This window comes from Hevea brasiliensis, chromosome 9, assembly GCF_030052815.1.
Source record: "Hevea brasiliensis isolate MT/VB/25A 57/8 chromosome 9, ASM3005281v1, whole genome shotgun sequence".
NCBI classification, from domain to species: Eukaryota; Viridiplantae; Streptophyta; class Magnoliopsida; order Malpighiales; family Euphorbiaceae; genus Hevea; species Hevea brasiliensis.
In genome coordinates, this window is record NC_079501.1 from 66,716,629 (window position 1) to 66,788,717 (window position 72,089).

The window sequence follows — 72,089 nt, forward strand, 5'->3', positions numbered from 1 at the left end:
ACTTATTGATTCAAAAATATTGTGAATGGTTTGAAACTGTGAAAAATTGTTTGAATGACATTGATGGATACTTATTGATTTAAAAGCATTGGAAATGGTTTGAAACCACAGCTATCATGTATATTGATTGTATTCCTCATTAGCTTGTCTAGTGGGACGAATTGAATTCCCTCTCTAGCTGAAGTGTTGAGGTGTGTGCCTGTTGAGGACGAATTGGATGAGTACTCATATTTTTGCTAGCTAGCCATGTTATTCCTCATTAGTCATCGACTTTTGGGACGAATTGAATACCTCATTAGCCATCGGCTTTTGGGATGAATTGAACTATGGATCATGATTAAGCTGTGTGTGATTTATTGATGTGTATTATGAGATTGTGAAATGGATTTAAACTCTCATTGACATATACTGTCTTTTGAATTCAAACATGACCTGACTTATGGGAATCTATTGTGATATTGAGAAATGGAGTTTAAATTCTTATTGACCTTTATTGTCTTAAATTTGACTATGGTTTTAAGTATCCACTATTTACATGATTTATGAATTGTAATTTAAAATTGTATTTGGTTAATGTTGTGCACCACCGAGACATTGTCTCAAATGATAGCTTTTATTCTTTATCGCAGTAGAGACAGACAGGCGTAGCAGACTATTTGCATATACATCCAATGAGGATTACAGTATAATGAGAATAACAATATTTTGCATTTTGTCTCAGTAATGTATGACACTGTATGTACATTTTGTTTTTGGTTTTGAGCAGTTGTAAATTCAAATTGTACCTTGAAGTTGTAAATTAATTATGAGTTATTTGACTTGTAAAAATTGTATTATATTTCCTTATCTCAGACTTTGAAAAATTTCTATGGAATTGAGTTGATAAATTGTTGTGTTGAGAAATGCATTGGAGTTGAGATTTGGAAAATTATTGAAGTGCTTTTTACAGGTTTTCTGAAGAACTGTTTTGTCCAAAATACAGATGGCACTCTGCCAAAATTTTTACAGAAATTCCAAATAAATCAAATGATTTAGTTGTTTCACTTCAGTTCACCAAAGTTTTTAACACCTGTAAATAGTGCTCACCACTGTAAAAGAAGTAAGAAAAGTTTTTAAAATCCCTTGTAGTATATTTAATGGGTTATCAGTAGACTGAGTTGGTAATTCATTAGGTATACTACGGGATCATGTTATGCCTTACAGAGGGGTAGGGTGTGACATACACGTGCCTGATTACACAGGCTGTGTACTGTTGTTCCCATAAGGTTCTTCAAGCTTGCGCTTGGAAGAGACTTACACAAGTCCCTGCAGATTACATGGGTCTACTTACACGACCCGTGTACATGTGTTTCTCATTGATTCTCTAAGCTTTCTTTTGGCAGGGAGTTACACGGGTTTAGGGCTTGGTTTGCACGACCCGTGTACTTTGTATCAGCTGTAATTCTTTGTCTTTTTGCCTCTCCAAGCTTTCCTTTGCACTCCCTGAAGGAACGAAAGCGTGAAAAAAACAAGTTTATACCATTGAATTCAAAAATTTTCACCTAGGGTCACATGTATCATGCAAGATTTATTTTTATCTATTTGATTTCAATGATAAACAACATATTAAAACTCTTTTAATATATTTTTGGATTTGTATTTGTCATTTAAGATTTTAAAATTAATTAGATTAATTTTACAACCCTAGATTAAATCAAGAACAATTACACTAACCTCTTGATGCAATGCAGCGTGTCTGCGCCTTTGAGATTTGTCTTCAGGACACCAGATGTTGTCCCTCTAGCTTATCCACACCAAGAACACCTATGGCAGCCCTTGAACAGCTTCTAAAGCTTTTTCTATTAATTAGAAATTCAAGTTCTGCCTTTTAAGAGATTAGAGATGTAAACAGGACACTAGAAATAATTTCTAGTGTTCTTAATTTAAGAGAGTGATGGCTAATCTCTTTGAATTGATGAGAGATAAAGAAGAATAGATGGAGAGCCTCAAAATGGCATGACAAAGGAGAGGAGTGGCCGCTGGTTGTTTTTCTTTTTCATAACAACACTTATATAGCTAGGTTAACACATTAAACCCTTGCCACATGTCACCCTTTGATTAGCTCTAGGTTTAAGTGACCCAGTCACATTGTGCTAAGTGTTAAACTTATATTTAATCTTGATTTTAATCATCTTACATGATTAAAAAACATTTGGTAAGCTTATGTGCAATCCCAGGGTGATCTAGTCATTTTTCCCTGAAGGCAAGATTCACAAGTTGGAGTAGGCTCAGAGCCCAATGAGGATAGAATCCCCATTTTCTCCAGTTTTGCAATCCTATCTTCTGCAACATGACATAACCTTAAGTGCCAAATATATTTTGAACTTGAGTTGGTTTTCACCATGGCATTGCATTCTTTTAGATCACTTGCATTCAATTTGTGTTTGTCATTATTATCCAAATAATAAAGACCATCATTCATATAACCCAAACCAACATATTTATTTCCAAAATAAATATTGCAAACATCATCTGTGAACTGAAATTCATAGCCATTTCTAGTCAAACTAGATATAGAAATGATGTTCTTAAAAGCATCAGGTACATATAAAATGTTATCCAAACACAAAACATGTCCAAACATGTAAAAAGATTTAGATCCTATGGCTAAAGCTTCAACAGTTGAGCCATTGCCAATCCGGACTCTAATATCTTGAGAACGCAAGCTGCTACTGTTTGCTAGTTCCTGCATATCATTAGAAATGTGAGAACTGGCACCAGTATCTAAAACCTAAGCTGTAGATGAACTATGAGTATCATCAGATTCTAAATAATAAGATATGGACATACCTTCCTATGTGTATCCTTCTTGTCCTTCAGAGAAGCAAGATACTCTGAGCAGTTCCTTTTCCAGTGCCCATCCTTTTGGTAGTGGAAACACTTTCCTTTGCCTCCATCAGCTTTAGTCTTCCTTTTCTATTTAGCTATTTTCTTGGAAGGACCAGGAATCTAAGGTTTCTTTTTCTTATTGCCCTTCTTCTTGTTGGACTTTCCAACAGAAGAAGATGCAATCAAAGCTACCTCTTTTCCTTTATTGCCCAGCATATTCTTTTGGGCAATAACCAGCATGTTGAGTAAACCAGCTAAGGTGCATTCCTGTTGAGTCATATGGAAATTTGTCACAAAATTCCCAAAAGACTCAGGAAGGGACTGAAGGATCAAATCTGTCAGTAGTAGGAAATCCATGTTGAAGTCAAGATGTTCAAAATGCTCAAACAGCCGAAACATCATGTTGACATGATCCCTAACATTCTGTCCCTCAGACATCCTCATACGGAATAGCTGTCTAGATATCTCATACCTAGCATTCCTGCTGTGCTCACCATACAACTCTTGTAGGTGAAGGAGGATCTCACTCGCACTCAACATATTCTCATGCTGCTTTTGTAACTCATTACTCATGGAAGTAAGCATGTAACACTTAGCTCTCGTATCATGCTCATTCCACTTATCCAAAGTTTCATGTTCCTCTTGTGTGGCTTCTAGAGGTAAGGGACAAGGAACATTTGAATCTAGAACATATCCTATATGTTCAAGGTTCAGGACAAGTTTCAAATTTCTTAGCCAATCAGACAGATTAGGTCCTGTCAACCTATTGCGATCAAGTATGCTTGCAAGGATATTGGATGGTGGTGGTTGTTCTATGCTCATTTTTATCAGAAAATTAACTGCAAAAAATAACCAGATTAATTAGTAAATGTATCATGTAATTAACCAAAATGATTATGGTCTTTTAATCAAATTAGTCCTCCCACTAACTTAGTGAGTCCTACACTTCCAAAGTAGAAAACGGAAATCCTAGTTGGATGGATTTCTAGTGGGTGATTGAATTCTTATAATTCTATTGATCATCCTCAGGTACACCCATTATTGGAATTACAATAAACTATAAGTGAGCAACTCCTTGCCCATCACATCTCATGTGAGGTTCAATCCTTTACCTAGCCCCTAATGCTCAAAATCTCAGGTACATCCATTATTGACTTATCTTGCATTAGTTAAGTTGATCCCATTGAGCCAGTAATTATGCAAATAACTTTAATGTCCTCAGGTACATCCAATATTGGCCACCAAACTATTTACATATTTACAACATCTCATGCTTAACATGTTAGTAGTATGCCCTAGAGCATATCATTTAGTATGTATCTTGCACATATTTTACTTAATAAATGGCATTTCCACTTTTCTGTTTATATAATATATTTATGTGTAATAGAAAAGGTCCATTGATATTTTGTTAGAAATATTATTCTTAAGTTGTTAAGAATATGAGTGACAATATTTCTAGCACAAAGTATCATAAATAGGTTCACAATCGAGGATACTTCATAATAAGGACATGACTTATCCAGAAAGATTGTATTCATGTTTGTTCCCAAGTTATTTATATGAGATATAAATAAGATGGAATGGTGAGTCTCATGCCATATAACAAACATGATAGGCACTTATAAATGATAAGTAGGCCGAACCAGTGACACTTATGACAAGCACATGGAGTTTACTCTTGTTAATGTTTTGTCATAAATCATATCAGTGCATATAATCTTTAGACCTGAGATAGCACAGTTATCTTGTCTATAGGTAGTTTGAGTTTGATACTACTTTCATACTTGTACTGTGTATGGGTATATGGGCATGTGTTGGCTCCTACTAGTTATATATGTAGGTAGGTGTTGATCAAGATGGAATCTGTTCATCTAAGTAAATAGAGATAAAATCCTATTTTCATTTAATTGTTCTTGATGCTTCAAGTTCTGGCCAGACAGATAGATTTATTCAGAAAAGAGTTTCTGATGAGAAAATCTTTTTAATCAAGAACTGGAATTAAAAGAGAACATAATATTCATAGCAAATGGAGTTTGACATAAACCATGACTCCAGCTTGAATTGGGATTTTGTAACAGAGAGATTCTAGTGCATGGTAACATATGATTATAGGTTCATTTAAGGTAAACCTTATTACTAATTGGGTGGCCATGGCATGCTATGCTAGGTGTTAACCATGGTCTATGAGGTTCATAAAATGATTTAGAGAAATCATTTATGGTAAGAAAGAGTTCTGATGATATTAAGAGTTAATATCATGTCTCATTGCCAATTAGTGATGAGCCTAGTAAGTCACACACATACACAAGTTATCACCTAATTAAATATGATTTAATTAATTAATTAAAGAGTTTAATTGATTAATTAAATAGGTTTGGTTTGCAATTAGATTGCAAAGTCCCTAGCATGACTTGAAACCAAATCTAGATTATTAGATGTATAATATAAGTTAAATTTTTATTTAAAGTGTTTAAATATGAATTTAATTAATGAGAAATTAATTAATAGAGATTAATTAATTAATTTATATTTGATATAAATTAATTAGAAGAGGAAAAATAATTATTTTGGGTTGAGAACTCAAAATTAAGATACAGGGGCATTTTGGTCATTTTGCAGTGTGACACGTGGCACCATGAGATGGTGACACATGGCATAACACATAAGCTTGCCAAATATTTTTTAATCATGTAAGATGATTAAAATCAAGATTAAATATAGGTTTGACACTTGGCACAATGTGATTGGGTCACTTAAACCTAGAGCTAATCAAAGGGTGACATGTGGCAAGGGTTTAATGTGTTAACCTAGCTATTTAAGTGTTGTTATGAGAAAATAAAATACAAACAGCAGCCACACTCCTTTGTCACGCCACTTTGAGGGTTTTTATCTCTTCTTCTTCATCTCTTATCAATTCAAAGAGATTAGCCATCAATCTCTTGAATTAAGAACACTAGGAATTGTTTCTAGTGTCCTGTTTACATCTCTAATCTCTTAAAAGGCAGAACTTGAATTTCTAATTAATAGAAAAGGCTTTAGAAGCTGTTCAAGGGCTGCCATAGGTGTTCTTGGTGTGGACAAGCTAGAGGGACAACATCTGGTGTCCTGAAGACGAATCTCAAAGGCGCAGACACACTGCAGCGCATCAAGAGGTTAGTGTAATCGTTCTTGATTTAATCTAGGGTTCTAAAATTAATCTGATTAATTTTAAAATCTTAAATGGCAAATACAAATCCAAAAACATATTAAAAGAGTTTTAATATGTTGTTTATCATTGAAATCAAATAGATAAAAATAAATCTTGCATGATGCATGTGACCCTAGGTGAAAATTTTTGAATTCAATGGTATAAACTTGTGTTTTTCACGCTTCCGTTCCTTCAATTGGTATCAGAGCCACTATATTTGCCATTTAGATTGTTGATTACATGATTTAATTGTGTGATTTGATCATGAGATGATTGATCCATTGCTGGTTGGATCAAGAGGTGTGGCGGCTTGCTTGATGAACTCCAACATGGTGCGCATGGCTTGGGAAGATCATGGTGCGCATGGTTGTTATTAAATTCTGCAATTGTTGCATGATGAAAGGTTCATCATATGGCTAATTAAAATGTTTAATTAGGATTTTTAATCACACAATTAAATTATGATTCAAATCAGAATTTTAAAAATTGTTTGAATGTGATTCAAACCTGAATTTTAAAAGTTGTTTGAATGTGATTCAAATCTGAATTTTTAAAGTTGTTTGAATCATATTTAAATCTGATTTTTTAAAATTTATTGAATAAAATTCAGATCTGATTTTTAAAAAAATGTTTGAATGTGATTCAAATCTGATTTTTTAAAAAATGATTGAATGTGATTCAAATCTGAATTTTTTAAGTTGTTTGAATGTGATTCAAATCTGAATTTTTAAATTTGTTTGAATGAGATTCAAATCTGAATTTTTAAATTTATTTGAATCATATTCAAATCTGGATTTTTAAGTTGAATATGAGATATTCAATTTAATTTAAGTATGTATGTTTTATTTAATTGTTAAATAGTGATATGCATGATGGATGATCATGGACTATAAAAGACCAATGTGATTGGATTTATTTCTTTTATGTTTCTTTGGGATTGTAAATTAATTAATTTATTTTAATTTTTTTTGGGCATGTATTATTAAGTTTGTAATAATTTTTGGGTTGTAATTTCATTTATTTAAGTTCTTGTAAATTCGCCTTGGTATGCCAAGGATTACTATGTAATATTGGATTGCAAGAAGTTCAAGGAGGTCAAGAGCATTGTTGGGACCAGTGGGAGGAATTCAAGATCAAGTGTTGATTATGTACTCCTTCAGCAACTCTTGTAAAATGAATGAATGAATGAAATGCACCTAGGAATGCCCTGATTCAATTCTTGGTGGCTCAGAATTGAATCCCTTAGAAAGTCCATGATCATATCATATTTACTGCTTATCCATGAATGCATGAGATGTATGGGAATGTATGCAATTATATGATATATGCATGCTAAATGGATAATGTGCAAAGTGAGACCTTAATAGTTAATAGAATGACCGTAAAATCTTCCAAACAAATGATTAAGTTGAAAATGCTATAATTAAAGTAATTATAACATAGGCCCTCCATTTGGGCAATTATTTTAAGAAATTTTAAATAGTTGCATAAGATGCAATTTATTTAAGAGATTTTCTTAAGAATAATTGTTAAGCATGAGATGTTGTAAATATGTAAATGGTTTAGTGGCCAATATTGGATGTACCTGAGGACATTAAAATTATTTGCATAATTACTGGCTCAATGGGATCAACTTAACTAATGCAAGATAAGTCAATAATGGATGTACCTGAGATTTTGAGCATTAGGGGCTAGGTAAAGGATTGAACCTCACATGAGATGTGATGGGCAAGGAGTTGCTCACTTATAGTTTATTGTAATTCCAATAATGGATGTACCTGAGGATGATCAATAGAATTATAAGAATTCAATCACCCACTAGAAATCCATCCAACTAGGATTTCCGTTTTCTACTTTGGAAGTGTAGGATTCGCTAAGTTAGTGGGAGGACCAATTTGATTAAAATACCATAATCATTTTGGTTAATTACATGATACATTTACTAATTAATCTGGTTATTTTCTGCAATTAATTTTTCGATAATAATGAGCACAGAACAACCACCACCATCAAATATCCTTGCAAGCATACTTGATCGCAATAGGTTGACAGGACCTAATCTGTCTAATTGGCTAAGAAATTTGAAACTTGTCCTGAACCTTGAACATATAGGATATGTTCTAGATTCAAATGTTCCTGGTCCCTTACCTCCAGAGGCCACACAAGAGGAACATGAAACTTTGGACAAGTGGAAGGAGCATGATATGAGAGCTAAGTGTTACATGTTTGCTTCCACGAGTAATGAGTTACAGAAGCAGCATGAAAACTTGCAAAGTGCAAGTGAGATCCTCCTTCACCTACAAGAGTTGTATGGTGAGCACAGTAGGAATGCTAGGTATGAGATATCTAGACAGCTGTTCCGCATGAGGATGTCTGAGGGACAGAATGTTGGGGATCATATCCACAAGATGATTCGGCTGATTGAGCAGTTGGAATATCTTGACTTCAACATGGATTTCTAACTACAGACGGATTTGATCCTTCAGTCCCTTCCTGAGTCTTTTGGGAATTTTGTGACAAATTTCCATATGACTCAACAGGAATGCACCTTAGCTGGTTTACTCAACATGCTGGTTATTGCCCAAAAGAATATGCCAGGCAATAAAGGAAAAGAGGTAGCTTTGGTTGCATCTTCTTCTGCTGGAAAGTCCAACAAGAAGAAGGGCAATAAGAAAAAGAAACCTCAGATTCCTGGTCCTTCTAAGAAAATAGCTAAACAGAAAAGGAAGACTAAAGCTGATGAAGGCAAAGGAAAGTGTTTCCACTGCCAACAGGAAAGTGTTTCCATTGCCAATAGGAAAGTGTTTCCATTAGCCAGAGTATAGCAATCTAAATGAATGCAATGCCATGGTGAAAACCAACTCAAGTTCAAAATATATTTGGCACTTGAGGTTATGTCATGTTGCAGAAGATAGGATTGCAAAACTGGAGAAAATGGGGATTCTATCCTCATTGGGCTCTGAGCCTACTCCAACTTGTGAATCTTGCCTTCAGGGCAAAATGACTAGATCACCCTACTCCAACTTGGACAAGGGCTAAGAGCTGAAAATATTTTGGAGCTAATACATAGTGATGTATGTGGTCCATTTAAAGAAATGGCTAGAGGGGGTTTTCATTATTTTATTACCTTTACTGATGATAAATCAAGGTTTGGGTATTTGTATTTGATGAAATACAAACATGAATCTTTTGAAAAGTTCAAAGAATTTAAATATGAAGTAGAAAATCAAACAGGAAAGAATATTAAAGCTCTTCGATCAGATCGTGGAGGTGAATATTTGAGTACTGAATTTGATGAATACTTGAGAGAGCATGGCATTGTTTCTCACCGACTCTCCAGAACGCCACACGGAATGGTGTATTTGAAAGGAGAAATCGTACCTATTGGATATGGTACGTAGTATGATGAGTTATACCGATATGCCAATCTCCTTTAGGATTTGCATTAGAATCACTTTGTATATTCGAATAGGATTCCATCAAAATCGCTTTCTTCCACACCTTATGAGATATGGCATGGAAGAAAACCAAGTCTTAAGCATGTTAAGATTTGGGGTTGTCCAGCTTATATCAAAAAGCTGAACACTGATAAATTGGAGACCAGATCAGAAAAAGGTCGATTTGTTGGATATCCAAAAGATAGTTTTGGATATTATTTTTATTTGCCTACTTCACAAAAGGTTGTGATAAGTAGAGATGCCATATTTCTTGAACAACAGTTTGTTCAAGAAGGAGGCAAAGGAAGGCAAATAGAGTTAGAATTGGAGAATTCTGACCAACCAACAGATCAGATGGATATAGATCCATCTAGTCAACCAATACCCGTTGATGAAACATCTACAGCTATTCCTCATAGAACAACCAGGGTATCTCACCCACCAGTGAGATATGGTTTTCTTCATGAAGAATGTAACACCCCTAAGTTCGGTAGTGCGTTCTGCTACTCCGGTGACCAGTGTTGTCCGGACAGCTAGGATGCCAAGAACTACACTTCAATAATGAATGAGGAGACATAAAATAATGAAATACAAGAAAAGAAAATACAAGAAAAACAAAGGAAAAATAATAGCAAAGAAATGTGATTAAGTTAAGCGAGCCGAGAACCCTAGCGATGGGTGACCGCACCGGGAAGTCACGGCATGGACCGTTGACTAGCCCTGGACTACGGGGAACCCTGGAAAACATTTTTAGGACTTAAATAGACCCTTATTGAAGAATAAATATCATTATAAAGATCAAAGAAAAATTAAATAATTAGTACAAAGAAAAGTGAGAAATCGAAAAACAGACAAAACTTGGTGTTACCGAAAAATTGGGAATGCAACCCGAACAGGGGCATTATGGTCATTTGACATCCCGAATTGTCTTTTGACCTAAATGTCCATTAAAAATAAATATTATTACACTTAGAAAATGAAATGAAAAATTTATTTGGTGGTACCTAAAGTAAATAGTAGAAATTAAGGGGTTAATGTGGAATAAAGGGAAATTAAGCTTATTATATGATTTAAACTTAGTTAGTGGACCACTAGGGATTTAATTAAACATAAAAATGCTGATGTAAGTCCACTATACCCATCAGAATGTTCATCTTCTTCATTGTACCAAAGTTGCCGAATTGAAGGATGAGAGAAACCTCCATGGGCGTTTTGCATGAGCTCACTTAACCTCTCCATTTTCAACTCCAATCACTTAGGTTCCTTCATGAAAAATGGTCTACTCATCACAAGGAAGAGTTTGATACCAAATTTGAGAAGTTTAAGCAAGGTTTAACAAGCTCCAACCATAAGGTAAGTTAGCATTTTTGAAGATGGCTTTGTTAAATTTTGTGTGCATGTTATGGGTGTTGGATTTGTGAAGAAAATTTTTGAGTTTGAAGAGTTATTGTTGTGTTCATTTTGGACAGCCATGTAGTCATGTATTTGATGAGATAATTGTGCACATATTTGATGGGAAATGATGTTGGTTATGGTGATTCAATAACCTAGTGAATTACTTCATATGTGTATGGTGATTTTTGCACTTGGATGGGAATTGATGAATTGTAGGACACTTTGGTGTTGAAGAACATTTTCGGCAGCCTTGGAACTCTTGGATAAGTATATGTGTTCATGAAGATATGGGCAGAATTGTGGCATTAAGGATAGATGGATATGTATATGAAATTGTTGTGTAAAGTGTATGTAAAAACTAGTAATGTTTATGCGTATGTGTAATTGTATTTGGACTTTGGAATTAGAATTATATTTGGTGTGTTGAGGATAATTGTAATCTGCCCAAAGTGATGTTAATGTAAAGTGGAATATGTTTTTGGTAATGTACCAAAACAGATTTGGTAGGGAAGTAAACATATTTGCAAGGTAAGTGTGAGATTGATGTGTGTTTAAGCAAGGTAACTAAGGGCAGTGTACATTTTAGCCAATAAGTTTAAATGTGTAACCTCAATTGGTATGAGACCAATTGGAGGTGGAACTAGGCACAAAATGTGCCAACTTTCATTGAGAAAGCATACCAAAATTCTGCTTGCAAGGTGACCTATGAAAATGACCAATTCGGATTAGGTACAATTAGGACCTGAAAAATGACCAATTGGGCAGCAGTGAGTGTTTAGGCCATAACTCACTCAAAACAGGTCCAATTGACCTGAAATTTTAACCATGAATAGTTAAGACCCATACCTACAAGTCTTATGAAGACACAAAAACCCAGAAATGACCATAAGCAAGTCAAACAACTTGCACAAGTTCGGGTCCAAAAACTGGCCGAACCAAAGTTGACCAAATTGACCTAAAATTGACCTAATTTGATGCCATTTGACCAGCAATAGTGTAATGACCATAACTTGGTCTACTTAACTCGGATTGACCTAAAATTTTGCCCCGCATGCAATAAGACATAGATCTACAAGTTTGTAGTTTTGACCGAAACCCGAAAACCGAGGGAACTAGATCGTCCGGCTAGGTCAAACTAGTATCCCGAAATCCAGCAATTTGCAATGAAATGCAAGAAAACGCAATATACATAGAATTGAGTTTGGTAACACGTACCAACCCTAAAACCCTATCGAATGTGACATATAAAGGACACTAAAACCTAATTTACCTAGAAAACATCGAGGGTCGGTATATTAGGTGATTAAGCAAATAAAGGTATTCAGTGAATTGTTTATCGAACATTATCGTTAGAGGCAAATTAATTTAGCACTGAAACACTTCAAATTGTGTTTCTCTTAACAAGGACTCAAAGAAAAGGGAAAGAAATACTGAGTCAAGACCAGGAGACAAATATCAGAGGTTTGTGCACAACAACTGTTTCTTTTGAATTATTTTCAATTGAAATAAATATTGACTATTTGTATATTATTGTTTTAAATTGTGGAAATGTATTTGAATGAATATTTATTGCTTGAAAAGCATTGTAAATGATTTGAAACTGTGAGAAATTGTTTGAATGACATTGATGGATACTTATTGATTTAAAAGCATTGGAAATGGTTTGAAACCACAGCTATCACGTATATTGATTGTATTCCTCATTAGCTTGTCTAGTGGGACGAATTGAATTCCCTCTCTGGCTGAAGTGTTGAGGTGTGTGCCTGTTGAGGACGAATTGGATGAGTACTCATATTTTTGCTAGCTAGCTATGTTATTCCTCATTAGTCATCGACTTTTGGGACGAATTGAATACCTCATTAGCCATCGGCTTTTGGGACGAATTGAACTATGGATCATGATTAAGCTGTGTGTGATTTATTGATGTGTATTGTGAGATTGTGAAATGGATTTAAACTCTCATTGACATATACTGTCTTTTGAATTCAAACATGATCTAACTTATGGAAATCTATTGTGATATTGAGAAATGGAGTTTAAATTCTTGTTGACATTTATTGTCTTGAATTTAACTATGATTTTAAGTATCCACTATTTACATGACTTATGAATTATGATTTAAATTGTATTTGGTTAATGTTGTGCACCACTGAGACATTGTCTCAGCGATAGCTTTCTATTGCTGTCGCAGGTAGAGAGACGGACAGGGCAGCAGACTAGGCTGCTAGTACTGCCAGCGAGAGATTTTTGGGTATAGTGAGTATACCACATTTAGCATTTTGTACTGTAATGTATATTCACTGTATGCATATTTTGTTTTTGGTTTTTAGCAGTTGTAAATTCAAATTGTAACTTAAAGTTATAAATTAATTATGAGTTATTTGACTTGTAAAAATTGTATTATATTTCCTTATCTCAGTCCTTAAAAAATTACTGTGAATTTGACTTGAGAAATTTGTTGAGTTGAGAAATGTATTGGAGTTGAGATTTGGAAAATTATTGAAGTGCCTTTTATAGGTTTTCTGAAGAACTATTTTATCGAAAATACAGATGGCACTCTGCCAAAATTTTTACAGAAATTCCAAATAATTCAAATATGTTAGTTCTATCATTTCAGTCCAAAAAGGTCTTTAACACCTGTAAATAGTGCTCACCACTGTAAAAGAAGTAAGAAAAGTTTTTAAAATCCCTTGTAGTGTACTTAATGGATTATCAGTAGACGGAGTTGGTAATTCATTAGGTATACTACGGGATCATGTTATGCCTTACAGAGGGGTAGGGTGTGACAAAGAAGAACAAGAGTTGTCTACTCATGAAGAAGTAGATCATGGAGATGATCCACTTACCTATGGAGAAGCTATATCAGATATAGACTCTTCAAAATGGATTGCTGCTATGAAATCCGAGATTGATTCCATGTATAAGAATCAAGTTTGGGATCTTGTTGACCCACCTGAAGGTATTATACCTATAGGAAACAAATGGGTTTTCAAGAAGAAAATTGGTTCTGATGGAAAGGTAGAGACCTATAAGGCAAGGCTAGTAGCGAAAGGGTTTCACTAAAGGCAAGGAATCGACTATGAGGAGATTTTCTCGCCTATTGCCATGCTTAAATCAATTAGGATTTTATTAGTAATAGCTGCATACTATGATTATGAGATTTGGCAGATGGATGTCAAAACAGCTTTTCTCAATGGATATATTGAAGAAAACATTTTAATGGAACAACCTAGGGGATTTGAATCCCAAGACGGTTCCAAGGTATGCAAGCTAAAGCGATACATTTATGGGTTGAAACAAGCTTCGAGGAGTTGGAACATCCGTTTTGATGAAGCCATTAAATCCTTTGGTTTTATCAAAAATGAGGATGAGCCATGTGTATATAAGAAGGTTAGTGACAGTGCTATCACTTTCCTTGTCTTATATGTGGATGACATACTGTTGATGGGTAATGACACAGGTATGTTGTCGACTATAAAGGTATGGTTGTCCAATACATTCTCCATGAAAGACTTAGGGGAGGCAACCTAAATTCTTGGGATTCGCATCTATAGAGATAGAGCGAAAAGAATAATTGGTTTATCCCAAAGTCTATACTTGGAAAAGGTGTTAAAGAGGTTTAACATGCTTGATTCCAAGAGAGGATTATTACCAGTGAGACATGGTATCCATCTTTCTAAAGAGATGTCTCCAAAGACACCTGAAGAAAGAGATAAGATGGCCAGGATTCCATATGCTTCGGCTATTGGAAGTTTAATGTATGCAATGTTGTGTACTAGGCCGGATATCGCATATGTCGTTAGTTTGACTAGCGGTGTATCAATCCAATCCAGTTCGAACATCTGGATAGTCACAAGAATATTCTTAAGTACTTGAGAAGAACTAAGGATTTATTCTTGATTTATGGAGGTGGAGACTTGCAATTGGATGGTTATACTGATTCTGATTTCCAATCAGATATCGATGATAGAAAGTCTACCTCTGGATATGTGTTCATTTGTAATGGAGGTGCAGTCAGTTGGAAGAGTACAGAGCACGACTGCAGATTCCACTACAGAGGCTGAGTATATTCTCGCATCGATGTCGCAAAGGAAGTTGTTTGGATAAACAAGTTCGTGACAGAACTTACAGTAGTTCCTTCCATTGAGTCAGCAGTTCCATTACACTGTGACAACAATGGAGCAGTTATACAGGCTAAGGAACCAAGGTCTCACCAGAAATCCAAACACATAGTAAGGCGCTACCACATTATCAGAGATATAGTTGGGCAAGGCGATTTAGCCATGCAGAAAATAGCATCAGCTGAAAAACCAGCTGATCCATTCACTAAGCCTATGTCACAGACTCAGTTAGACCGACATTTTGAGAAGATAGGTCTAAGATATTGTAATGAATGGCTCTAGTGCTAGTGGGAGATTGTTAGTAGTATGCCCTAGAGCATATCATTTAGTATGTATCTTGTACATATTTTAATTAATAAATGGCATTTCCACTTTTCTATTTATATAATATATTTATGTGTAATAGAAAAGGTCCATTGATATTTTGTTAGAAATATTATTCTTAAGTTGTTAAGAATATGAGTGACAATATTTCTAGCACAAAGTATCATAAATAGGTTCACAATCGAGGATACTTCATAATAAGGACATCACTTATCCATAAAGATTGTATTCATGTTTGTTCCCAAGTTATTTATATGAGATATAAATAAGATGGAATGGTGAGTCTCATGCCATATAACAAACATGATAGGCACTTATAAATGATAAGTAGGCCGAACCAGTGACACTTATGACAAGCACATGGAGTTTACTCTTGTCAATGTTTTGTCATAAATCATATGAGTGCATATAATCTTTAGACCTGAGATAGCACAGTTATCTTGTATATAGGTAGTTTGAGTTTGATACTGCTTTCATACTTGTACTGTGTATGGGTATATGGGCATGTGTTGGCTCCTACTAGTTATATATGTAGGTAGGTGTTGATCAAGATGGAATCTGTTCCTCTAAGTAAATAGAGATAAAATCCTATGTTCATTTAATTGTTCTTGATGTTTCAAGTTCCTGGCCAGGACATATAGATTTATTCAGAAAAGAGTTTCTGATGAGAAAATCTTTTTAATCAAGAACTGGAATTAAAAGAGAACATAATATTCATAGCAAAAAGAGTTTGACATAAACCATGACTCCGGCTTGAGTTGGGATTTGTAACAGAGAGATTCTAGTGCATGGTAACATATGATTATAGGTTCATTTAAGGTAAACCTTATTACTAATTGGGTGGCCATGGCATGCTATGCTAGGTGTTAACCATGGTCTATGAGGTTCATAAAATGATTTAGAGAAATCATTTATGGTAAGAAAGAGTTCTGATGATATTAAGAGTTAATATCATGTCTCATTGCCAATTAGTGATGAGCCTAGTAAGTCACACACATACACAAGTTATCACCTAATTAAATATGATTTAATTAATTAATTAAAGAGTTTAATTGATTAATTAAATAGGTTTGGTTTGCAATTAGATTGCAAAGTCCCTAGCATGACTTGAAACCAAATCTAGATTATTAGATGTATAATATAAGTTAAATTTATATTTAAAGTGTTTAAATATGAATTTAATTAATGAGAAATTAATTAATAGAGATTAATTAATTAATTTATATTTGATATAAATTAATTAGAAGAAGAAAAATAATTATTTTGGGTTGAGAACTCAAAATTAAGATACAGGGGCATTTTGGTCATTTTGCAGTGTGACACGTGGCACCATGAGATGGTGACACATGGCATAACACATAAGCTTGCCAAATGTTTTTTAATCATGTAAGATGATTAAAATCAAGATTAAATATAGGTTTGACACTTGGCACAATGTGATTGGGTCACTTAAACCTATAGCTAATCAAAGGGTGACATGTGGCAAGGGTTTAATGTGTTAACCTGGCTATTTAAGTGTTGTTATGAGAAATTAAAATACAACCAGCAGCCACACTCCTTTGTCACGCCACTTTGAGGGTTTTTATCTCTTCTTCTTCATCTCTTATAATTCAAAGAGATTAGCCATCAATCTCTTGAATTAAGAACACTAGGAATTGTTTCTAGTGTCCTGTTTACATCTCTAATCTCTCAAAAGGCAGAACTTGAATTTCTAATTAATAGAAAAGGCTTTAGAAGCTGTTGAAGGGCTGCCATAGGTGTTCTTGGTGTGAACAAGCTAGAGGGACAACATCTGGTGTCTTGAAAACGAATCTCAAAGGCGCAGACACACTGCAGTGCATCAAGAGGTTAGCGTAATCGTTCTTGATTTAATCTAGGGTTCTAAAATTAATCTAATTAATTTTAAAATCTTAAATGGCAAATACAGATCCAAAAACATATTAAAAGAGTTTTAATATGTTGTTTATCATTGAAATCAAATAGATAAAAATAAATCTTGCATGATGCATGTGACCCTAGGTGAAAATTTTTAAATTCAATGGTATAAACTTGTGTTTTTCACGCTTCCGTTCCTTCATAACAATCATGCTTAACAATTATTCTTAAGAAAATCTCTTAAATTAATTGCATCTTATGCAACTATTTAAAATTTTTTAAAATAATTGCCCTAATGGAGGGCCTATGTTATAATTACTTCAATTATAGCATTTCCAACTTAATCATTTGTTTGGAAGATTTTATGGTCATTCTAATTACTATTAAGGTCTCACTTTGCACATTATCCAATTAGCATGCATATATCATATAATAGCATACATTCCCATACATCTCATGCATTCATGGATAAGCAATAAATATGGTATGATCATGGACTTTCTAAGGGATTCAATTCTGAGCCACCAAGAATTGAATCAGGGCATTCCTAGGTGCATTTCATTCATTCATTTTACAAGAGTTGCTGAAGAAGTATATAATCAACACTTGATCTTGAATTCCTCCCACTGGTCCCACCAATGCTCTTGACCTCCTTGAACTTCTTGCAATCCAATATTACATAGTAATCCTTGGCATACCAAGGCGAATTTACAAGAACTTAAATAAATGAAATTACAACTCAAAAATTATTACAAACTTAATAATACATGCCCAAAATAAATTAAAATAAATTAATTAATTTACAATCCCAAAGAAACATAAAAGAAATAAATCCAATCACATTGGTCTTTTATAGTCCATGATCATCCATCATGCATATCACTATTTAACAATTAAATAAAACATACACACTTAAATTAAATTGAATATCTCATATTCAACTTAAAAATCCAGATTTGAATATGATTTATATAAATTTAAAAATTCATATTTGAATCTCATTCAAACAAATTTAAAAATTCAGATTTGAATGACATTCAAACAACTTTAAAAATTCAGATCTGAATCACATTCATGCATTTTTTAAAAAATCAGATTTGAATCACATTCAAACATTTTTTAAAAAATCATATATGAATTTTATTCAATCAATTTTAAAAGATCATATTTAAATACGATTCAAACAACTTTAAAAATTCAGATTTGAATCACATTCAAACATTTTTTAAAAAATCATATTTGAATCATATTCAAACATTTTTAAAAAAATCAGATCTGAATTTTATTCAATCAATTTAAAAAAATCAGATTTAAATATGATTAAAACAATTTTAAAAATTTAGATTTGAATCACATTCAAATAACTTTTAAAATTCAGATTTGAATCATAATTTAATTGTGTGATAAAAATTCTAATTAAATAATTTAATTAGACATAAAATGGATCTTAGATCATACAACAATTGCACATTCACCATCCATTTACCTTTGTACACCGTTGTGGTGCATCAACCATGCGCACAATGGTGTTCATCATTTGTGCCGCCACCTTGGCTTTGCAACCAGCAATGAACTTTTGATCTCATGATCAAACAAACAATTAAATCATATAAACATCAATCTAAATGGCGAATATAGAGGCTCCGGAACGGAAGCGTGAAAAAACAATTTTATACCATTGAATTCAAAAATTTTCACCTAGGGTCACAAGTATCATGCAATATTTATTTTCATCTATTTGATTTCAATGATAAACAACATATTAAAACTCTTTTAATATGTTTTTGGATCTGTATTTGCCATTTAAGATTTTAAAATTAATCATATTAATTTTAGAACCCTAGATTACATCAAGAACGATTACACTAACCTCTTGATGCATTGCAGCGTGTCTGCGCCTTTAATATTTGTCTTTAGGACACCATATGTTGTCCCTCTAGCTTGTCCACACCAAGAACACCTATGGCAGCCCTTGAATAGCTTCTAAAGCTTTTTCTATTAATTAGAAATTCAAGTTCTGCCTTTTAAGAGATTAGAGATGTAAAAAGGACCCTAGAAATAATTTATAGTGTTCTTAATTCAAGAGATTGATGAATAATCTCTTTGAATTGATGAGAGATGAAGAAGAATAGATGGAGAGCCTCAAAATGGCATGACAAAGGAGAGGAGTGGCTGCTGGTTGTTTTTCTTTTTCATAACAACACTTATATAGCTAGGTTAACACATTATACCTTGCCACATGTCACCCTTTGATTAGCTATAGGTTTAAGTGACCCAATCACATTGTGCCAAGTATCAATCCTATATTTAATCTTGATTTTAATCATCTTACATGATTAAAAAACATTTGGCAAGCTTATGTGTAATCCCACGTGTCACCATCTCATGGTGCCACATGTCACACTGTGAAATGACCAAAATGCTCCTGTGTCTTAATTTTGAGTTCTTAACCCAAAATAATTAATTTTCTTCTTCTAATTTATATCGAATATAAATTAATTAATTAATCTCTATTAATTATTTTCTCATTAAGTAAATTAATATTTAAACACTTTAAATATAAATTTAACTTATACTATACATCCAATAATCTAGATTTGGTTTCAAGTCATGCTAGGGACTTTGCAATTTAATTGCAAACCAAACCTATTTAATTAATCAATTAAACTCTTTAATTAATTAATTAAATCATATTTAAATAGGTGATAACTTGTGTATGTTTGTGACTTACTAGGCTCATTACTAATTGACAATGAGACATGATATCAACTCTTAATATCATCAGAACTCTTTCTTACTATAAGGGAACCTATAATTATATGTTACCATGACTAGAATCTCTCTGTTACAAAATCCCAACTCAAGCTGGAGTCATGGTTTATGTCAAACTCCATTTGCTATGAATATTATGTTCTCTTTTAATTCCAGTTCTTGATTAAAAAGATTTTCTCATTAGAAACTCTTTTCTGAATAAATCTATATGTCCTGGCCAGGAACTTGAAACATCAAGAACAATTAAATGAACATAGGATTTTATCTCTATTTACTTAGAGGAACATATTTCATTTTGATCAACACCTACCTCCATATATAACTAGTAGGAGCCAACAGATGCCCATATACCCATACACAGTATAAGTATGAAAGCAGTATCAAACTCAAACTACCTATATACAAGATAACTGTGCTATCTCAGGTCTAAAGATTATATGCACTGATATGATTTATGACAAAACATTGACAAGAGTAAACTCCATGTGCTTGTCATAAGTGTCACTGGTTCGGCCTACTTATCATTTATAAATGCCTATCATGTTTGTTATATGGCATGAGACTCATCATTCCATCTTATTTATATCTCATATAAATAACTTGGGAACAAATATGAATACAATCTTTCTAGATAAGTCATGTCCTTATTATGAAGTATCCTCGATTGTGAACCTATTTATGATACTTTGTGCTAGAAATATTGTCACTCATATTCTTAACAACTTAAGAATAATATTTCTAACAAAATATCAATGGACCTTTTCTATTACACATAAATATATTATGTAAACGGAAAAATGGAAGTGCCTTTTATTAATAAAAATATGTACAAGATACATACTAAATGATATGCTCTAGGGCATACTACTAACACTCCCATTCTTTGGGGCTTCACCCAAACACCTTAAATAATGCAGAAAACATGGAATTAAGGGCTTGGCAACATACTTTATGAAAACTAATGAAATCAACTGCAGTGCATGAAAATACTTGCCTAAATGCTATGATTTTAGAATACAAATATGCTTAAAAACATCTATACAATTCAATTGTATCAGTTACATGGCAATTTGATTTGTGTCTCTCATTATTTGAGGTGAGATTGATTATGTTACCTCCCTCTCTGGCTTGCCAGTTGAGGTTGAGATCGGATGAGTACTCATATTGCTAGCTAGCCCCCCTCCCTCATTAATAACAGTTAATGGGGTTGAGATTGCTTTGTCGTGGTGTACAACATGGCATTGATCATGAAATATTGTGTCATGGCCCTAACTATGTGATTGTTGGCAACACTAATGATTTGTGAATGTTTTGATAAATAAAGGATTTGTGATACTGATGTCATTACTTATGAAAAATTTAAATATTGTAAACCCTTTTTGTTATGATTTGACAATTATGTTTTGTATTAAATTTTTTCTTAAAATTTTTAGTTGTGCATCACTGAGTTCAATGCTCAGTGATAGCTTTTGTGTGCTGTCACAGGTGGGGAAAAAGAAAAGTCTGTAGAGTGATAAGCGGTGGAGCTATAATTTGGATAGACACTGGGTATATCTTAGGTATACCCATTGTAAATTCCTTTTGATGTAAAGTAGTTCTATATTTATGTAAGAGACAGATGAGCAGTTGTGTAAAAAGAATTGTAATAACATTTTTGTAATATTTTTTAAATTTTAAGCTTGTAAATTTGTAATTACATATCTTTTTAAATTGTAAATAAATGTTTCTGATGGAATGAAATGAAGTGATTCTATTTCCTTAATATGGAATGAATGAAAAGATATTACTTGAATTTTGATTTAGTTAAATTTATATATACTATTTCTCACAGGTTTAAAAACTTAGTTTGCCAAAATTATAGCCATCACCACGCGATTTTTCCATAAAGAAAATAAAATAAATTCTTTGAGTCTTAAAGGATTTCATAATATTTTCTTATCTTTTTAGCAATAATTTAATTAAAAAGAAATTGGTTTGTTTAAAATCCCTTGTAGTATATTTAATGGGTTATCGGTAGGCGGAGTTCGATAATTCATTAGGTATACTATAGGATCATGTCATATCTTACAGAGGAGTAAGGTGTGACAAATTTTAGTGGTATCAGAGGAAAGTTTTGTACAAGTTTGAATTGTAAATTTGAATTATTTTCTGATAAGTACAACTGCTAAAATGTCAGTGATTGAAACATATAGTACATTTACATCATGAAAATAGACTAATAGAGAGAATTTCCTTGGGTTGGTTGTTCAGGAGATAGAAAATTTTTGTGAATTGAGAAGGAAGAAAGAGATAACACCATAGGGTAATCGGTTGCAATTGCGGCACAGAGAGAGTCCCTAGCTCCTCAGAATGCTAGTGGCCCAGCTGCACCAGTCCCACCTATGCAGTTTCCTACACAGTTTACACAACAGATGGCTATTTTTTTTCAATAAATGACTGGAAATGTGCAAACACAAACACTAGTGCAACCCCAACCCCTAGCAAGACAATATGAAAAATTGATGAAGTATGGGGCTGCAGAGTTCAAAGGCACAGTAGACCCCTTAGAAAGCAGAACAGTGGTTAGAGCAGATGGAAAAGGGTCTTTAGGAAGCTGCAATGCACAGATGATTTGAAATTAGAGTATTCAGTCTCTTTGTTCATGGGGATGCTTATGAATGGTGGAAGACCATCCCCAACAATTTGGTAGAGCCTCCAGTCCTGACCTGGGGAGATTTCCTCAGAGAATTTTAGCAAAAATATGTCCTCGACACATATGTTGACATGAAGCTACCAGATTTCCTGAGTCTGAAATAAGGGGATAGAGCATTGGCTGAGTATGAGAGAGATTTCTCTTGCTTAAGCCACTATGCAGGGAGTCTGCTTATCACCGGCAGAGATCGATGCAAGCAGTTTTAAGCTAGATTGAGGCCTAGTTTGAGGCTGCAAGTAATTGGGTTTCGACATGAAAACTTCTCATAATTGATATACTAAGCCCTGGAATTAGAAAGAATAGAATTGAAAGGGACAGTTGAGAAGGGAATAGGAGAAAAAGAAAAGAGTGGGAAGACTGCTGGTCAGAGTTTAGGTAGTGGTTCGGGAAAAAGAAAAACACTTTAGGGGACCCAGTACTCGTAGATTTGGTAGAGGGAGATCCACAAGACAGAGGCCACCTAGATCAAGTCAACAAGTGGACAGGAATTCCCTTCCTGTCCATACCTATGAAACTTATGGCAAGGTACATGGAGTGGTATGCTATAAGGCCATAAGAGCCTACTACAATTGCAGTGGAACGGGACATTTTACTAAGGATTGCATTAGTGCCTGCAGATATGGGCCACCTACAATAACTGAAGGATCAGTTCAGGGTTATGCTTCCAGAGGTTCATAGTCAGTCAGCAGAGGCAGAGGCAGAGGCAGTGGCAATACTTTTGGCAATCAGGGTATAGTGAATCAACCAAAGTAGAATAGTGCACCAGCCAAGGTGTACACCATGCTCCAAAGGGAAGAGGCCGAGACTTCAAAGGTAGTTATTGGTACATTCTCCATCTTTGACAGGGATGTTTATGTGTTATTTGACCCCGACTCTACTCATTCCTATGTTAGTGCTAGAATTGTATGTTCTGCTACTATTCCTTGCATGAACATGGATTTTAATGTGTTGGTGACTAGTCATTTAGGACAAAAAGGTTAGGGTGAACAGATTGTATAAGGATTGTCTGTTGGTGATCTAAGGACATACATTTCCGTCTGATTTGATTGAAATGCCCTTTAGAGATTATAACATCATCTTGGGCAAGGATTGGCTAACTAGGCATCACACAATAATTGACTGTAGATTGAAGACAGTCACTTTTGGTCTTCTCGAGTACGAAGATGTGGTAATACATGGGGAGAGGCACTTATTGCCATTAAATCTCATTTCAGCTGCACTTGCTAGAAGAATGATTTGGAAGGGGTGTGAAGCTTACTTGGCTCATGTGATAGACACATGGGTAGGGAGTCCAGATCTTAAGGATATCCCTACAGTGTGTGACTTTTTGGATGTCTTCCCTAATGAATTGCCAAGATTGCCTCCGAAAAGAGAGGTGCAATTTGAAATTAAGGTGATGCCTGGTGTGGAGCCAATCTCTATCACTCCATATAGAATAGCACTTGCTACGTTGAAAGAGTTGAAGGTGCAGTTATAAAAGTTAATAGGTAAGGGTTTCATCCACTTGAATTTGTCACCTTGGGGAGCACTGGTGTTGTTTATCAAGAATAAGGATGGTATGCACTGTCTATGCATCAACTACAGACAGTTGAACAAGGTGACAATAAAGAATAGATATCCTTTGCCATGAATTGATGATTTGTTTAATCAGTTAAAAGATACAACTGTATTCTCCAAGATAGATTTGAAATGGGGATACTACCAGTTGAGGCTACAGGAGCATAGTATTTCTAAAATTGCCTTCAGGACTCGGTATTGCCACTATGAATTTCTGGTGATACCATTCAGGTTGACTAATGCTCTGGCTGCTTTTATGCACCTGATGAACACTATCTTTAGGCTATATCTTGATCAGTTTGTAGTGGCATTTATGATGAAATTTTGGTGTATTCGAAGAATGCAGAGGAGCATGATAAGCACCTGAGGATTGTATTACAAACTTTAAGGGAGAAACAGTTATATACTAAACTGTCTAAATGTGAGTTTTGGTTGAAGGAGATTGCCTTTTTGGGGCATATTGTATCAGCATAGCGTATGAAGGTGGATCCCAACAAGGTAGAAGCCATTATTAATTGGAAGCCTCCCAGAAATGTTACAGAAGTTCATAATTTCCTCGGTTTGGCTGGTTATTATCGCAGTTTTGTGAAGGGGTTTTCTATGTTGGCATCTCTATTGACCAAATTGCTACGAAAGGATGTGAAGTTTCAATGGACTGATTAGTGCCAAAAGAGTTTTGATGAGCTGAAACGGTGTTTGATTGAAGCTCCGGTTTTGACTTTACCTACACTAGGTAAAGAATATACCATCTATAGTGATGCTTCTCACAATGGACTAGGCTATGTGTTGATGTAAAATAGGAATGTCATTGCCTATGCTTCATGCCAGCTTAAGCCACATGATAAGAATTATCCCACACATGACTTGGAGCTTGCAGCCATTGTCTTTGCCTTGAAGATCTAGAGACATTATCTATATGGGAAAAAATGCTGCATCTATACAGATCACAAGAGTTTGAAGTATCTCGGCATGCAGAAAGAGTTAAATTTGAGACAGAGGAGATGGCTGGAATTGATAGATGACTATGATTACTTGATTGACTACCAACCTAGGAAAGCTAATGTTGTAGCAGATGCCTTAAGTCGCAAGAACATGGCTAGCTTGAGAGTTTCACCTTTATCCATGGTGCATGACTTGAGAGCACTACATGCCAGTTTGGAGATAGATAATGATGGGCAAATGGTAGCTACTTGGAAAGTGAAGCCAATGTTGATTGAGCAAATCAAAATAGCAGTCCAGAATGATGATAAGTATTTGAAATTAGTGGAAGAGTCTCAGAATGGCAGGAAACGAGAATTTTCAGTATATGGTGAAGGCTTGTTGTTATACCAGGACAGAATGTGCATTCTTAATGATGTGGGATTGAAGCAGATCATTTTGAAGGAGGCATATGATTCACCATTTGCTATACACCCTAGTGGGACAAAAATGTATAAAACCATTAAAGAGCACTACTGGTGGACAGGGATGAAGAAAGATGTTGCAGAATATGTAGCTAAATAACTGACTTGTCAGCAAGTGAAGGCAGAACACCAGGTGCCAGCAGGATTGCTATAGGCATTGCCGATTCTTGAGTGGAAATGGGAGAGAATCACCATGGATCTTGTGATAGGACTTCCACGTACATAGAAGAATCATGATGCAGTTTGGGTTATTGTCAATAGATTGATTAGGTCTGCACACTTTTTGCTAGTCAGGATGGATTATAGTCTGGACAGATTAACTAAGTTATACATTGATGAAATGTTGAGATTACATGGAGTGCTAGTATCCATTGTGTCTGATAGATATCCAAGATTCACTTATAGATTATGGGGTAGTCTTCAAAAAGCCCTAGGAACTAGATTGAATTTCAACAAAGCATTCCATTCATAGACAGATGGCCAGTCTAAGAGAATCATCCAGATTTTAGAGGATATGCCTCAAGCATGTGTTATTGAGTTTGAAGGAAGTTAAGACACACACTTGCCCTTGATTGAATTTACTTATAACAATAGCTATCAGTCAAGCATTGGGATGCCTCCATATAAAGTTTTGTATGGTAAGAAGTGTAGAACTCCCTTATGTTAGGATGAAGTGGGCGAGAAAAAGTTGATTGGCCTCGAAATTGTGCAGTAGACTGAGGAAAAGATGAAGATCATTCAAGACAGACTTAAGGTTGCATCAGATCATCAAAAGTCCTATATAGATTTGAAGAGATGGGATATTGAGTATTCTTTGAGTGACAAGGTATTCTTGAAGGTTTCCCTATGGAAGAAAATCATGAGATTTGGCAGAAAGTGAAAACTGAGTCCTCGGTTCATCGAGCCATATGAGATTCTGGAAAGAGTGAGTCCATTATCATATAGACTTGCTTTGTCTCCAGAGCTAGAGAAGATCCACAATGTCTTCCATGTCTCCATGTTAAGGAGATTTAGATCAGACCCATATCATTTCTTGCTAGTGGAAGAAATTGAAGTAAATCCAGATTTGACTTATGATGAGGAACCCCTAAAGATCTTGGCATATGAGGTGAAACAACTGAGGAACAAGTAGATACCTTTGGTTAAAGTGCTGTGGAACCATCATTTAGGCCAAGAGGCTATATGGGAACGTGAAGAGGACATGAGGAGGAAGCACCCACAGCTATTCAGAGACTAATACCAAGTAAATTTTGGGATGAAATTTCTTTTAAGGAGGGGAGAATTGTAACACCCTCATATTAGGTAGTTCTGTACATTCCACTGTTTCGGTGACTAATGTCTGTTCGAATAGCTAGAATGTCTGGAACCATACTTAAATCACAGAGAAAAGCCATAAATTAAATTGATAAAGATCAAATGAACTTAGATGAAAATAAGATAAATGAAGTATATATAGGTTAAATGAGCTTAAGTCCCAACGATGGGTAATCAATCCGGGAAGCGACTGTAAATTCAGTTGCTACCCTAAATTTGTGTAGGACCTTGTAGAATCCTTAACTTAGGATCAATGGAGGAATTATTAGAGATTATGAAATCATAGAAATAAAAAGGGAATAAGCATAATTAATTGAATAAAAACCTAAGGACTTATCGGGTATTATGGAAAAAATGGACTATAACCCAATGAGGGGCATTTTGATCAATTCAGTTCAAGAGTTAACTTTTGACCTAAATGTCCATTAAAATGAGTAAGATTAAAATATTGAAATAGGAATAAATCAAATGTTATGTGTATGGAAAATTAATTGGGACATAGAGGTAATTATGCTAATTGTTGTAACTAAGATAATTATAATTAAAATTAAATTAATATGCATGTATATAAGAGACAAAAATTAGTTAAAAACAAAATAGAAATTTCTCATCTTCTTCTACCTTTGGCCGACCTTCCTCTCTCTCTCTCTCTCTCCATAAACCTAAACTCTTCCCTAATTATCATCCCAAATTAGTAGAAGACTTCAAATTAGACCTCAAATTGAAGATTAGAAGAAAGAAAAATCAAGGGAACTTGAAGAATTAGAGAATTGGAAAATCACCATTGGAGGTAATTTATTATTCTAGCTTAAATTGCTATGTATGCATTGAATTAAGTTTGAATATGGGAAATTAATTTGGGAAAGCATGAAAATCATGCATGATATGGGGGCCATAGAATTCAGCCATGCTTAGGGGAGATAAGGTTTTGATGAATTAATTCAATTGAACATAAATTTTAGTGTTGCTTGAAGTTGTATACATGAATTGTATAGTTAAAATTATTTGAAATTGCTTGGAAGTAGAAGATGGAAAATTAGGGTTTGGTAAAATTAGGGTTTTTGTGATAAAAAGTGTAATTAGTGTTCATAATGGCAAATTATGGTTGATTGAGGTGTATTGAATGTGGAATGAAGTTGAATTGATGAAAGAATTAGTGGAAGTGTAATTGAACAATTAGTGTTGAATCTGGACACTTGAGTCCAGCATGTTTAGAAGCCTATAAGTTGAGCTACACAATTCCAATTGGTGTGAAACCAATTGGAAATGAAACTTAAGACATAATGTTAAAACTTTTATGAAGAGTATCTACCTAGAAAATGACCATAAGTTACTTTAACTAGAGCTTATCTGGAATTGCAATTCTAAACCTGAGAAAAATGACCAAATGAACAGTACTTAGTTAATTAAACATAACTCACACTAGAAAACTCCAATTTGGGTAATTCTAGAACCTATGGAATTCTGAGACATAGGAGAACAATTCTTATGAAGATCATCAAGTCAAATTATGACCCTAACTTAGCTAAATTACTAGATAAACTCTGTCCAACATATCTACCCTGATTCTGGACTGAACCTGGAAAATGTGAGTAATTGATCATCCGACCAGTTTTGATAAAATTGCCATAACTCGAACTACACAATAGAAAATTAGGTGATTCCAAAGTCAAAATACTCATAAAACATAGAACTATAACTTTCATCTTTTGACCTAAGCCCAATTCTTAGGGCAAAGTAGGGGAAATGTTAAGGTAATTCAGGATTGCCAAATATGAAAATCCTGCACTTCAACAAAATTGCCCTATGACCTTTGAATGGTTATTAGCCATAACTTTCTCTACAAAGCTCCAATTAAAGTGATTCAAAATGATTGAGAAACCTAAGACAAAGGCCTAAAATATTGTTTTAGGGACTGGTCCAAATTCTATGCATAAGGTGCCTGGATATAGAATGCAAATTTAAGGTACAAATCTGAAAAACTTGGAAATTCAGAATATGACATTCGGAATAGTGTCTAGTAATTTGCTATAACTAGAGATCTAGAACTCCAAATTGAGTAATTCAAAAAGCAAATTAAAACTAAGACATAGAAGAACAACTTTCATGAAGATTGCATTATCAAATTTTAACTGGAACTAAGTTGAAATTTGGTTCTAAAGTCAGGTTTTAGAATTGGCCTGAACCCCAAATTCATTGAAATTGCAAAGTTAGCTTAGGGATTCATTAGATATTTATTTGATTAGTTATTGGTGATAATTGGGATAAGTATTGAGACATTGCACTTATGTTTTTTCTGTAGAAAAAGAGACCTTGAACGGCAAGGAGAAGTAAGTCAAAGAGAAGGAGATTAATTGAAGTTTTGTGCACAACTAGACTTTTCTTTTGTTTTAACATTATAAATGTATTGAATGAACTTTGTATGATGCAAGTATGATTTTTCTTATGTATTTAAGAATTATTTGCATTATTTTTTAGGATTTTAAATTGTGAAATGAATTTATATTATGGAAAGGTGGATGTTAGCTATTTGAAATTATTGTAGCAAGAGGGTGAGTCGATTTGAATGCTTTTAGAAGCGTTTTGAGTATTAATGTGTTGCTAACCTTATATGGGGATTTTTGATAAATAAAATGTGATTATTTGATTTGCAATGTGATTATTGAATGGAAATTATCTGAAATTTATTTTCAAACCACATTTGGCATAGCAATTTGATTTGTGCCCCTCATTATTTGAGGTGAGATTGATTATGTTACCTCCCTCTCTAGCTTGCAAGTTGAGGTTGAGATCTGGTGTGTACTCATATTGCTAGCTAGCCCCCCTCCCTCATTAATAACGGTTAATGGGATTGAGATTGTTTTGTCCTGGTGTACAACATGGTATTGATAATGAAATTTTGTGTCATGGCCCTAACTGTGTGATTGTTAGCACCACTATTGATTTGTGAATGTTTTGATAAAATGTGATTGAAATAAATAATTTCTGATACTGATGTCATGACTTATGAATAATTTAAATATTGTAAACCCTTTTTGTTATGATTTGACAATTATGTTTTATATTCAATTTTTTCTTAAAATTTTTAGTTGTGCACCACTGAGTTCAACTCTTAGCGATAGCTTTTGTGTGCTATCGCAGGTAGGGGAAAAGAGAAGTCTTTTGGGTGATAAGCAGTGGAGCTATAATTTGGATAGACACCGGGTATATCTTAGGTATACCCATTGTAAATTCCTTTTGATGTAAAGTAGTTTTATATGTATGTAAGAGATAGATGAGCAGTTGTATAGAAAGAATTGTAACAATATTTTTGTAATATTTTTGAAATTTTGAGTTTGTTAATTTTTAATTACATATCTTTTTGAATTGTAAATGAATGTTTCTGATGGAATGAAATGAGGTGATTCTATTTCCTTAATATGGAATGAATGAAAAGATATTATGACATTCTCACTTTAGATAGTCCATATATTTTACTGTTCCGGTGACCAATGTCTGTCCGGATAGCCAGAATATCTAGAACTATATTTAAATTAGAGTGAGGATTCATAAATAACCTAAATAATGACAAGAAAAATTAAGGAAAAATTTAGAAAATGAAATGCAAAGAAGTCAAACGAGCCGTACCTACGACGATAGATGACCTAACGGGAAGTGACTACAAAGACAGTTGTCGACCCTAGACCCATGGGAAAACCGTGTAAAATAATTTTTGGGACTCCAGTGAAGAATTATTGAGGCTTGGATGACAATAAAATGCCAAGAAAATGCTAGGAAAATTTTATAAATCAGTTCAGATAATTTTAGCTCATTAAGCAAAATGAAGGGCATTTTGGTCATTTCACCTTCAGTGATGTTTTTTGACCAACATGTCCATTTACGTAAGTGAGATCTATGACCTAAAATATGAATATATATTGTTAAAAATTTAATAAAAAAATGCTAAAAGAAAGAAGAAAAGAAAAGAAAAATCAAATAAGAATTAAAACTTAATTATGACATAATAATGAGGTCATTTAAATTTACTAACCAATTAACATAAGACAAGCACATATAAAAAGATAAAAAGAAATCAAATAGGCCAAAACTTTGGTCATCTTCTTCCTTCAATTCATGTTGGTTGAACCACTTCCATGAGAGAATCCACCATTGTTCAAGCTTCAAAGCTTGGTCTTCCCCCATTCTCACCCCAAAAGCCCTAGGTCCCTTCACTAAAAATTACTCCTACACCTTGAGAAAGTGTTTGGTAGCTAAGATAGTGCAAGAAAATGTTAGTAGTACACCCTAGAGCATATCATTTAATATGTATCTTGTACATGTTTTATTAACAAAAGGCATTTTCACTTTTCCGTTTACATAATATATTTATGTGTAATAGAAAAGGTCCATTGATATTTTGTTATAAATATTGTTCTTAAGTTGTTAAGAATATGAGTGACAGTATTTTTAGCACAAAGTATCATAAATTTGTTCACAATCAAGGATACTTCACAATAAGGACATAACTTATCCAGAAAGATTGTAATCATGTTTGTTCCCAAGTTATTTATATGAGATGTAAATAAGATGAAATGGTGAGTCACATGCCATATAACAAACATGATAGGCACTTATACATGATAAGTAGGCTGAACTAGTGACATTTATGACAAGCACATGGAGTTTACTCTTATTAACGTATTGTCATAAATCATATCAGTACATATAATCTTTAGACCTGAGATAGCACAATTATCTTGTATATCGGTGGTTTGAATTTGATACTGCTTTCATACTTGTACTGTGTATGGGTATATGGGTATGTGTTGGCTCCTACTTGTTATATATGGAGGTAGATGTTGATCAAGATGGAATCTGTTACCCTAAGTAAATAGGGATAAAATCCTATGTTCATTTAATTGTTCTTCATGTTTCAAGTTCCTGGCCAAGACAGATAGATTTAATTAGAAAAGAGTTTATGATGAGAAAATCTTTTTAATCAAGAACTGGAATTAAAAGAGAACATAATATTCATAAAAAATGGGTTTTGACATAAACCATGACTCTAGCTCGAATTGGGATTTTGTAATAGAGAGGTTCTAGTGCATGATAACATATGATTATAAGTTTATTTAAGGTAAACCTTATTACTAATTGGGTAGCCATGGCATGCTATGCTAGGTGTTAACCATGGTCTATGAGGTGCATAAAATGATTTAGAGAAATCATTTATGGTAAGAAAGAGTTTTGATGATATTAAGAGTTGATATCATGTCTCATTGCCAATTAGTGATGAGCCTAGTAAGTCACACACACACACAAGTAATCACCAAATTAAATATGATTTAATTAATTAATTAAAGAGTTTAATTGATTAATTAAATAGGTTTAGTTTGCAATTAGATTGCAAAGTCCATAGCATGGCTTAAAACCAAATCTAGGTTATTAGATGTATAGTATAAGTTAAATTTATATTTAAAATGTTTAAGTATGAATTTAATTAATGAGAAATCAATTAATAGAGATTAATTATTAATTAATTTATATTTGAAATAAATTGATTAGAAGAAGAGAAATAATTATTTTGGGTTGAGAACTCATAATTAAGACACATGAGTATTTTGGCCATTCATAGGGTGACATGTGGCACCATGAGATGGTGACACATGGCACTATAAATAAGCTTGCCAATTGTCTTTTAATCATGTAAGATGATTAAATTCAAGATTAAATATAGGTTTGACACTTGGCACAATTTGATTGGGTCAATTAAACCTAGAACCAATCAGAAGGTGACATGTGGTAAGGGTTTTAAGTGGTGACCTAGCTATATAAGGAAAAGGATGAAAAGAAAAAATATAACCTACTCATTCTCTCTTTGGTACTGCCACCTTTAAGCCTCTCCCCTCTCATCTTCTTCATCTCTCATCAATTCAAAGAGATTTGCCAACAATATCTTGAATTAAAAATACTAGAAATCATTTCTAGTGTCCTATTTACATCTGTAATCTCTCAAAAGGAAAAACCTGATTTTCTAATTAATTGAAAAAGCTTTAGAAGCTATTCAAGGGGTTGTCATTGGTGATCTTTGTGTGGACAAGCTAAATGGACAACATCTGGTGTCTTAGACGCATCCCAAAGGTGCCAAACACACTGCAGTGCATCAAAAGGTTAGTGCACTTATTCTTGATCTAATATAGGGTTCTAATGAATTATTCTGTTAATTCTAAAATCTTGAATAGAAAATTTAGATCCAAAATATGTTAAAAGAGTTTTAATATGTTGTTTATCATTGAAATCAAATAGATAAAAATAAATCTTGTATGATGCATGAGACCCTAGGTGAAAAATTTTTGAATTTAATGATCTAAACTTATGTTTTTCATGCTTCCGCTCCTTCAATTGGTATCAGAGCCACTATATTTGCTATTTAGATTGTTGATTATATGATTTAATTGTGTGATTTGATTATGAGATGATTGTTTCATTGCTGGTTGGGCCAACAAAGGTGGCGGCTTGAGGAAGAACACCATGGTGCGCATGGTTTGATCCATTCAACCATGCGCATAGTTGTTTGGTTTTGTTTGTGGGCTTGGTTCCAAGGCCCATAATGAGACCCATGACTAATTAAAGTTTTTAATTAGGAGTTCTAAACACATAATAAAATTTCGACTCAAATATGAATTTTTAAATTTGTTTAAATGTGATTCAAATCTGAATTTTTAAATTTATTTGAATCATATTCAAATCTGGAGTTTTAAGTTAAATATGAGATATTCAATTTTATTTAAGTATGTGTGTTTTATTTAATTGTTAAATAGTGATATGCATGATGGATGATCATGGAATATAAAAGACCAATGTGATTGGATTTATTTCTTTTATATTCTTTGGGTTGTAAATTAATTAATTAATTTTAATTTATTTTGGGCATATATTATAAAGGTTGTAATATTTTTTGGGTTGTAATTTCATTTATTTAATTCTTGTAAATTTGCCTTGGAATGCCAAGGATTACTATGTAATTGGATTGCAAGAAGATCAAGGAGGTCAAGAGCATTGGTGGGACTAGTGGGAGGAATTCAAGATCAAGTGTTGATTATGTACTCTTTTAGCAATTCTTGTAATATGAATAAATGAAATACACCTAGGAATACCCTGATTCAATTCTTGGTGGCTCAGAATTGAATCCCTTAGAAAAGTCCATGATCATACTATATTTATTTATTATCCATAAATGCATGAGATGCATGGGAATGTATGCAAGTATATGATATATGCATGCTAATTGGATAATGTGCAAAGTGAGACCTTAATTGTAATTAGGACAACCACAAAATCTTCCAAACAAAAGATTAAGTTGGAAATGCCATAATTAAAGTAATAATAACATGGGTCGTCCATTGAGGCAATTATTTTAAGAAATTTTAAATACTTGCATATGATGCAATTAATTTAAGAGATTTTCTTAAGAATAATTATTAAGCATGAGATATTGTAAATATGTAAATGGTTTGGTGGCCAATAATGGATGTGCCTGAGGACATTAAAATTATTTGCATGTTTACTGGCTCAATGGGATCAACTTAACTAATGCAAGATAAGTCAATAATGGATGTGCCTGAGATTTTGAGCAATAAGGGGTAGGTAAAGGATTGAACCTCACGTGAGATGTGATGGGCAAGGAGTTGCTCACTTATAGTTTAATGTAATTCCAATAATGGATGTGCCTGAGGATGATCAATAGGATTATAAGAATTTAATCACCCACTAGAAATCCATCCAACTAGGATTTTCGTTTTCTACTTTGAAAGTGTAGGATTCGCTAAGTTAATGGGAGGACCAATTTGATTAAAAGACCATAATCATTTTGGTTAATTACATGATATATTTACTAATTAATCTGGTTATTTTCTGCAACTAATTTTCTGATAATAATGAGCACAGAAAGGAATTTCATGAGAAATAGGAGATAAACTTAAACTATTAGAACAATTAGTCCCTTTAAAAATAAAAGGAATAAATGAAAAGGAAGAATCAGGAATGATGGGTAAAACTAAATATGGAATATCAGTAGAATTGGTAAAATTTGTAGGCAAATAAGACTACTACGAAGGAAAAATATTTGTCGACACCATATTTTGGCCAATCACCGAAGTTAAGGGACTTAAAAATCAACTCCCAGCCAATGTCCTTTTATCATAGATGACTTTTCCGACAACATCAATTGCTCGATCATGAAATAAACCGATCCCACACTTAGTTAATTATTTTCTGATCTCTTATTAGAGGGGTTCGAATCAATGATGGGTCTCTGGACCATCTAGTCTCGCCTCCGATCTCTCTTTACAAATATTGTGGAAAGTCATTTAGCTAATGCTAGAATCAGGTTCCTCAGTTGTGTGTCCTAGATATTTCTTAAAATAAAGTTAAAGGTTTCTGTCTGGTCTGCTGACGATCCCAATCTTAAGAATTCAAATTAAGTCTTTCCAATGTTTTAAAGATTTACCCAGTGTTTGGTCATGGCTAAGTCCGATCTCAGGCTTACAATGTTTTCTGATCTCTTATACTTAGTTTAATAGTGGCTTTTAGGTTTGATCTCTAATACGTTCAAACAATTAAGTACTCATACAATTTGCACGCTTTTCGATCTCATCAAGAATTTGAACAGAAAAAGGACTTCAATTCAGTTCAAAATAAAATTTACAAGTCATTAGGTACATCATCATTTCTCTCATTCTCTCTCTCTCCCTCTAGCTCCTTGTCGCTCTCATCTTAGGCCTCTGGGGTGACCTCATTCATCTAGGAGAAGTCCTCTTCAGGGTACTGCTTCCTCAGCTCGGCCAGAAGGTCATTATGGGCGTTCACATAAGCCCCAGCTTCCTTTGTGGTGTTCTCCTCTTCCCTAGCTTGGAGTTCCTCATCCTTAGCTTGGAGTTCTTCTTCTTTCACCCGAAGGTCTTCAGCATAACGAGCGAGATTGACAGACTGACTAGCTCGGGAGTCTTCAAGTTCTCACTCCATCTTCGCTATCCTCTCCTCATAATGCCTCATCCGATCTTCCATTTTGGCGATGTAGTCGTTAGCAGAGGAGAGCGGAGCTTGTGCAGCTAAGGCGTCTTGGACCGCCTTAAGGATCTCCTTCTTTAAGGCGTGGGCTTTCTCTCTGAGTACATGCTGATTTGCAATAGCCTCTAAGCCTAAGCTCATTGTTTGAGATAAGATATCATCCATGCTCTCCTCTGCCAACCGATTCCGATGTTCTTGGAAGTAGATGGAAGCTCCCTTGACTTTGGCTAGGCTGGGATTCCCCCTTGTAAAGCAGTTCCTTTCCAGCAATTGGATTAGAAGTTGAGCACCCTGGGAAAGTGTCCTAACCGTAGGACCCGAAGATTCCCCTTCCACATTGGAAGAGATCGGAGGAGGCGAGAGAGGCGGAAGCTCAATTTGCTATGGAGCAGGAGCGACGACCTCTGCTCAGGGATCGGTTGCTCTTAAGATCAGGGAGGAGAGCTCTGCACCTCTACTAATTCATGATGAGGGGTCTGAGCATCAGCGATGGTGGCCCCCTTCATTGCCCTCACTTTTTTAGAGACCTCCCTCTTTCACTTGTGGCTCTCCTTGGAAGCATTGCCACCCACCATACCTGTATAAAGAAGAAGTTAGTGAGTTCGCTACGATTCAGAGACCAGAGATATGGGTAGTACCAGGGCCGAGGTCAAAAATCCGAAGCTCGTATTCTTCGTCAGTGATTAGCCGCATCATCCAATACTTCAGTTCGGCCATCATCGCGTCTAAGCAAGAGAATTTTTAGGTGGACGCCTTAGATTATAACTCTTTCACCACAGCGTCTTCGTCCATATTTAAGGAGATCTTCTTTGGGATCGGAGCGACCAAGTGTTGCCAACTCCATGGGATACCATCAAAGCCTTTCCAAATCTTGCTCCTCAAAATAAAGAACCGGTTCTTCCAATTCTTCAACAAAGAAGGGAGATCGATAAAGAGGGAGCAGTTAGGCTTAGCCTGAAAGAACCAAAACTCATCATCCTACCTTCGGGCGAGCCTATGTAGTTTTGTAAAGACTTTAGCCATGGGTTCCAGTCCCTTAGCTCGGTAGAGGGCCCAAAAAGCTATTAGAGTCTGCTAGGAGTTTGGATGCACTTGAGCTACCGAGACGTGGTGGAATTTTAGGACGGCCTTATAAAATTCATCCAAAGGAAAACGGACCCCGGCTTTCAGCTGCTCTTCATACACTATGATGAGATGGCTCTCATAGAAGAAGTGATCGGCCCGTTGATTGCTATGGCATTTGATCAGTTCAAAGGAGTCAATCCGCAGATTGTGCTCTTGACTTATAGATTGAAGATAGGTTTTTCTCAAGACCGAAGGCAACTCATCCACTGGCAGGTTTTCTCTTTTGGAAGATGCCCCTCACCTCGGTCTGGCAGCCAGACCAGTAACTGGTTTGACCACCTGATCTAATTACATTGCCCTCTTCCAAGGTCTACGAAACATGGACGGAAGGCAAGCTTGCAGCTCTCTGACCCTCGGCACCGCTCATTTTCAAGTAAACAAAAGAAGTTTAACTAAGAAAAGAATTAAAATCCTTACCGAAATGTGATCGGTGCCGGAAATACTTGAAAAAATGAGAGAATGCTGAGATTGCTAGCAAAGTTTTGAAAATGACATAAGGGAGCAACTGATTGACCCTCCCCCTATTTAATTCTGACAAAGTCCCAAGTGGTGCATCGGTTAGCGGAATCGGTTCGCTTTCCTGACACATCGCGGGAAGGTTCTAGAAACATAATAATAAAATCGAACAAATGAGAACGGTTAGCTAGGGTTATCAGATTGGGCAAACTTTCAATGCCACAAATCGGCTAATGACAATTTAGTTAGAGATCAGATTGAATATGCACATCAGAGATCAGAAAAATAACTAATGCAATAATTAAATAATAACCTTAAAAAAAAATTTCATTTCATTTCTAAAAGGTCGGATTACATCATTTGGGTGATCTCAAGAGATCGGATTACATCATTAAGGGAATCATTAAAGATCAGATTACATCATTTGGGCGATCTCTAAGCATTAATACTACATCTTACCCAGTAAGGGCCTATGTCAAATCCTAGTCTTGTGGCTGAATCAAAAGAAGTGTTTGATCAGAAAGCTAGCCACAAGTATCGAATAGATGTGCAGCTCAGATAGGGTGACTATGACTCTCATGATGGTTAGTGGAGTCATCGTCGATGTCATTAACCAGAACCGAGTTCAATCGGGACGCCCGATATGGTGAGGAGCCAAATGAACTTCAAGAGGCAGTCACCGACATTAAGATTGAAATTAGCAGTCGTCTTGCCTGAGGTCAGTTCACCGATTATATCGGTAGACCGATTTGAGATCGGCACGATCGTCACTTTCGATCTTGATCGGTAAATTAGTCTGATTCCCTCACTGTCATTAGATGTTGTCCTAATGGTTCTCCGATCACTGGGGTCATAAATTTTCAGGCGATGCGTGAAGAAAACGATCGAAAAAAAATCAAAAGCAGTCACCATAATCAGAATGGTTGCTGGAAAAACAAAAATTGGAGAAATGGAGAAACTGAAGGAGGAAAAGTGAAGTGTGGAGGACATTTCTCGTTGGTGTATGTATATAGGGCTTGAGCATTTATTGCATGCAGAAATCGAAGCGTATGCATCGGTAACTAAAGAATTAATTGCTTTGACCAAGGCAGGTCAAATAACAAAAAAGATCTAGAATGGGAGAGATCGAGCAATGAAAAGGGACCTGATACTAGAGGGATCGGAAAAGGAGAGGGTCATAGTAGGGAGATCAGAAGAAATAGAGATCGGAAAGCACAGAGGGATTAAAATAACTTCCAATCTACTCTCTTCATAATCAGAGCCAAGTTAATTAAAGCGTTGCAGGCGGATCAAATCTTCACCACACACCTCAGTTGCAGAAATGCCTACCTAGCTGACAGATGCCAAAACAGTTGTGGCAATTCTATACACCTCGATCTCCACCATTGATCATACTTGTAAGGACGAACCCGGAGCCCTTGGATCAAAAAGTATACGACAGGATCAGCACTTTTCATTCCTAGCCCTTGGATCCATCTTGTAAGGCAAGACCCTGAGCCGTTGGATTAAGAGAAGAAAGGACGGATGTTCTGAATGAAATCTCAACCCTCCATTTTCATTCTCTTTAATTCTCAGACATTGGATTGTGTCCTTTTGAATCTAAACCTTCCGTCTCCCATGATGAGATCCTGACCCTTCATAAGGAGTACCTGTTCCCTATAAATACCTGCACGCAATACTCTATAAGGGATAGACGAAAAAATGTGGTGGTAATTATAGTGGAAAGGCTCTGAAATTTAATTCAGCCTTGCTACTTTGCCATTATGAGCTTTTAAGAAACTTTAGAAACCAATTTTCTTAAGTATCTTCATCGAAGGAGTTCTGAACCCTGAAATCTCCATTTTCAGTGCCTGTTCATTGCTCTGAAAGGCCATTTTCTTTACTCAGTTTCATTCCCACTTCCCCGATATCGGTATAGTACTGCCCTCATCCAACTTCATTCTGACCTAGTTCCTGTTACGTCGAGTAAGTTTTAGTCTTTTGGCCATTGGTTTTCACCTCCACAAGGTTTGTGGATACCAGAGTCAGCTCAACAGCCTCAACCTCCCATAGGTAAGTGTCTAGAGTGTCATTTTGCTGAATGCTCGTGTTTCATTTTATCTATTTTTATTCTTGAAATTTTCTTCATGTTTAGTCGCATTAAAAATCCCTGTAACACCCCAAAGTTCGGTAATGCGTTCTGCTGCTCCGGTGACCAGTGTTGTCCGGACAGCTAGGATGCCTAGAACCGTACCTCAATATGAGTGAGGAGACATAAAATAATGAAATACAAGAAGAGAAAATACAAGAAAAACAAAGGAAAAATAATAGCAAAGAAATGTGACTAAGTTAAGCGAGCCGAGAACCCTAGCGATGGGTGACCGCACCGGGAAGTCACGGCGTGGACCGTTGACTAGCCCTGAACTGCGGGGAACCCTGGAAAACATTTTTAGGACTTAAATAGACCCTTCTTGAAGAATAAATATCATTAGAAAGATCAAAGAAATATTAAATAATTAGTACAAAGAAAAGTGAGAAATCGAAAAACAGACAAAATACGGTTAGAAAAATCGAACGTAATCTAACAGGGCATTATGGTCATTTGACATCCCGAATTGTCTTTTGACCTAAATGTCCATTAAAAATAAATAATATTACACTTAGAAAATGAAATGAAAAATTAATTTGGTGGTACCTAAAGTAAATAGCTAAAATCATGGGTTAATGTGGGATTAAGTGAAAGTTTAACTTATAAAATGATTTAATTTTTTAGTGGACCACTAAGGGAATTAATTAAACACATAGTGGGACATGTGTACACTTAAAATGCAGCTGAAACTCCATCTTCTCCACATGAATTCAACATTGCCGTGAATGAGGTGAGAGGAAACTCCATAGCCATTTTTTCATGCAAGCTTTCTTAACTCTCCATTTCAACTCCAATCCTTTAAGTTCCTTCACAAAAAATGGTCTACACATCACAAGGAAGATATTGATACCAATTTTGAGAAGTTTGGTGAAGGTTTAGCAAGTTACAATTAAAGGTAAGTTTGCATTTTTGAGAATTTTCTTGTTAAACTTTATGTTTATGTTATGGGTGTTAGTTTTGTGAAGGAAATTTTGAAGTTTAAATAGTTATTGAGATACCCATTTTTGGACAGCCATGGGGTCACACATTTGATGATTTATTATGCATATAATTGATGAGAAATAATGTTGATCATGGTAAATTAATATCCTAATGAATTGTTTCACATATACATGGTGATTTTGGCACTTGGATGAGAATTGATGGATTGTAGGGCAATGTGGTGTTGAAGGACAATTTCGGCAGCCTTGGGGACACTTGAATAAATGTGTATATTCATGGGAGTGTTGGCAGAATTGTGGCATTAAGGAATGAAGGATATGTGTATGAAATTATTGTGTAAAGTGTATGTGAGAATTAGTGGTGTTTAGGTGTGTATGTAATGGTATTGAGATATTGTAAATGTGAATTATATTTGGTGTGTTGAGGGTAATGGTAATCTGCCCAAAATAATGTTAATGTAAAGTAGATTATACTGTGGTTAATGTACCAAAACAGATTGGTATGGAAGTAAACTTTGCAAGGTAAATATGTGTTTGAAGTGGGGTGTGAAAGGCATAGTGAGGGCAGTGTACATTTTAGCCTATAACCTTAAATGTGTAACCTCAATTGGTATGAGACCAATTTGAGGTGAAACTAGGCACAAAATGTGCCAACTTTCATTGAGAAACCATACCAAAATTCTGCTTGCAAGGTGACCTAAGAAAATGACCAATTCGGATTAGGTGCAATTAGGACCTGAAAAATGACCAATTGGGCAGCAGTGAGTGTTTAGGCCATAACTCACTCAAACCAGGTCCAATTGACCTGACATTTTGACCAAGAATAGTTAAGACCCATACCTACAAGTCTTATGAAGACACCAAAGCCCAGAAATGACCATAAGCAAGTCAAACAACTTGCACAAGTTCGGGTCCAAAAACTGGCCGAACCAGAATTGACCAATTTGACCTAAAATTGACCTAAAATGGTACCACTTGACCAGCAATAGTGTAATGACCATAACTTGGTCTACTTAACTCGGATTGACCTGAAATTTTGCCCCGCGTGCAATAAGACCTAGATCTACAAGTTTGTAGTTTCGACCAAGACCCGAAAACCGAGGGAACTAGATCGTCCGGTTAGGTCAAACCAGTGTTCCGGAATCCAGCAATTTGCATTAAAATGCACTAAACAAGGAAATGACTTTGGTAAAACGTACCAAACCTAAAACCCTATCGAATGTGACATATTAACCACAGTAAGACCTAATTTACCTAAAACGCAATGAGGGTTGGTATATTAGGTGATTAAGTGAATAATTGAGTTCAGTGCATTATTTACCAAACACCATCGATAGAGACAGTTTAATTTAGCACTGAAACACTTCAAATTGTGTTTCTCGATAACAAGGACTCAAAGAAAAGGGAAGGAAACACCGAGTCCGCATCGTGAGACAAATATCGAGGTTTGTGCACAACGGCTATTTCTTTTGAATTTTTCAATTGAAATGAATTATGACTATTGTACATTATTGTTTTAAATTGTGTTTGTGCACAACTAGTTTTTAACTGATTTTGTTTGAATATTTCATATGATTAAATGACATAATTTTCTTATGAATTATGTTTAACAAGCATTGGATTTAATTCAATGATTATTGAAAATTGTTATAGTATGTATGAATTTGGTTTTGTGAAATGGTATTTCCATAAGTATTAAGCATTGTTATGGATTGAATAAATTATGTTTTGGAAAATTGTGATAGAACATGTTTTGAATTGTGATGGTACTTTTCATGGAAAAATGTAAATTTATGATTTAAATTGTGATGAGCATAAAAATTATTGGATATTGGAATTGACTTTGAATCGAATTATATTGTGATTTATGCTCACTAAAAGGATTGTGATATTGTTTTATATCTCACTATAGATGCTTGACTAGGTTATTACCCGTCTCTCTCATTTGTTGAGAAGACAATGGAGTGAGTTGTGTTTTGATTACCATGGTACGTGCACAGCTTAGATTTTCCTCCGATTTGAGGTTAGATCTAAGTTTATTTTATCGTTATGGCCCTTGCGGAAGATTCATTATTGTGATGGTACTGCACGATGATTCGACCTCCCGACCATAGGGAGTTAGAATCGATTCGACCTCCCACCATAGGGAGTTAGAATCACATCGAATATGGCCCTTCGGATTAGTCTTGCATAGTTAGTGAGATAAAGATTGATTTTTGAGATACAACATGGTTTTGAGATACATAATGATTTTTGAGATACAGAATGGCTTTTGAATGGTGATTTCAATTATGGTTTATGTATAATTGATTTTGTTGGAATTACTTAAATGGATAGTCAAGATTTGACAAATTGAATTTTGTGCTCCAAGTCATTTATACAAATGATTTACATTAGTGGCAATGAATATTTTGAGTTGTGAAATTTGATGAGTATTCAGATTCCCAAATTATTTACTGTAAAATTTGTCAATGTATATTGTATTATGTTTTAAATTATAGTTGTGCACCACTGAGTTCACCACTCAGCGATAGCTTTGTATGCTGTCGCAGGTAAGAAGAACATAGAGCAGTGAGTAAGTTTTTTGAAGACACTTTCAGATCAGCTCCAGGTATATCATAGGTATACCCGTGTACATAGGTTTTGATGTATGCATGTAATAATATGTACGTAAATTATTTGAGCAGTTGTATAAAAACTCTTGTAAAATATTTTGGTATGTAATTAAATGTAAATTATTGTAAATGTAAATTTGAGATTTCATTTACTTGAATAGTTTTGTATTATATTTCCTTTGTCTCAGTCTTTGAAAAATTACTGTGGATTTGAGTTGAGAAAAATGTTGTGTTGAGATTATGTTGGAGTTGAGATTTGAAAATATATTGAAGTGCTTTCACAGGTTTTCTGAAGAACTGTTTTATCCAAAATACAGATGGCACTCTGCCAAAATTTTTACAGAAACTCCAATTAAGTCAAATGTGTCAGTTTTCTCACTTCAGTTCAAAAAGGTTTTTAACACCTGTAAATAGTGCTCACCACTGTAAAAGAAGTAAGAAAAGTTTTGAAAATCCCTTGTAGTGTATTTAATGGGTTATCAGTAGACGGAGTTGGTAATTCATTAGGTATACTACGGGATCATGTTATGCCTTACAGAGGGGTAGGGTGTGACAATCCCAACGTAGATTATTCGAGCCGATAGTTATTTCCTAAGTCTACTTCTTCTACTCATTCGTAAGCTTTATTTATTTCTTCTTAGTTTTCATTTCCTTAGAAAATAGGTGTCCTGGTTGTGGGCAACTTGTAGGTAACTTAAAAGATATTGGTAGAAGTATCTTAACGTGAAAGTTTTTCGAACAAACAAAAATAATAAAAGGTCGAATAGTAGGTAAGAGGAATAAGTTATAAGGTTAGGCTATGAAACGATCCTAGGCGATAACATAATAGAGTGGGAATCGAGATGAGATTAGGTCTCGGACTAGTAACCAAAAGAGATCGGATATCTGTAACACCCCTAAGTTCGGTAGTGCGTTCTGCTGTACCGGTGACCAGTGTTGTCCGGACAGCTAGGATGCTTAGAACTACACTTCAATATGAGTGAGGAAACATAAAATAATGAAATACAAGAAAAGAAAGTACAAGAAAAACAAAGGAAAAATCATAGCAAAGAAATGTAACCGAGTAAGTGAGCCGGGAAACCTAGCGATGGGTGACCGCACCGGGAAGTCACGGCGTGGACCGTTGACTGCCTGGATCATGGGAACCACGAAAAACATTTTTAGGACATAAATAGAACCTTATTGAAGAATTAATCTCATTAGAAAGATTACAGAAAAATTAAATAATTTGTACAACGTACAGTGAGAAATCGAAAAAGCATAAAATACGATTGTTCTGAAAAATCGAACGAATCTAACAGGGGCATTATGGTCATTTGACATCCCGAAGTGTCTTTTGACCTAAATGTCCATTAAAAATAAATAATATTACACTTAGAAAATAAAATGAAAAATTAAATTGGTGGTACCTAAAGTAAATAGTAGAAATTAAAGGTTAAATGTGGAATAAGTGGGAATTTAGCTTATTATATGATTAAATGACTAAGTGGACCACTAAAGGGATTAATTAAATACATAGTGGGACATGTGTACACTTAAAATGCAGCTGAATAAGTCATCTTCCTCATTTGCATTCAACTTGCCGAATTGAAGAGTGAAGGAACCCACCATTGACGTTTTGCATGAGCTTCATCTTCTCCCTTCATTTCATCTCTAAATACTTAAGTAGCTTTATGAAAAATGGTCTACACATCACAAGGAAGATATTGATACCAATTTTGAGAAGTTTGGTGAAGGTTTAGCAAGTTACAATTAAAGGTAAGTTTGCATTTTTGAGAATTTCTTTGTTAAAGTTTATGTTCATGTTATGGGTGTTGGTTTGGTGAAGGAAAATTTTGAGTTTGAAGGGTTATTGTTGTTTTCATTTTGGACAGCCATGAGTCACGTTTTTAATGAGATATTTGTGCATATAATTGATGAGAAATGGTGTTGATCATGATGAATTAGTAACCTAGTGAATTATTTCATGTTTATATGGTGATTTATGCACTTGGATGGGAATTGGTAAATTGGATGGCACTTTGATGTTGAAGAATGGTTTGCGGCAGCTTGGGGACACTTGACTAATGGTATATATTGAAGGAAGTGTGGGCAGAATATTGACCTAGAAGGTTGATGAGATGTATGTAGATTGATATTGTAAAGTGTATGTAAAATTTGTAATGGTTAGGTGTATTTGTAATGGTAATTAGAAATTGTAATTGTGAATGATATTTGGTGTGTTGAGGGTAATGGTAATCTGCCCAAAATAATGTTAATGTAAAGTAGATAATGCTTTTGGTAATGTACCAAAACAGATTGGTAGAGGTATGGAAGTAAACTTAGCAAGGGTAAATGTGTGTTTGAAGTGGGGTGTGAAAGGCATAGTGAGGGCAGTGTACAATTTAGCCTATAACCTTAAATGTGTAACCTCAATTGGTATGAGACCAATTTGAGGTGAAACTAGGCACAAAATGTGCCAACTTTCATTGAGAAAACATACCAAAATTCTGCTTGCAAGGTGACCTAAGAAAATGACCAATTAGGATTAGGTGCAATTAGGACCTGAAAAATGACCAATTGGGCAGCAGTGAGTGTTTAGGCCATAACTCACTCAAACCAGGTCCAATGAACCTGCAATTTTGACCAAGAATAGTTAAGACCCATACCTACAAGTCTTATGAAGACACCAAAGCCCAGAAATGACCATAAGCAAGTCAAACAACTTGCACAAGTTCGGGTCCAAAAACTGGCCGAACCAGAGTTGACCAAATTGACCTAAAATTGACCTAAAATGGTACTATTTGACCAGCAATAGTATAATGACCATAACTCGGTCTACTTAACTCGGATTGACCTGAAATTTTGCCCCGCGTGCAATAAGACCTAGATCTACAAGTTTGTAGTTTCGACCGAGACCCGAAAACCGAGGGAACTAGATCGTCCGGTTAGGTCAAACCAGTGTCCCGGAATCCAGCAATTTGCATTAAAGTGCACTAAGCAAGGAAATGACTTTGGTAAAATATACCAAACCTAAAACCCTATCGAATGTGACATATTAACGACACTAAAACCTAATTTACCTAAAACGCAACGAGGGTCGGTATATTAGGTGATTAAGTGAATAATTGAGTTCAGTGCATTATTTACCAAACACCATCGATAGAGACAGTTTAATTTAGCACTGAAACACTTCAAATTGTGTTTCTCAGTTACTAAAGACTCAGGAAAAGAGAAGGAAACACTGAGTCCAGACTAGGGAGACAGTCATCAGAGGTTTGTGCACAACGGCTATTGCTTTTTAATTTTTCAATTGAAATAAATATTGAATATTTGTATATTATTGTTTTAAATTGTGTTTGTGCACAACGAATATTTCTTTTGAATTTTTCAATTGAAATAAATATTGACTATTTGTACATTATTGTTTTAAATTGTGGAAATGTCTTTGAATGGGTATTTATTGCTTGAAAAGCATTGTAAATGATTTGATAATTTGATAAATTTTTTGTATGATATTGATGGATACTTATTGCTTAAAAGCATTGTAAATGGTTTGAAATTGTGGGAAAATTAGTTTAGTGTGATTTGTGAAAATCGAAGTTAATTATGAATTTTGTTGCCATTTTGTGAATGAAATTATGACTTTGGAAATTTATTGGATTCTCACGAATCATTTGAATAAAATGTTTGGAATTGATTTTGTGTTCACACTTAGCATGACAGTATCGTATCATTCCTTCTCCAATTATGGGGTTGTGATCGTTTATTTCCTTCTCCATTTATGGAGTCGTGATCGTTTATTTTTCCCTCTCTGGTTTACCAGTTGAGGTGATCGGATGAGTACTCATTATATAGCTAGCTCCCCTTCCTCATTGATTTCGATTAGTGAGGTTGTGATTGCTTTGTCCTGGTGTACAACACGGCATTGATCGTAAATTTGTGTCATGGCTTAAGTTGTGAATGAATTGGCAACACTGTATTCTTAAATTATTCGACTAAATTGCGTTATTATGTATTGTGAGATTGTGAAATTGATTTAAACTCTTGTTGACATATACTGTCTATTGAATTCAACCATGATCTGACTTATTGAAAATTATTGTGATATTGACAAATGGAGTTTAAATTCTTATTGACATTTATTGTCTTGAATTTAACTATGATTTTAAGTATCCACTATTTACATGACTTATGAATTGTGATTTGAAATTGTATTTGGTTAATGTTGTGCACCACTGAGACATTGTCTCAGCGATAGCTTTTTATTGCTGTCGCAGGTAGAGAGACGGACAGGGCAGCAGACTAGGCTGCTAGTACATCCAGCGAGGGATTTCCTGGTATAATGAGTATACCAATATTTTGCATTTTGTACTGTAATGTATGACACTGTATGTACATATTGTTTTTGGTTTTGAGCAGTTGTAAATTCAAATTGTACCTTGAAGTTGTAAAATAATTACGAGCTGTTTTGACTTGTAAAAGCTGTATTATATTTCCTTATCTCAGACTTTGAAAAATTTCTATGGAATTGAGTTGATAAATTGTTGTGTTGAGAAATGTATTGGAGTTGAGATTTGGAAAATTATTGAAGTACTTTTTACAGGTTTTCTGAAGAACTGTTTTATCCAAAATACAGATGGCACTCTGCCAAAATTTTTACAGAAATTCCAAATAAACCAATTGAGTTAGTTATTTCACTCAGTTCACCAAAGTCTTTAACACCTGTAAATAGTGCTCACCACTGTAAAAGAAGTAAGAAAAGTTTTTAAAATCCCTTGTAGTGTATTTAATGGGTTATCAGTAGACGGAGTTGGTAATTCATTAGGTATACTACAGGATCATGTTATGCCTTACAGAGGGGTAGGGTGTGACAATATCTCCAGCCAAAGAGTTCTGACAAGGCGATTGCATAGGAGATCAGCAAAAAGTTTAGTCTTGTATTCACCCTCTAGTCATAAGGCATCAGTGGGTTAAGAGAAGCTTTGTGCGGGTTTCTAGTACTTTTAGGCCTCAGAATCCTTAGTTTAAGGCCCTTACGATATGCGATCACAACAAACACTCTAAGAGATCGGAGGAGAGTTCTTACCTGATTCTCATTTAAATAAAATACGGAGATCGGAGGAGAGTTCTTATCCGAGATCCTCCACTTAAGAAATCTAAACCAAATACTTTAAGAGATCGGGGGAGAGTTCTTATCTGATTCTCATTTAAAAAACACGGAGATCGAAATAGAGTTCTTATATGAGATCCTCCATTTAAAATACGCTAAACCAAATACTTTAAGAGATTGGAGGAGAGTTCTTACCTGATTCTCATCCAAAATATATAAAACACGGAGATCGAAGGAGAGTTCTTATCCGAAATCTCCCGCTTAAAATTCTTAATAAAACATATCTAGAGATCAAGAGAAGCTTCTCACCCGAGCTCTTTTAACAAAAACCCAAATGAAAATAACACAATACACAAAATAACTCTTTATAACGCTTACTCACTAAAGGGTCATCTCATGAACTTGTGTTCTTGGGGCAACCTACAATAAGTGAAACATCAAATATTCCTTTATTTCGCATAAAGGATTAACATCATCACTATCCAACCCTCTAATTATCTTTTTAACTTATGAAGAGCATAACATTAAATCTGTTTACCCTCGTTGAGGGACGAGGTGAGGTGTCTAACACCTCTCCCACTCGTATACGAACCCCGAACCTAGAATCTCTGTTTTCGAAGTGGTTATTTTTTTATTTACCTTCACAAATGGTTTTCTTTAATTTCTCTCAAAATTAAAGTGGCGACTCCTCACTTTACCAACTTTGGTGAAGAGCTTCGTCGAGGCAACCGCAAATTACCTTGCGACAGCTTGGCAAGTCCACTAGGGACATGTCACCTTAACCCTAGTTTAGAGGTCCAAAAATAGATTTAATTTTATGCTTATATAGATTAAAACCATGATTTTGGGGGGGGGGGGTTTAATTTACAAAATTTGAAAATCTTGATATATTGATTTGTTATTTCTAATCGTTTTTTTTTTTTTTTTTTTTTCTCATTTTGATTGTCTTATTTCCCACAGCAAATTTTCTTCAAAAAAAATAGTGTAAAAAACTCCCCCACGAAGGGAAGAGGTAAATGTGTCCCTTCACACACAAATTACTTACACAATGTCCTCACACACTTCAGCCCTATACCTGGGCTTTCTTACCCTTTAAGGAAGTAGGAGGGAGTCATGTAGCAGTACCCATGGGTTTTACCCCGTTAGTATTCATGAAGGCTTCTGCTCAGATTGAAACTTGTTCCATCTACTACGATACCCATGGAACTCTCCCGTTAGTATCATGGTGATGGAATGGGGCTCTATTGTTTACAGTAGGGGCAATTTGGGAACCTGTGGCTTTTAGAAAATTAGACCTTCAGCTAAACCATCACAGTAATTGGAAACCATAGCAAACTACCTCATAAGATAGAGCTATTCAATTAGATAGCACTTACCCGATACTAGGATTCTCCGTATTTTAGGACAAAAGGGACATACTTGCTCTCACCCTACTCTGTTTGTGCTTTCTTGTGTTTATTTAATTTTGAGGGTAATTTTGAATCATACTATTATGATAATCTACACATCTTCCTACTTTGATAGATGTGTAAGTGTCGCCCTGCCAATGGTATAATTCAAAATTACCTGAATTTGTCCTGCTAACGAGTTCTCTCTCACAAGCATTATAGAATTAGGGTCTGTAAAAGAGTAAACGTCAATTTTAACATGGCATCCTCGAATCAGTCGACGGAAGAAGCTCCTAGACAAGAACAGAATGCTAGACCATGGTCCAAACTGCCTCATAGTTCAGAGTCCCCACAAAGTGATGTCACCAAGGCAGATACTGGACTGTTACCTCCATTAGACCCAAGCAAGGTCAAAGTCAGAATGACCGGTCTTGAAGGTCTATCCAGTAGTTGTAAATCGCTTCCCGATCACGTCAAGGCAAAGTTCAAGGAAAAATATGGAAGGATTGCGACCTTGATACGGGTCAGAGTCTAAGTTCCGGTGCTAAAAGCCATGCAGTCAATTCAGAATCCCAAGTATGGGGTGTTCTCCTTCAATGACATCGATATGACCCCCACTATGGAAGAATATCAGGCATTGCTAGAGAATCCTTATGTGGCACAGAATCGGATCTAGCTACACCTCGAGCATAGGCAGACTTGGAAACGGTTCGCGCATATGTTAGGGATCCCCCCAGAGGAGTAAAGGCAAGAGAAACTGTCAAATGGAACACACATGGGTGGTATTGGACCTACCTCAAGAAGCAGTTGGATCTGTACATCCAGAAAAAATAATGGGAGCAAGTTTTGTTGGCACTAGCTCTGGGGATCTACGGCCTGATCTTATTCCCCGGGCCTTTGGGAATGATAACCTGCAGTGTCATGGAGATGTTCTGGGTAGTAGAAAAGCAAAAGGTCAACCCAATACCGGTAATCCTTGCAGAGACCCCGTTAACTCTTATTATCGATGACAAGGCAGGGGATCTATTAAGTGCTATTCTCAATTGCTACACCTTTGGATCCTCAGTCACATGTGTCCTCTGGAGACCAAGGGGATAACTTGGTCCCGACCAGCCACTTATAGAGAAAATGGCTAGATTAGCAATCATTCCAAAGAACGAGTGGCAATGGTAAGAGCAGATTCTAAGCTTCAATAGTCACAACTACTATTGGAGGAAACTATGGACGCTGGGTCAACCTATGTTGTTCAGTATGGGGAATAATCATTCGATATCTTTGATCTAAGTGACCGGATACACGTGTTACGTCCTAGCTTTGGTAATGAGATAGTTTGTTTCTACCCAATCCGTGCTCAGTGTTGAAGAATACCATCAAGTTCATTTCTATCATGAGCTCGGCAGCGAGAAAGAATTGAGAGTATTCCGCAAATCCTGGGAGAGCGTCACTATGATTGAATGATCACCCAAAGGGTCGAGCACTACAAAAGATTACCTCAGACGTAGAGCTAACAAAGAGCAGGGATACTCGATTGCCGAACCAACAGAACCTAAAAGTAGCACCGCTCATCAGAAAATTCTTTTAGAAGAAGCTAATGCTCAGTTGGTCTACTCTCTGCAGAGATCGAATGCTGAGAACCAGCGATTGCTGGAACAGATAAGGCAGTTGGAGGATCGACAACAAATCCTTAAATGGGAGGTAAAAAGGCTTAGGGAAGAAGCAACGACATAAAAGGCAGAATTTGAGGAACAAGAAACACTATGGGAAAAAGAAAAGATCTCCCTCCAAGGTGCAATAAGAGAGGCAGGAGTTTGGAATGACAAGTTGCAAGAAAGAATGGAATATCAGGAGATACTCATGGAATAGTATAAGCAAGAAAGCAAAAAGAAGAAGCTCGAACTAAAGAAGCAAGCACAGCTTATTAATGACATTTTGAAGGAGTGTGCTAAAGAAAGAAAAGAAAAAGAAAGACAAGCTACCCTTCATCAAGAGCTGAGAGAAAATGTTGACCAGCTAGAAAGAATGATTGCGCAAAGGAAAACAAGAGCTCCTGCCAGAATCTGAATATGCCTTGAAAACATTTAACCCCGCTCGACAAGAAGAAAGACACTATGAGTACCTCAAAAGATGCCATTGCATTCTGAAAAGACTCCCTGAGCCTAGACAATTGTAAAGAATGCTTTGTATAAACTGTTTGATTAATGAATGGCTCTGGACCATTGTTTACCAAATTATGAATGAATAGTATGATTCCCGTAGGAACTATCCTCGGTAGGGTTATATAAAAAGATGAATGTGTCATATGGACAAGTATCATAGATGCGCATTCAATCCAGTCATTCATCGTTAGACTATCGAGTGATGCCATGACAAAATTAACATAATTATCCTTCTATAGATTCCATTTTTAGCTTTCATATGCCACCGTATCCTTTGATCAAGTTAGGACCTTTAATTTTCAACAAAATATGAAAATAATTTAAGAATTTTTTTCTCGCAGGAAATCAACATTGCTTGAAGGAAAGCAAGCCTAACAGAGTAAGCAGTTCGACCTGTAACACCCCTATGTTCGGTAGTGCATTCTACTGTTCCTATGACCAGTATTGTCCGAACAGCTAGGATGCCTAGAACTACACTAAAATATTAATGAGGAGACATAAAATAATGAAATATAAGAAAAAAAAAAAGAAAAAGAAAAACAAAATAATAGTAATGAAATGTAACCAAGTTAAACGAGCCGAGAACCCTAGCAATGGGTGACCGCACCGGGAAGTTGCGACATGGACCGTTGACTAGCCCTGGACTGCGGGAACCTTAGAAAATATTTTTAGGACTTAAATAAACATCTATTGAAGTATAAATGTCATTAGAAATATGAAAGAAAAATTAAATAATTAGTACAAAGAAAAATAAAAAATCGAGAAATAGACAAAAATTGATGTTATCGAAAAATCAGGAATACAACCCGAAGTGGGACATTTTGGTCATTTGACACCTAGGATTGCCTTTTGACCTCAATGTTCATTAAAAATAAATGATATTACACTAAGAAATGTCATAAGAAAAAAAATTAAATGGTGATACATTATGTAAATAGTGAAAGAATTGAGCTAAATGTGCAAATTAGGAAAACTTTAAATAATTAAACATTAAATTATTGGTTAGTGCTCCACTATCCTTAAAAAAAAAGAGCGATATATCAAAGTGGAAATGGGCAGAAACATTTTCTTCTTCAACCCCACTCTCACCAGCCGAATTGAATCCGCCATGGACAAAGCTTCCTAACCTCTATGCAAGCATGAAGTGAGCCCCTTTTCCACTTGATTCTTCACTAAAGTTTGTCTATACAACTTGAGCAGTAGATAAGCAGCAAGAAAGTTAAGTTTTGGTGAGGTTTTGAAGAATTTCAAAAGTAATAAGTATGTATTTTTAATTCTTATTTCATTAAACTTTGAATGGGTGCTGTGGGTTGTTGATTTGTGGAAGGATTTTTGAAGTTTGATGAATTAGTGGAAATGTACATTTTGGTAGCCATGGAACCTCAATAAGAACAGCTTATTCTTGCATGTAAATAGTGGTTCGAATGATGATTTAAATGTTTGATTGTATTGTAGCAGAATTCCATGAGTAAGGTTTGATTTGTAAGCTTGAAAATTGCAAATGGAGGTTGATGGGTATGTGTAAATTTGTGGTAGCCTCATGAAGAAGATTGAAGTGTTTGAGTTCATGAAATATTGTTGAATTATGTTGTCATTGATGGTAGCATGTGTATATAAATAATTGTTTGAATTTGGACATGGAAATGAGGTATGTTCATGTGGTTGAATTGTTGTAAATGGGACTTTAATTATTATAAGTGGGACTTTGGAAAATTCTGTACTATAGTGTGTATGTTGAGAGTGGTTACAAGCTGCCAAAATGACCAAAAATGTGTTGCTAGATGTGTTAATGTTATGGTACAAACCAGAATTGCCATGGAACAGTGAACTTGGTAAGCATAGGATGTGTAATTGGTAAAGGATGAACAATGTGCAATAGGGCAGTGTATGTTTTAGCTTAGAACCTTAAGTGTGTGGCTCCAATTGGTATGAGACCAATTGGAGGTGAAACTAGTTACAAAATGTGCCAACTTTCATGAAGGAAGGCTACCAAAATTCTTCCTAGAAGGTAACTTAAAAAATGACCAAATCTGGATTAGTGCTTTGAAAGCCTGAAAATTGACCATTTGGGCAGTAGTTAGTGGTTTGACCATAACTTACTCAAAACAGGTCCAATTGATCTGAAATTTTTACCATGAATAGTTGAGACATATATCTACAATTGTTGGAGACACAAAAGCCCAGAAATAGCCAGAACCAAGACACACAGCTTGCACAAGTTCAGGTCCAAAAACTGGCCGAACCAAAAGTGACCTAAAAAAGACCTAAGCCTAGCACTTTGGTGCATTCTGTCCAGCATTGGTAATTGTTAGTAGTATGCCCTAGAGCATATCATTTAGTATGTATCTTGTACATATTTTTATTAATAAAAGGCATTTCCACTTTTCCGTTTACATAATATATTTATGTGTAATAGAAAAGGTCCATTGATATTTTGTTAGAAATATTATTCTTAAGTTGTTAAGAATATGAGTGATAATATTTCTAGCACAAAGTATCATAAATAGGTTCACAATCGAGGATACTTCATAATAAGAACATGACTTATCCAGAAAGATTGTATTCGTGTTTGTTCCCAAGTTATTTATATGAGATATAAATAAGATGGAATGGTGAGTCTCATGCCATATAACAAACATGATAGGCACTTAAAAATGATAAGTAGGCCGAACCAGTGACACTTATGACAAGCACATGGAGTTTACTCTTGTCAATGTTTTGTCATAAATCATATGAGTGCATATAATCTTTAGACCTGAGATAGCACAGTTATCTTGTATATAGGTAGTTTGAGTTTGATACTGCTTTCATACATGTACTGTGTATGGGTATATGGGCATGTGTTGGCTCCTACTAGTTATATATGGAGGTAGGTGTTGATCAAGATGGAATCTGTTCCTTTAAGTAAATAGAGATAAAATCCTATGTTCATTTAATTGTTCTTGATGTTTCAAGTTCTGGCAGACAGATAGATTTATTGAGAAAGAGTTTCTGATGAGAAAATCTTTTTAATCAAGAACTGGAATTAAAAGAGAACATAATATTCATAGCAAATGGAGTTTGACATAAATCATGACTCCAGCTTGAGTTGGGATTTTGTAACAGAGAGATTCTAGTGCATGGTAACATATGATTATAGGTTCATTTAAGGTAAACCTTATTACTAATTGGGTGGCTATGGCATGCTATGCTAGGTGTTAACCATGGTCTATGAGGTTCATAAAATGATTTAGAGAAATCATTTATGGTAAGAAAGAGTTCTGATGATATTAAGAGTTGATATCATGTCTCATTGCCAATTAGTGATGAGCCTAGTAAGTCACACACATACACAAGTTATCACCTATTTAAATATGATTTAATTAATTAATTAAAGAGTTTAATTAATTAATTAAATAGGTTTGGTTTGCAATTAGATTGCAAAGTCCCTAGCATGACTTGAAACCAAATCTAGATTATTGGATGTATAATATAAGTTAAATTTATATTTAAAGTATTTAAATATGAATTTAATTAATGAGAAATTAATTAATAGAGATTAATTAATTAATTTATATTTGATATAAATTAATTAGAAGAAGAAAAATAATTATTTTGGGTTGAGAACTCAAAATTAAGACACAGGGGCATTTTGGTCATTTTGCAGTGTGACACGTGGCACCATGAGATGGTGACACATGGGATTACACATAAGCTTGCCAAATGTTTTTTAATCATGTAAGATGATTAAAATCAAGATTAAATATAGGTTTGACACTTGGCACAATGTGATTGGGTCACTTAAACCTAGAGCTAATCAAAGGGTGACATGTGGCAAGGGTTTAATGTGTTAACCTAGCTATTTAAGTGTTGTTATGAGAAAATAAAACACAACCAGCAGCCACACTCCTTTGTCACGCCACTTTGAGGGTTTTTATCTCTTCTTCTTCATCTCTTATCAATTCAAAGAGATTAGCCATTAATCTCTTGAATTAAGAACACTAGAAATTGTTTCTAGTGTCCTGTTTACATCTTTAATCTCTTAAAAGGCAGAACTTGATTTTCTAATTAATAGAAAAATCTTTAGAAGCTATTCAAGGGCTGCCATAGGTGTTCTTGGTGTGGACAAGCTAGAGGGACAACATCTGGTGTCCTGAAGACGAATCTCAAAGGCGCAGACACGCTGCAGTGCATCAAGAGGTTAGTGTAATCGTTCTTGATTTAATCTAGGGTTCTAAAATTAATCTGATTAATTTTAAAATCTTAAATGGAAAATACATATCCAAAAACATATTAAAAGAGTTTTAATATGTTGTTTATCATTGAAATCAAATAGAAAAAAATAAATCTTGCATGATGCATGTGACCCTAGGTGAAAATTTTTTGAATTCAATGGTATAAACTTGTGTTTTTCACGCTTCCGTTCCTTCAGTAAATTGTCCATAACTTGGTCTACACAACTCAGAATGACCTGAAATTTTACCCCACGTGCAGTAAGACATAGACCTATAAGTTTTTTGTTTTGACCGAAACCCGAAAAACCGAGGGAACTAGGTTATCCGACTAGGTCAAATTGGTATACTGAAATATGACAAATTGCAATAAAATGCAATATACTTGAAAATGAATTGGGTAACATGTAACAACACTAAAAGGCTATAAAATGTGACATATTGCTAACATTAAACCTAATTCACCTACAGTGCATTGAGGGTCAATATTTTAGGTTGACTAAGAGAAATAATAGTATTCAATAAACTAATTATTAAGCAATCTTGTTAGAGATAGTTTAAATGAGTACTGAAACACTTTCAATTGTGTGTTTCAGTTAGCAAAGACTCAGGGAAAGGGAAGGAAACACTGAGTCAGGGCCAAGAGTGAAGGAACGGAAGCGTGAAAAACACAAGTTTATACCATTGAATTCAAAAATTTTCATCTAGGGTCACATGCATCATGCAAGATTTATTTTTATCTATTTGATTTCAATGATAAACAACATATTAAAACTCTTTTAATATGTTTTTGGATCTATATTTGCCATTTAAGATTTTAAAATTAATCAGATTAATTTTAGAACCCTAGATTAAATCAAGAACGATTACACTAACCTCTTGATGCACTGCAGCGTGTCTGCGCCTTTGAGATTCGTCTTCAGGACACCAGATGTTGTCCCTCTAGCTTGTCCACACCAAGAACACCTATGGAAGCCCTTGAACAGCTTCTAAAGCCTTTTCTATTAATTAGAAATTCAAGTTCTATATTTTAAGAGATTAGAGATGTAAACAGGACACTAGAAACAATTTCTAGTGTTCTTAATTCAAGAGATTGATGGCTAATCTCTTTGAATTGATGAGAGATGAAGAAGAATAGAGGGAGAGCTGAAAAATGGCGTGACCAAGGAGTGTGACTGCTGGTTGTATTTTATTTTCTCATAACAACACTTAAATAGCTAGGTTAACACATTAAACCCTTGCCACATGTCACCCTTTGATTAACTCTAGGTTTAAGTGACCCAATCACATTGTGCCAAGTGTCAAACCTATATGTAATCTTGATTTTAATCATCTTACATGATTAAAAAAAAAACATTTGGCAAGCTTATGTGTTATGCCATGTGTCACCATCTCATGGTGCCACGTGTCACACTGCAAAATGACCAAAATGCCCCTGTGTCTTAATTTTGAGTTCTCAACCCAAAATAATTATTTTTCTTCTTCTAGTTAATTTATACCAAATATAAATTAATTAATTAATCTCTATTAATTAATTTCTCATTAATTAAATTTATATTTAAACACTTTAAATATAAATTTAACTTATATTATACATCCAATAATCTAGATTTGGTTTCAAGTCATGCTAGGGACTTTGCAAACTAATTGCAAACCAAACCTATTTAATTAATCAATTAAACTCTTTAATTAATTAATTAAATCATATTTAATTAGATGATAACTTGTGTATGTGTGAGACTTACTAGGCTCATCACTAATTGGCAATGAGACATGATATCAACTCTTAATATCATCAGAACTCTTTCTTACCATAAATGATTTCTCTAAATCATTTTATGAACCTCATAGACCATGGTTAACACCTAGCATAGCATGCCATGGCCACCCAATTAGTAATAAGGTTTACCTTAAATGAACCTATAATCATATGTTACCATGCACTAGAATCTCTCTATTACAAAATCCCAACTCAAGCTGGAGTCATGGTTTATGTCAAACTCTATTTACTATGAATCTTATGTTCTGTTTTAATTCCAGTTCTTGATTAAAATGATTTTCTCATCAGAAACTCTTTTCTGAATAAATCTATCTGTCCTGGCCGGGAACTTGAAACATCAAGAATAATTAAATGAACATAGGATTTTATCTCTATTTACTTAGAGGAACAGATTCCATCTTGATCAACACCTACCTCCATATATAACTAGTAGGAGCCAACACATGCCCATATACCCATACACAGTACAAGTATGAAAGCAGTATCAAACTCAAACTACCTATATATAAGATAACTGTGCTATCTCAGGTCTAAAGATTATATGCACTGATATGATTTATGACAAAACATTGACAAGAGTAAACTCCATGTGCATGTCATAAGTGTCACTGGTTCGGCCTACTTATCATTTATAAGTGCCTATCATATTTGTTATATGGCATGAGACTTACCATTCCATCTTATTTATATCTCATATAAATAACTTGGGAACAAACATGAATACAATCTTTCTGGATAAGTCATGTCCTTATTATGAAGTATCCTCGATTGTGAACCTATTTATGATACTTCATGCTAGAAATATTGTCACTCATATTCTTAACAACTTAAGAATAATATTTCTAACAAAATATCAATGGACCTTTTCTATTACACATAAATATATTATGTAAACGGAAAAGTGGAAATGCCTTTTATTAATAAAAATATGTACAAGATACATACTAAATGATATGCTCTAGGGCATACTACTAACAATCTCCCACTAGCACTAGAGCCATTCATTACAATATCTTAGACCTATCTTCTCAAGATGTCGGTCTAACTGAGTCTGTGACATAGGCTTAGTGAATGGATCAGCTGGATTTTCAGCTGATGCTATTTTTTGCATGGCTACATCGCCTCGCCTAACTATTTCTCTGATAATGTGGTAGCGCCTTTCTATGTGTTTGGATTTCTTGTGAGACCTTGGTTCCTTAGCCTGTATGACTGCTCCATTATTGTCACAGTGTAGTGGGCCGCTGACTCAATGGAAGGAACTACTGTAAGTTCTATCACGAACTTCTTTATCCAAACAGCTTCCTTTGCAGCATCTGATGCAACAATATACTCAGCCTCAGTAGTGGAATCTGCAATCGTGCTCTGTTTGGAACTCTTCCAACTGACTGCACCTCCATTACAAATGAACACATATCCAGAGGTAGACTTTCTATCATCGATATCTGATTGGAAATCAGAATCAGTATAACCATAAATCATCCAATTGCAAGTCTCCACCTCCATAAATCAAGAATAAATCCTTAGTTCTTCTCAAGTACTTAAGAATATTCTTGACAGCTATCCAGTGTTCCAAACCTAGATTGGATTGATACCTGCTAGTCAAACTAACAGCATATGCGATATCCGGCCTAGTACACAACATTGCATACATTAAACTTCCAATAGCCGAAGCATATGGAATCCTGGCCATCTTATCTCTTTCTTCAGGTGTCTTTGGAGACATCTCTTTAGAAAGATGGATACCATGTCTCACTGGTAACAATCCTCTCTTGGAATCAAGCATGTTAAACCTCTTTAACACCTTTTCCAAGTATAGAATTTGGGATAAACTAATTATTCTTTTCGCTCTATCTCTATAAATGCGAATTCCAAGAATATAGGTTGCCTCCCCTAAGTCTTTCATGGAGAATGTATTTGACAACCATACCTTTATAGTCGTCAACATACCTGTGTCATTACCCATCAACAGTATGTCATCCACATATAAGACAAGGAAAGTGATAGCACTGTCACTAACCTTCTTATAAACACATGGCTCATCCTCATTTTTGATAAAACCAAAGGATTTAATGGCTTCATCAAAACGGATGTTCCAACTCCTCGAAGCTTGTTTCAACCCATAAATGGATCGCTTTAGCTTGCATACCTTGGAACCATCTTGGGATTCAAATCCCCTGGATTGTTCCATGAAAATGTTTTCTTCAATGTATCCATTGAGAAAAGCTGTTTTGACATCCATCTGCCAAATCTCATAATCATAGTATGCAGCTATTGCTAATAAATTCCAAATTGATTTAAGCATGGCAACAGGCGAGAAAGTCTCCTCATAGTCGATTCCTTGCCTTTGACAAAACCCTTTCGCTACTAACCTTGCCTTATAGGTCTCTACCTTTCCATCAGAACCAATTTTCTTCTAGAAAACCCATTTGTTCCCTATAGGTATAATACCTTCAGGTGGGTTAACAAGATCCCAAACTTGATTCTTATACATGGAATCAATCTCGGATTTCATAGCATCAATCCATTTTGAAGAGTCTATATCTGATATAGCTTCGTCATAGGTAAGTGGATCATCTCCATGATCTACTTCTTCATGAGTAGACAACTCTTCTTCTTCTTCATGAAGAAAACCATATCTCACTAGTGGGTGAGATACCCTGGTTGTTCTACGAGGAACAGCTGTAGATGTTTCATCAATGGGTATTGGTTGACTAGATGGATCTAAATCTATCTGATCTGTTGGTTGGTCAGAATTCTCCAATTCTAACTCTATTTGCCTTCCTTTGCCTCCTTCTTGAACAAACTGTTGTTCAAGAAATGTGGCATCTCTACTTATCACAACCTTTTGTGAAGTAGGCAAACAAAAATAATATCCAAAACTATCTTTTGGATATCCAACAAATTGACCTTTTTCTGATCTGGTCTCCAATTTATCAGTGTTCAGCTTTTTGATATAAGCTGGACAACCCCAAATCTTAACATGCTTAAGACTTGGTTTTCTTCCATGCCATATCTCATAAGGTGTGGAAGAAATTGATTTTGATGGAATCCTATTCAGAATATACAAAGCTGATTCTAATGCAAATCCCCAAAAGAAGATTGGCATATCAGTATAGCTCATCATACTACGTACCATATCCAATAGGGTACGATTTCTCCTTTCAGATACCCCATTCAGCTGTGGCGTTCCTGGAGGAGTCAGCTGAGAAACAATGCCATGCTCTCTCAAGTATTCATCAAATTCAGTACTCAAATATTCACCTCCACGATCTGATCAAAGAGCTTTAATACTCTTTCCTGTTTGATTTTCTACTTCAGATTTAAATTCTTTAAACTTTTCAAAGGATTCATGTTTGTATTTCATCAAATACAAATACCCAAATCTTGATTTATCATCAGTAAAGGTAATAAAATAATGAAAGCCCCCTCTAGCCATTTCTTTAAATGGACCACATACATCACTATGTATTAGCTCCAAAATATTTTCAGCTCTTAGCCCTTGTCCAACAAAGGGTGATCTAGTCATTTTACCCTGAAGGCAAGATTCATAAGTTGGAGTAGGCTCAGAGCCCAATGAGGATAAAATCCCTATTTTCTCCAATTTTGTAATCCTATCTTCTGCAACATGACATAACCTTAAGTGCTAAATATATTTTGAACTTGAGTTGGTTTTCACCATGGTATTGCATTCATTTAGATTGCTATACTCTGGCCAGTGGAAACACTTTCTTACTAGCAATGGAAACACTTTCCTGTTGGCAATGGAAACACTTTCCTTTGCCTTTGTCAGCTTTGGTCTTCCTTTTTTGTTTAGTTATTTTATTGGAAGGACCAGGAATCTGAGGTTTCTTTTTCTTATTGCCCTTCTTCTTATTGGACTTTCCAGCAGAAGAAGATGCAACCAAAGCTACCTCTTTTCCTTTATTGCCTGGCATATTCTTTTAGGCAATAACCAGCATGTTGAGTAAACCAGCTAAGGTGCATTCCTGTTTAGTCATATGGAAATTTGTCACAAAATTCCCAAAAGACTCAGGAAGGGACTGAAGGATCAAATCCATCTGTTGTTGGAAATCCATGTTGAAGTCAAGATGTTCCAACTGCTCAATCAGCTGAATAATCTTGTGGATATGATCCCCAACATTCTGTCCCTCAGACATCCTCATACGGAAAAGCTGTCCAAATATCTCATACCTAGCATTCCTGCTGTGCTCACCATACAACTCTTGTAGGTGAAGGAGGATCTCACTCGCACTCTGCATGTTCTCATGTTGCTTCCGTAACTTATTACTCATGGAAGCAAGTATGTAACACTTAGCTCTCATATCATACTCCTTCCACTTGTCCAAAGTTTCATGTTCCTCTTGTGTGGCCTCTGGAGGTAAGGGACCAGGAACATTTGAATCTAGAACATATCCTATATGTTCAAGGTTCAGGACAAGTTTCAAATTTCTTAGCCAATCAGACAGATTAGGTCCTGTCAACCTATTGTGATCAAGTATGCTTGCAAGGATATTGGATGGTGGTGGTTGTTTTGTGCTCATTTTTATCAGAAAATTAACTGCAGAAAATAACCAGATTAATTAGTAAATGTATCATGTAATTAACCAAAATGATTATGGTCTTTTAATCAAATTGGTCCTCCCACTAACTTAGCGAATCCTACACTTCCAAAGTAGAAAATGGAAATCCTAGTTGGATGGATTTCTAGTGGGTGATTGAATTCTTATAATTCTATTGATCATCCTCAGGTACATCCATTATTGGAATTACAATAAACTATAAATGAGCAACTCCTTACCCATCACATCTCATGTGAGGTTCAATCCTTTACCTAGCCCCTAATGCTCAAAATCTCAGGTACATCCATTATTGACTTATCTTGCATTAGTTAAGTTGATCCCATTGAGTCAGTAATTATGCAAATAATTTTAATGTCCTCAGGTACATCCAATATTGGCCACCAAACCATTTACATATTTACAACATCTCATGCTTAACAATTATTCTTAAGAAAATCTCTTAAATTAATTGCATCTCATGCAACTATTTAAAATTTCTTAAAATAATTGCCCCAATGGAGGGCTTATGTTATAATTACTTTAATTATAGCATTTCCAACTTAATCATTTGTTTGGATGATTTTATAGCCATCCTTATTACTATTAAGGTCTCACTTTGCACATTATCCATTTAGCATGCATATATCATATAATTGCATACATTCCCATACATCTCATGCATTCATGGATAAGCAGTAAATATGGTATGATCATGGACTTTCTAAGGGATTCAATTCTGAGCATCCAAGAATTGAATCAGGGCATTCCTAGGTGCATTTCATTCATTCATTTTACAAGAGTTGCTGAAGGAGTACATAATCAACACTTGATCTTGAATTCCTCCCACTGGTCCCACCAATGCTCTTGACCTCCTTGAACTTCTTGCAATCCAATATTACATAGTAATCCTTGGCATACCAAGGCGAATTTACAAGAACTTAAATAAATGAAATTACAACCCAAAAATTATTACAAACTTAATAATACATGCCCAAAATAAATTAAAATAAATTAATTAATTTACAATCCCAAAGAAACATAAAAGAAATAAATCCAATCACATTGGTCTTTTATAGTCCATGATCATCCATCATGCATATCACTATTTAACAATTAAATAAAACATACACACTTAAATTAAATTGAATATCTCATATTCAACTTAAAAATCCAGATTTGAATATGATTCAAATAAATTTAAAAATTCAGATTTGAATCTCATTCAAACAAATTTAAAAATTTAGATTTGAATCACATTCAAACAACTTCAAAAATTCAGATTTGAATCACATTCAAACATTTTTTAAAAAATCAGATTTGAATCACATTCAAACATTTTTGAAAAAATTAGATCTGAATTTTATTCAATCAATTTTAAAAAATCAGATTTAAATATGATTCAAACAACTTTAAAAATTCAGATTTGAATCACATTCAAACAAATTTTAAAATTCAGATTTGAATCACATTCAAACAATTTTTAAAATTCTGATTTGAATCATAATTTAATTGTGTGATAAAAATTCAAATTAAACAATTTAATTTGACATAAAATGGATCTTAGATCATACAACAATTGCACATTCACCATCCATTTACCTTTGCACACTATTGTTGTCACACCCTACTCCTCTGTAAGGCATAACATGATCCCGTAGTATACCGAATGAATTACCAACTCCGTCTACTGATAACCCATTAAATACACTACAAGGGATTTTCAAAACTTTTCTTACTTCTTTTACAGTGGTGAGCACTATTTACAGGTGTTAAAAACCTTTTTGAACTGAAGTGATAGAACTAACACATTTAAATCATTTCGAATTTCTGTAAAAATTTTGGCAGAGTGCCATCTGTATTTTGGATAAAACAATTCTTGTAAAACTCAGAAAAGCACTTCAATATGTTTTTGAAAATCTAATGTCAATCATATTTCTCAACACAACATTTTTCTCAACTCAAATCCGCAGTGATTTTTCAAAGACTGAGATACAAGAAATATAATACAAAAACTATTCAAGTAAATGAAATCTCAAATTTACATTTACAATAATTTACATTTAATTACATACCAAAATATTTTACAAGAGTTTCTATACAACTGCTCAAATAATTTACATACATATTATTACATGCATACATCAAAACCTATGTACATGGGTATACCTATGATATACCTGGAGCTGATCTGAATATATCTTCAAGGAAATTTACTTATCGCTTCTATGCTCTTCTTACTGCGACAAAGATACAAAGCTATCACTGAGTGGTGAACTCAGTGGTGCACAACTATAATTTAAAACATAGTACAATATACATTAACAAAATTTACAGTAAATAATTTGGAAATCTGAATACTCATCAAATTCCAAAACTCAAAATATCCATTGCCAATAATGTAAATCATTTGTATAAATGACATTGATCACAAAATTCAATTTATCAAATCATGACTAACCATTTAAGTAATTCCAACAAAATCAATTATACATAAACCATAATTGAAATCACAATTCTTTACCATTCAAAAGGCATTCTGTATCTCAAAAATCATTATGTATCTCAAAATTCAATCTTTATCTCACTAACTATGCAAGACTAATCCGAAAGGGCCATATTCGATGTGATTCTAACTCCCTCTGGTCGGGGAGGTCGAATCAGATTCTAACTCCCTATGGTCAGGGAGGTCGAATCATCGTGCATAGTACCATCACAATAATGAATCTTCCGCAAGGGCCATAACGATAAAATAAACTTAGATCTAACCTCAAATCAGAGGAAAATCTAAGCCTGTGTACGTACCATGGTAATCAAAACACAACTAACTCCATTGTCTTCTCAACAAATGAGAGAGACGGGTAATAACCTAGTCAAGCATCTATAGTGAGATATAAAACAATATCACAATCCTTTTAGTGAGCATAAATCACAATACAATTCGATTCAAAGTCAATTTCAATATCCAATAATTTTTATGCTCATCACAATTCAAATCATAAATTTACATTTTTCCATGAAAATTACCATCACAATTCAAAACATGTTCTATCACAATTTTCAGAAACATAATTTATTCAATCCATAACAATGCTTAATACTTGTGGAAATACCATTTCACAAAGCTAAATTCATACATACTATAACAATTTCAATAATCATTGAATTAAATCCAATGCTTGTTAAACATAATACATAAGAAAAATATGTCATTTAATCATATGAAATATTCAAACAAAATCAGTTAAAAACTAGTTGTGCACAAACAAAACTTAAAACAATAACATACAATTAATCATATGAAATATTATTCAGAGCAAAATCAGTTGAAAACTAGTTGTGCACAAACCTCTGATAATTGTCTCCTGGTCTGGACTCAGTGTTTCCTTCCCTTTTCCTGAGTCTTTGGTAACTGAGAAACACAATTTGAAGTGTTTCAGTACTAAATTAAACTGTCTCTAACGATAATGTTTGATAAGTAATTCACTGAAGGCTATTATTTGCTCAATTACCTAATATACCGACCCTCGATGCGTTTAAGGTAAATTAGGTTTTGGTATCCTTAATATGTCACATTCGATAGGGTTTTAGGGTTGGTACATTTTACCAAACTCATTTCCTTGTTTAGTGCATTTTCTTGCAATTTGCTGGATTCCGGGATACTAGTTTGACCTAGCCGGACGGCCTAGTTCCCTCGGTTTTCGGGTTTCGGTCAAAACTACAAACTTGTAGATCTATGTCTTATTGCACGCGGGCCAAAATTTCAGGTCAATCTGAGTTAAGTAGACCAAGTTATGGTCATTATACTATTGCTGGTCAAATGGCATCAAATTAAGTCAATTTTAGGTCAATTTGGTCAACTTTGGTTCGGCCAGTTTTTGGACCCGAACTTGTGCAAGCTTTTTGACTTGCTTATGGTCATTTCTGGGCTTTGGTGTCTTCATAAGACTTGTAGGTATGGGTCTTAAATATTCATGGTTAAAATTTCAGGTCAATTGGACCTGTTTTGAGTGAGTTATGGCCTAAACACTCACTGCTGCCCAATTGGTCATTTTTCAGGTCCTAATTGCACCTAATCTGAATTGGTCATTTTCTTAGGTCACCTTGCAAGCAGAATTTTGGTATGCTTTCTCAATGAAAGTTGGTACATTTTGTGCCTAGTTCCACCTCCAATTGGTCTCATACCAATTGAGGTTACACATTTAAACTTATTGGCTAAAATGTACACTGCCCTTGGTTACTTTGCTTAACACACATCAATTACACACATTTACCTTGCAATATGTTTACTTCCCTACCAAATCTGTTTTGGTACATTACCAAAAACACATTCCCCTTTACATTAACATCATTTTGGGCAGATTACAATTATCCTCAATACACCAATTAACACTCAATTTACAAGTTCTAAGTACAATCACATACACACCTAACCATTACAAATTTTTGCATATAATTTACACAACAAGTTCATATGCATATCCATCAATCCTTCTATGTCAATATTCTGCCAACACTTCCATGAATACATACATTTATTCAAGTGTCCCCAAGCTTCCAAAAATCTTCTTCAACACCAAATTGTCCTACAATTCATCAATTCCCATCCAAGTGCCAAAAATCACCATATAAATATGAAGTAATTCACTAGGTTATTAAATCATCACAACCAACATAATTCTCATCAATTATATGTACAAATACTTCATCAATACATGATTACATGGCTGCCCAATAATGGATATCTCAATACTCTTCAAACTTAAAAATTTCCCTCACAAAACCAACACCCATAACATGTATACAAAGTTTATCAAAGAAATCTTCAAAAATGCTAACTTACCTTATGGTTGGAGCTTGTTAAATCTTGCTTAAACTTCTCAAATTTGGTATCAAACTCTTCCTTGTGATGAGTAGACAAACTTTCATGAAGGGACTTGTTGGATTTATGGCATGAAAGTGAAGATTGGAGTTCATGCATGGAGCTTGGAAGCTTTGGCCATGGAGTTCTTCTTGGAGGCTCACGGCTGAATTTTTGAGGTTGAAGAAGGAAATGAATCTGCTGTCCAAATGCAGATTAAGTGGTCCACTTTAGGTGCGAGTGGAGCACTAAGTGGAAAGATAATGTTAATTTATTCAAAAGTTTGAATTTCCCACATTTAACTCCCCATTTTTGCTATTTACATTAGGTACCCCTAAATTAATTTTTCATTATATTTTCCAAGTGTAATATTATTTATTTTTGATGGACATTTAGGTCAAAAGACAATTCGGGATGTCAAATGACCATAATGCCCCTGTTCGGGTTGCATTCCAAATTTTTCGGTAACACCGGGTTTTGTCTGTTTTTCAATTTCTCACTTTTCTTTGTACTAATTATTTAATTTTCTTTGATATTTCTAATGATATTTATACTTCAATAAGGGTCTATTCAAGTCCTAAAAATACTTTCCAGTGTTCCTCGCAGTCCAGGGCCAATCAACGGTCCACGCCGTGACTTCCCGGTGCAGTCACCCATCGCTAGGTTTCTCGACTCGCTTAACTTGGTTACATTTCTTTGCTATTATTTTTTCTTTGTTTTTCTTGTATTTTCTTTTCTTGTATTTCATTATTTTATGTCTCCCCACTCATATTGAAGTGTAGTTCTAGACATCCTAGCTGTCCGGACAACACTGGTCACCGGAGCAGCAGAACTTAGTACAAAACTTAGGGGTGTTACAATTCTCCCCCCCTTAAATAAATTTCGTCTCGAAATTTTACCTGGCATTAGTCTCTGAACAGCTGTGGGTGCTGTCTCCTCATATCCTCTTCATGTTCCCAAGTAGCTTCTTGGCCTGAATGATGGTTCCACAGCACTTTAACCAGGTGTATCTGTTTGTTCCTCAGCTGCTTCACCTCATATGCCAGAATTTGTATGGGTACTTCCTCATATGAGAGGTATGGATTTACTTCAATCTCTTCAACTGATAGTACATGAGATGGGTCAGATCTGTACCTCCTTAACATGGACACATGGAAGACACTGTGTATCCTTGCTAGTTTTGGAGGTAATGCCAACCGATATGCCAGAGGACCCACTCTTTCCAGAACCTCATATGGTCCGATGAAACGAGGACTCAGTTTCCCCTTTTTGCCAAATCTCACATTCCTCTTCCAAGGAAAAACTTTGAGGAATACTTTACCACCCACTGCATATCCAATATCTCTTCTCTTCAGATCAACATAAGACTTCTGACGGTCTGACGCAGCCTTGAGTCTATCTCTGATCAATTTGATCTTTTCCTATGTCTGCTGAACAATTTCTGGCCCAATCACCTTTCTTTCACCTACTTCATCCCAACACAAGGGAGTTCTGCACTTTCTGCCATACAAAGCTTCATATGGAGGCATCCCAATGCTTGATTGGAAGCTGTTGTTATAAGCAAACTCAATCAAAGGCAAGTGTGTATCCCACTACCTTCAAATTTAATCACACAAGCCCATAGCATATCCTCCAATATCTGAATTACCCTTTTCAGACTGGCCATCTGTCTGTAGGTGGAATGCCGTGCTGAAGTTCAATCTAGTTCTTAGGGCTCTCTGAAGACTACCCCAGAATCTAGAAGTGAACCTAGGATCTCTGTCAGATACAATCGATACTGGCACTCCATGCAATTTTACAATCTCATATATGTACGATCTGGCCAATCTTTTCAGGCTATAATCCATCCGAACTGGCAAAAAGTGAGCAGACTTGGTTAGTCTATCAACTATAACCTATACTGCATAATGACTATTCTGTGTCCTCGGAAATCTCATCACAAAATCCATAGTTATCTATTCCCTTACAATGTTTCATAGGGTGCCACTTGTATGCTAGCTTGACACTTATTATTATATACAAATTCTGTTAGTGGGATGTATCTGTCCCATCTCCTCTCAGATTCAATGACACAAGTTCTCGATATATTCTTAAGGGCTTGTCACATTTTACCGATTATTATTATCATTTCATTTCATTATTTATAGGAACTCAATGAGTTTTCGAATTTACCTGAATTACTTGTTTCGACTGTCCATCCATCTGAGGATGATAAGTCGTACTGATATCTCTAAGCTTATAGCAATTACTGTGGTACAGGTAATTCACATTAATATAACTGAGTCGCTGACTCTAGCTACCTTACAAGTGTAGTCGTTTGATAGGCTAGTTCTGAAGTTTTAAATTTCTGACCAAAATTTTCACATTTATTTCTAGTAATAGTACTCTATTCGGGTGCAACTGTATCAATTTATAGATTACTTACAAATATTCTTACTTCTTGTACCACGAGGAAACACGTAGCTCTACACAATAATCCAGTGTCGGTATTGTAATCTGCAGCTTACAATACAAACATCGAGAACATTATATAGTCACTATGTTATAACCTCATGGGCTAGGTTTTCTAACATCTTATCTTTCTCGAATCCACTAATATCCCAAACCGACTCTGATTACAATTTCCTTTGACAATTACTAACAGTAACATCTTTGCCCTCATCTAGAGTAATTCTATTACTGTAACTTACTTTTAGGTCCTCTTGCTTTACATTAAGTAGGCTCGCCATTTAGCTTTATAATTTATGGTATGTTAGAAAATACTTTTAGCTATCAATTCTTCCAAAATTAATGTCAACCATACTTGTTATTGTAGTTATTATCCTAAAGGAATAGTCACTAATACATCAAAATTCATTTCCATGTAAAGGAATAACAACAGAACATATAGTTCTGACACTAACACACAACTAAGTAGTGCTGGGATCAAATAATAACTAATTGTTTCTTTCAAAAATTAAGAACTTATCAGCAGCTACATCTGAAGTTTCTGCTCCTTTTACTTGGCGCATAGTGGACTCTCCGACTGGTGCGCTACTATTTTCGGGTTGATTCACTGTGTTATAGTGGTAAGGAGTACCAACTCTATTTCTATCTTGACTCTGATTGACGGTCTGTGAACTTCGGAGAGCAGATCGAGGTGGTTTAGTACAATCTTTAGCAAAGTGTCCAAGTTTTCCACAATTGTAACACGCTCCAGAGGCCTTACGACAAATACCTCCATGATATCTTCTACAAGTTTCACATTGGCGGGAAGGGTAGGAACTTCTAGTTGTTCGACGACTAGATCTTAGTGGTCTCTGCCCTGATGATCCGCCTCTATCATATTTCTGAGCTCGGGTTTCCTCAAATTCTTTTCTCTTCCCCAAATTACTGTTCGAACTCTGACCCATAGGTTTCTCCCTCTTTTCCATTTCACACTGCCCTTGTGGGGGTTGGGTTTGTACTTGGGCTTGGGCTGACAGATTATCAGCCATTTGTTGGAAGAAAATGGCCATTTGCTGGGCCATTTGTGCAGTAATTTGTACCAGAAACTGTACAATCAGCCTTCGACATTTTGTGGAGTGGGCTTCAACTTGTTCTTCCGCCATCACGCATCGTTTCTATTGTCTCATTCTTCTCTTCCATTTTTTTCACAGAATTTTCTATTCCTGTACAACCAACACAAGGAGATTCCTCTCCATTAGTTCACATTTATGATGTAAATGTACTATATGTATCAAACATTTGAGCAGTTGTAGTTACCGACAAAAAGATTTCAAATCCACAGTTCGAAATTTACTTTAAAACCATTGCTCTGATACCACTAAAACATGTCACACCCTACCCCTCTGTAATGCATAACATGATCCCGTAGTATACCTAATGAATTACCAACTCCGTCTTCTGATAACCCATTAAATACACTACAAGGGATTTTCAAAACTTTTCTTACTTCTTTTATAGTGGTGAGCACTATTTATAGGTGTTAAAAACCTTTTTGAACTGAAGTGATAGAACTAACACATTTAAATTATTTGGAATTTCTGTAAAAATTTTGGCAGAGTGCCATCTGTATTTTGGATAAAATAGTTCTTCAGAAAACCTGTAAAAAGCACTTCAATATGTATTTGCAAATCTCAACTCCAACATATTTCTCAACACAACATTTTTCTCAACTCAAATCCACAGTGATTTTTCAAAGACTGAGATACAAGAAATATAATACAAAACTATTCAAGTAAATGAAATCTCAAATTTACATTTACAATAATTTACATTTAATTACATACCAAAATATTTTACAAGAGTTTCTATACAACTGCTCAAATAATTTACATACATATTATTACATGCATACATCAAAACCTATGTACATGGGTATACCTATGATATACCCGAGTGATCTGAATATATCTTCAAGGAAATTTACTTATCGCTCTATGCTCTTCTTACTGCGACAAAGATACAAAGCTATCACTGAGTGGTGAACTCAGTGGTGCACAACTATAATTTAAAACATAGTACAATATACATTAACAAAATTTACAGTAAATAATTTGGAAATCTGAATACTCATCAAATTCCAAAACTCAAAATATCCATTGCCAATAATGTAAATCATTTGTACAAATGACATTGATCACAAAATTCAATTTATCAAATCATGACTAACCATTTAAGTAATTCCAACAAAATCAATTATACATAAACCATAATTGAAATCACAATTCTTTACCATTCAAAAGCCATTCTGTATATCAAAAATCATTATGTATCTCAAAATTCAATCTTTATCTCACTAA

At 34.9% G+C, this 72,089-nt stretch overlaps 1 protein-coding gene across 1 annotated transcript; it reads left to right on the top strand.

Annotated features, from left to right (window-relative positions):
• The first annotated feature begins 24,708 nt into the window (after positions 1-24,708).
• On the top strand, positions 24,709-25,734 carry LOC110654597 (uncharacterized). The gene is made up of 2 exons (XM_058152245.1): positions 24,709-24,799; positions 25,175-25,734. Exons 1-2 carry the CDS (start codon positions 24,709-24,711, stop codon positions 25,732-25,734), a joined length of 651 nt encoding a protein of 216 aa, XP_058008228.1.
• Positions 25,735-72,089: the final 46,355 nt, after the last annotated feature.

Excerpts from the sequence above, each read along its gene's own strand:
- LOC110654597 (XM_058152245.1), top strand. The coding sequence starts at position 24,709 with ATGAAGGTGGATCCCAACAAGGTAGAAGCCATTATTAATTGGAAGCCT. Across the intron at positions 24,800-25,174 it reads TAATTTCCTCGGTTTGGCTG|ATCACAAGAGTTTGAAGTAT; the intron begins GTTATTATCGCA and ends GCATCTATACAG.